This window comes from Gymnoscopelus microlampas, assembly GCF_963454915.1.
Source record: "Gymnoscopelus microlampas genome assembly, chromosome: 10".
NCBI classification, from domain to species: domain Eukaryota; kingdom Metazoa; phylum Chordata; class Actinopteri; order Myctophiformes; family Myctophidae; genus Gymnoscopelus; species Gymnoscopelus microlampas.
In genome coordinates this window covers 33937448-33991341 of record NC_139947.1, presented here as the reverse complement: position 1 = coordinate 33991341, position 53894 = coordinate 33937448, and the positions used below count along the sequence as shown (strand labels likewise).

Genomic DNA, 53894 nt, shown 5'->3' with positions numbered 1-53894 from the left:
AGAGTTTGTCTGATGAACCCCTGAATGCTAGGATTATTTTTGCCAGAGACTGGCGGATACTGTATGAAACGGTAAGGACATCCTGCCATCTCTGACAATCTGCGTCCCAGGTGGAATCTCTACCCATTCAGCTATGGCCGCCCTAAATAATACACAGTATTGTTTCAATTGAGTATGAAAGCTGAAGCTGCCGGTACTGGGTCTAGTATTTGCTGAAGCCGGCTGTACTGGGACTGTATTAGTACTGGCTGATGATCAAGCATCTCCTTTACTGACAAACTTCGCCATAATGTAAATGATAGAATATTATTATTTGTATCAGCTGCATCAGACTCTCATTTCCTTTTATACATTTTCAAATTGTATGTGCATCCATATTGCTCAGAATACCCAACTAATCAATCAACATTTTAAATTAAATATTTAATCAATAGTCAGAGTCAATACATTGCTTTTCATCTTGTATTAGTCCAGAGTTGTAACTAAACTAAACTTGACTGAGATGCATGTCTTGTTTAAAAATGTGCACCTATATTTGCCATCATGCCCATATATTGTCTGAACTGGACCCCACAGAGGTTGCTGCAGGAAGGTGTGAGTTTCATATTATGTAGGCTACACGCATATGAGCACAATATTTGACAGGCTGATGTTGAAACCTGCAAGGCATCTCTGCCTGACGTGACGCACATCCGCCGATGCCTATAAGCACCAGCTGCAGGGTCTTCAGCGGGGAGCCATCCTGCCTGGTGTTTCGCCCCTTGCTCACCAGGAAGTATCCCCGGGACTATGCATGGCAGGACTATATGGTCTATGAACACATGGTCTGTGACCAAGTTATCTTTTCCAAGCTGCAGTTTATAAACACCATTGCCCCTTGGTGTTTATCAAACCCAATAAATAGTTGTATTTCATTCTCATGTGTCTGAGTTTGTCAAATTCAGAGAACATAGTGCTGGAAGTGGCTGGCAAGCAATCAAGACATAATATAATAACACAATATACGCCCCACTCCTTGGGGTGTTTTTTGTCATTGTATATTTGCACATACGTGAAATTTGTCCTCTGCATTTACCCATCCATAATCACTAGGAGCAGTGAGCAGCCATTGTGCGGCACTCTGAGAGCAATTAGGGGTTAAAAGTCTTGCTCAGGGACAAACATTGACACATTGCTGGCCTGGCCTGGAATCGAACCTGCGACAACAGATACAGACAGACAGACCAAAGACAAATGCACAGCAAGCTAGCACATCAACTTAACATTACTGTTATTTGCTGATATTAAACTTAGAGAGGAGCAGGCCCGGTTGTAATGTGTTATGTCTAGGTAAGCTGGTATATCCTATTTAAGGCGTGGCACCTAAGGGGCAAGCCATCTAGAAGAGTGTCTACTGCTCTATGTGTCCATCCATCTGCGGCTGATCTAGTGCCATTTTAAAAGTATTAATGATTTCACCAGTAGGCACCAGTATTAGTTGTACTCCATGACAATTTACCTTATCCAAGCTTGGAATGTGTTAGTCACTCTGGAGAGCATCTGCTAAATGTACATTGTACATTTCACTTTTACATGACTAACCTAATTCAAATTGTCCCTGAATTGACATGGTTTCTACAAATAATCAAAAACTAGTCTAAAAGTAGGCAAGCTTTGCACTGTTACAAACGAGTCATAGAACAAGACAGTAAAATTCTTATTTTCATTATTTGTATTTGTATTAAGTCTTCTACTTAGCTTTCACTAACATGTGAAAGAGCATTTGTTAAAAATGACTGAGTGGACCTTTTGAGATTGGCCGTAGGGTATACTACATTGAGACTCAGCTGAATGGCCTATATGCCCAACTTTTAGCCTAGTTTTTCTTCAAAGTTGAAACAGAGCGTAGTAGATTATAGTGTACAAAGTTGATGAGGGAGAAGTTTTTTTTGCAGGAGATTGAACAGTAGCTCAGTGAGAGAGTGCTCTGTGTACGAGGAACCCCGGGTTATGAAAGCTCCGTCTATCGTGATGAATGCCTCTCTGCTCTGACTGCCTCCTAATGAAGGACAGGCCGGTGAAACCTCGCTCCTTACTCACAAGCTCCAGGAATCCATAAACATGCACCTTAGCAAAACCATCTGGATATCAGCTAGGCCCCGATGCACTGGACGCACGCCAGCGCTAAAAATAAATAATCCCTAAATGTGTTTAGAGTGGATGGGGGACCATTGGTGAAGCGTCCCCGTGACCCGAGGCCGTGATCGAATTAGAGGTGGTCGAACAATGACCATGAAGCACGGATGCACGACCATGGGATTTTCATTAGCCAGAGCCAGAGGACAGGAACCTCCTCTCTTTCTCCCAGTTCCTCCCATCCTCTAGCCAGTTGGGTGGGTGTCACGCTTAACCCCTTCCCTGGTTCCAAGGTTCCAACAATTAGCAGCCTGGGAGTCCCAGGCTGGGACATTACACATGGGACCACAATAGCACCTGAGCGAGCTTGCTTATAAAGTCTAATTGAAACTCTGTTGGTCTGAGAGGCAAAACACATTTTAAATTAAAGGACCACTTCATCCATTTTCAACCTATCTTCGTAAAATTGGTCCTCACTAAACCTCATTATAATATGGTACCATTTTTGTCTACTTGGTCTGTGTCTCAGAGGAGGGCTGTGGACAGTTCAGAAACCCGCCTACCAGTGACATCATCGATGGGGAATCGAAGCTAATAGAAACTGCAGACTTTCTATGCTTGGAAAGTTAGCAGTGGGTTTCTGAACTGTCCACAGCCTCCTCTGAGACACAGAACGAGTAGACAAAAATGGTACAAACGGCTTGGCACGGATTTGACCATAATGTCAAACGTTTGACGTATCGGGGGTATCCGCAACGTCACATGCTAATTATGTCCCTATCTGGATGTAACTCGGACGCCGCTGAGTCGGCTGAGAGGCAGACTTCCAACGTTCGGCATGGAGACTCGCTCGCCTAACGGCTTGCTTGGCTTTGCCTCTCGTGGCTCAAGTCCGCTTCAGACCCCGCGCCTTCATTGTTTTAACTGTTTAGCAGAGCCGTCCCCCTTTTACGTCTTGGGTTTCCATCACTGCGGAACTGACCAGGACAGCGTCAAATGAGGTGAAGGGGACCCCCGTCACCTCAAACGTTTTCCATTTGGTCATATTTATCCCATGAAGTCACTATAGTGGGTTTTGGGAGTGAGAGTGAGCATTAGTGAGGACCAATTATGAACATAGGTTGAAAATGGGTGAAGTGCTCCTTTAACCGTAGGCCTATACCCGGCTAAAGTGTGATAACTAGCTAAAGGCCCATGTCAACCAGTCCTCTAAAAGTTTTTGAAGATGATAGGCCAACTTCTACTGACAGAATGAGTGGTTGCTGTTTCTTTCTGATTTCTGCCCTGCACGTGCCCAGAGGTTTTTGGTCATATCTGGTTGGTTTAGCTGCTTTTGTTGTGTGGTCCTGGGTCCAGATAACAAATCAATCAGCCATTAAGGCGTAGACAAATTCATTTTATGAAAACATCATCTATTATTATTAGGCAATAGCTATAGCCTACGATTTTATTTTATCTTAAGCCTAATTTATAGGCTATAGGGCTATACACAGCCAAGACAACATTTTGATTCAAACACATTTTAAAATTGCAAGAGGGCCTTATCTAAAAAAAGAAATCTCAATTTCTCCAGGGCTAAAATATCTCTCTCTTTTTTTCCCTCTTTTTTTCTTTCCTTTCTTTTCCCCCCCTTTTTTTTTTTTACATCATGACCAAACAAGACTGGTGTCTCTGTCTGAAAACGAGAGACATTAAAAGTTGTGTCTCTATTAATTGATAACAGACAGCCTTTTGATCGCGTCTCGACTGTCATTTGCATCCTAAACTAAAAATTTCACAAAACAATGGTGCGTTATATTTGCTGGGGATAAATTTAGGCATTTTTCGCAATGGTGATTGAAGGAAACGCAGATCGTCTCTTCTGATTTCCAGCAGAACGGATGAGCGAATCATTCAAAGGCTCTGCGTCTCATCTGCTGCCAGCTTTTAGCAGCCACATGCAATAACTTGTTGGATTGGTGTACCATGAATTAAACGAAAAAGAAATAGCTAGTTCAACTAAGGACAATATTAAAAACATGTCTGGCACATGTCAAATTGACTACATGTACATAATGCCTTGGCCACCATCAGTTACACTTGAAGTAGCCTACAATCTTGTGTCACAGTCTCGGGATTTTACATATGAATATAGACCGACATTCGTTAATACCGACCGATCTTATTTATGTTTTTATGGCGCATTTAGGCCTATTTAGCGGCTCAAACCGCTAAATAGATGTATGGCTAAGAGGTGAGGGGATGGTGTTAAATAGCCTATGCATATTTCAATCTTTTGCAAATTAAAGTTGTAACAGACTCAGTATAGGCTTCTTTGAATAATTAAGAATAGTCTGATCCAAGCTGTCGGCTATATAGGCCTATATTTTTTATATCAGATATTGATATCCAATAAAACCTTCCCTCATCTGCTTAGACTAGGGAGTAGGCTAGGATTATGCACATGCCTGCAAACATATACCTATATGCCTATACGACTGACAGTCTAATATGATCAGACAGTCTGTAATAAACCCAGCCGTCTGTCTGTCAGTATTAAAAGCACGGCGACCGGTCACCTTGACCTGGCTGCCTGCAGCTCTGGCAACGAAAACCCCCGTCTTCATTTAAGAACTCTCCAGACGCAACAGTTCTCTGGTAGCCTTGCAAGTTCTCGGATTCATTTTTTTGTGAGCCAAATTCTGGATAAAACGCTTATGAAAGTCCGTGCATGGAACAAAAAGAAAAGGTTGCCTATATGCTTAGTCATGTTTTGTTGAGAGCCTATGTCCAGTCAGTCCAGATCGCTTCAAAATAATAGACTAATAGACTATAGGCCTATATGTCATAGCTATAGTCTATTAACCATATAGTAGCCTATATGGAACGTTAAGAGATGCATTAGGGGAAGCTGGCAGTGACCGTATAGAGTCAGAAATTAAATTCCTATCTCTGATAACTAAACACAGTAGGCCTATGCCTATATATTGGGGCTTTATTGCTATGGGAAAAATGAGCAAATTAGAGTAGGCTACCACTTAATTTGATCGTGGGATATCTGCATTTGTGACATGAATGGATTGGTCAAAGGAAAGAGAAAACGAATCATTGAATATAATGACTGCTGAAGTCCGTCTATACTCTATAGTATAGACAGTGTGTGTGTGTGTGTGTGTGTGTGTGTGTGTGGGGGGGGGGGGCTTGCCTGGGTTGTTGTAGGAATGTTCATATTTCTGGTGTGTGTGTGTGTGTGTGTGTGTGTGTGTGTGTGTGTGTGTGTGTGTGTGTGTGTGTGTGCGCGCGCGTGCGTGCGTGCGTGCGTGTGTGTGTGTGTGTGTGTGCGTGCGCACGTGTGTGTGTGTGGGGGGGGTCAGTATAATAATAAGAGGGAGAGAGAGAGAAATATATAAAGAGGAATGCTGTGTGTACATAATGGCTACATGTTGGAGGACAGGGGAAGTTATATTTTTTTCATAAAACGCATTTGTTAAAAAGTAAAAGCTAATTTTGTAGTGTTACAGTTCCATTTCATCTGCTTATTTTTCTGATTTTGTTTCATCACTTCCAATTTAACTTGTCTATCATATTTACTGTACAAGTGCTCTTTCCTGATTGGATCAAATTGGTATGTTTTTTTTACAAGTTCCTATAGCCTACTTACCAAAATATCACCCAATAACTGTAGGCCTACCTACACTGTCAAGTTCTTCAATCCACTGTTAACAGACTCAGGAGTCACAGTATCATTCTTGCACTATATGCTGCCTAAGTTGCACTTTTCTGACAAATTTGTTGGTGAACTTGTAAAAGTGAGTTTGCATTGTTCCTCAGGAGAGATGCAACCTGGGTTATCAGAACACAACTCATTATTGCTTCATTCAAAACTAAACATACAAAATCAGCTGCCTCTCATCCAAACTGTCAGTCAAAAATCCTGATCATCAGTTCAAATCAGCTTATGATTTTCTTTGTTTAGAAAGCCTTGTTAAGAATCTGTCTGTCAACTTGACAGAGAGATGAGAATTTTTGAACTCACATTCCCGGTATAGACAAAAATATTGAAAAATGGAAAAACAATTTCAAAAGTCTGAAAAAAATTGATTTAGCATAGAAGAGCGATCCATTTATCTCCGCTACATGCCAAACCCCCTGGTGCACTGCAGGCCTTTGTTCTCATCCAATCAGATACAGCTGTGCAAGCTGAGCTCTGCAGGGATAGCTGGGGTCATCCCAGCGGATGTTTCATCCCATCCTGCTACTGGTGCCCTGAGGGCCTGGGCACAGAGCACGACCCCCCAAACTGCCACCCAGACAGTGGCAATAATGCAGTCCTTCACCATCAACTCTGTCTTTCTAAACATGGCGTGCCCCCTCTCCCCAATACTCACTTTCTGTGGTACATGTTGTGTGGATACCGTATCCAAACATGCACGAAGACTCACAGACGGAGAGAAACCTTTCTTGAAGTTCATGCAGTCTATAAACTGTGTTTCCTGAAACATATTTAGACTGCATTTTGTACTGTGAAAACCCCCTGCAAACTAGTAGTCTGTGATCTGAAGACGAGGCCTCAGGAAACATAAAAGCAGGCCCTGTCATTTGCTTATCAGGATCAGAATCTCAGGCCAAGGATGGAATTGGGGAAACAGCCAAACTCCATTGGTCCCCAAGTTGCTCTAAGGTATCAGGAACTCGAGGTCTGACACATCTAAATGGGACTGTCACAACTCAGCTGGGGGAAAAATTTAGCAGCATAACGAATCAGAGTGAGTGGAGTTCCACAGAGAGAGAATTCTGCCTGCTTAAAGAATGAGAGAGTTTGAGAGGGAGAAAGCAAATGACCTTGGGGTTAGAAGTGGCTGGATAGAAAATAAACTGTTTGGAATTACGCTGCACGTTGAGGAATAGAAAGCAGCTGCAAAAATCTGATTCTGACTTAGTTAATTTCTCTGAACCTTGGAGGAGCTTTCAGCAGGTACATGACCCGAACCTCTGGGCTATAGGATCACAAAAGCACACTTATCTTTAAATGTCTCAGTTATAAAAAGAGATCATATTTAGGCTCTGAGGCTTCAGCTAAACCTTAAAATAAATGGGGAATATCCCCACAGAAAAAAAACTGCAAAACTGAGGCACTTTGAGGGAAAAGGCATTATCTTAGTTTTAAATATGGGTAATGGTAGTAGCACTGGTGTGGTACTGGTGCAGTGAGGCCTGTACACTCCAGCATATGACACACCGGAGACTGCGTCTGCGCTGGGTTCCAGAAAATCTAATTCATGGCCACTTCACAGCAGCTGGATTTGCACTTCCGACCAGGGGATACCATTACCAGCAAGCACCATGGAGGACACACACACACACACACACACACACACACACACACACACACACACACACACACACACACACACACACACACACACACACACACACATGCGTGGAGCCACACGCGCAGCCGCACGCAGGCGCACGCACACACACACACACACACACACACACACACACACACACACACACACACACACTCCCCTTTTCCATCTCTCATGTAGAGTACATACTGTACGTATACATACATACGTACATACATGCATACAACCCTGATTGGGCTAAGAATATTATACTAATCAAAACATTCATTGTGTTCTTATTTTGCATATGGGTCTCTAAAATGTGTATACTATTAGGGGAATACAAGCTAGGGAATAATATCATTTTTTACTTTCACTTTTACACACAATGTAAGTTATTCAGATGTCTTTTCTTTTGTAATGTTTGTGTGTGTTGTTGGTTAATTTAAAGAAAGAAGAAAGACATGGTGTGTTGAGAAACTGTAGGCTGACATGCTGGCATTGCACACTAACTTGCTCCAGTGCCTTCCTTCTTGTACTAACCAGTTTGTCAGCAGCCTTTTTACAGATTGTACTTTTTAGGCACATATGTCACTCATTCCTTTGTCATCATACAGTTCAATCTGTATTTACTGAATGTCTTTTTCCCAAAGCCATAAAGTTCAGAACTGAGACTTTTATCTGTGATCTAGATATACTGCTTCATTGACAACGAATTTGAGACTGACATTGTGGACAATTATGAAACAGAGCATGCATTCACTATGCCAGAATGTTTTCTCGAATGCACTTTTCTAACTCTTCCAAATAATTCCTTTGGGTCTGTGCTTATTAGTATGACATTGCAGATTAGGGATGGGAGTTAATACATTCTTTTATTTTAGTCTGTGACAGACAGTGGTATCTGGTCAATATTTCAGACATATGAAGTCTGAAATTCAGTGGTATTCCCCTTTAAGGATTTTAGACCCTCGCCTGGCTGGGGGGAGGGGTAGAGTCTCAGTCCAATTTCTGGTTGGTGACGTTTTTTTTTCTTTTCTTTTTTTCCTTCTTCAATAGACCAACCTGGAAAGACGCTAGCCACAGACTTTTATTTACACTCAAGCATTCTGTCTCTGATGACATACACACTATCTTCCTCAACCACAAGCTTCAGTTTTCTAGCTGTCTAAAATCCTCATTCAGGGTCTAAGATTAGAAAAATGTTTGGTAATCAGATAGCTCAGACTCAAGACTGAGACAGTTGACATTCCCATCCCAGGATTTGAAATGTTTTTGCAACTTTATTTGAACCCCCTTTCACGGTGATTACACAATTTGGAAATACACCAAACAAACAGAGATGTGGTTGTTTCTTTCTTTCTTTCTATGCTCCAGATAAATTATCATGCCAGTCATCTCTTCAGAAGAGTTCGTTGTCAATTGATGTGTTTGTGCACTGTGGCAGTCGTAGAAATATCATACAGAGGCAGCACTGCATACTGTATTTGCCTCACATTCACTCTCTCGCACAGAAAATAGGCTGGTTATGTGGAAGTGACCACTGTCGTCTTGGCTTAAAGGCCTGACAGTGAACTTTGAAAGACCAGACATCTTTCCTTCAGGGCAGGCACAGCCTCTGATTCACTGCCATAGCCTGAAGACATCACCCTGCCTGGCTGCCCTTTATCTCTCTCTCTCTCTCTCTCTCTCTCTCTCTCTCTCTCTCTCTCTCTCTCTCTCTCTCTTCTCTCTCTCTCCACGCTTTCTTCTCCCAGTGCTTTCAAGAGCTCCCTGTGTCACCAGACTGATTAAAACAAACACTGGCCCTATTTTGGTATCTAATCCAATTGTGCTCTTTTTCTTCTCACCGGGCCTGGAGCATGCAGAGTATTAGGTATCCTGGGAGTTACGCCCCCCGTGACTGATCTTAGATTTCAAACACTTGGGAACATCACATACACACATGGTGGGCAAAGAGTAAATAATGTCTCATTGCAGCTCTTTTTTGCATCTATAAGTAAGCAGCGACTGGGCTATATCTTTATTATGATCCTCGTATTCCTTTGCTTAAATCTGGGATAACAGAATGAAGCGTATGCATTGCATATGCTGCATATGAGAGAGAGAGAGAGAGAGAGAGAGAGAGAGAGAGAGAGAGAGAGAGAGAGAGAGAGAGAGAGAGAAAGAAAGAAAAGAGTGTGTGTGTTTGTATTGGATATAGATTGGAGAAGAATCAGGGGATGAAAGTGAAGGATTTGGAGAGTTAACCCTGTGGTTGGTGGGCCTGCTGACTGGGGGGTTATTGAAAGGAGACTGCTGTTTATTGTTTTATTAACAAGGGCATGTTGGTCTCACTGGGTCAGGGCTTTACCTTTGACCCCATGGAAAAAGACAAGAGTGCAGTAGCATTTGTGCATCAAACGGGCGTCTGTGACTCTGTGTCTGTCCATGTCCACGCCTAGGGTAATTTGGCAAAAATACATATTCTTCAGATCTATACTTAGTACAACAATAGCGGATCTACAAGCTCACAAGGTGTTGCATTGTGACAGAGTTGTCTATAAAGTAAGCGTCACTTTTATATTCTTGTAATGTTTTTTTTAAAAGACAGATACAACACCTAAAATAGATATTTCATTGCTTCTCTTTTTTTCAGTGCAGCTCTTTCCAGAGCTGGAGTGTGTCACCACCATCTGTGTCTGGTTCTGTATCCCTGTTGTGTTTTCTTGTGTTCCTTGTTTTAGTTTTACTTTCCAGTTGTCTTCCTTTGATTTTGAATGTGTATTCCTTGTTTCTTAGTTACAGTTAGAGTTTTACTTTACACTTGTGTACCTTTATATTGTAGTATGTTAGTGTCTCCTGGTTTCCTCTGTTGTCTTGCTCCTGATACCTGTCTTGTCTCACAAGACCTGTGATTAGCCAATGTTTTGCACCTGTACCATTTTAGTTGTAGCCTATGCCTATCCCTGTGTTGATTGTCTGTTGACTTCACCTGTGTGTCCTGTTAGTCATTGTGCCTATTTAAACCCCCCTATTTTTCTTCTTCTTTGCGAGATAAAGAATTACAGAGTTAGGTATTCTTTGTGGGTTTCCTGTTGTTCCTAGAAATACCAGTGTTAATTTCCAGTGCTCCATGTGTTACCGGTTTTCATGTGAATAAATCATCTAAAATCTGCCCGTGCAGACTGGATGACACAGTGTGCCAAAGCAGTATGGTGTCTAATCCATAAATGAATTAATTGAATTAACGGTCAGAAACCAGTTTGTATTATTTTGGTCGATTGTTTTTCCACTGTTACCTACAGTCTTATAAATGATGCATGTAGGCTCAGTTCATTTCCTCAAATAACTTATTTTACTAGTTACAGTAAATTTGTTAATGCATTAGATATATGAAGGATCGAAAGTATCAATCATTAGTGAACTCAATAAAATGGACTGAGAGCTGACAAATCTGGAGTCCTTGACCTCATTTACAATAATCCAGACTACTGACCTATCCATCAATAGCCCTGAAACACATCCCTTTTTGGGCCGTACATCTACATAAACGTTCTGATTTCAAATATAAAGTGCTTACCCCATGGCCACGGATGTTACAATTATGTACGGGCCCTCAGAAGTAGGCCTACGTATCTTCCCTATTGTTCAACAAAAAGCATTTGAATCCGATCTGTGATCTGAACATTTATGTACATACGGGCCAAAAAGGGAGAAAGTGCAAACATCAAGTTGAAGTTCATCCATGAGGGTCGTGACAGATGACTGTCCTGTGATCCATGGCTAATCCATCAGGACAACTTGCACCCAATATTACTGTTTTGTGTTCTAGCTATCAATTTACACACTATCAGACGATTGGATATTGGCATTTCTGTTTTGAGCTGTGCTGATAACAGAAGACTGACATCAAAATCATTCATCACCATCTTTTACACATACATTAAAATACCAAACCTAAACCACAGTGGCAATTATGACTCCATCTAGTGGTAATCTGTGGACATGCCAACTAAAACCTATACAACTAACTTCTTTGTTGCTATTCTTATTTACTAAGAGCTAACGGTGGTTCAATTAAACTGTATATTAATGTGGTCTATGACTGCATTGTTTTTCACTGGCAGAATCTCACCAGTTTGGCTTACAGCTGCCATCTCTGCATCTTAAAAAATCAGTCTGGAAAAAAAGAAGAAAAAAAAGAAATTATAGCTGGAATCTTATGAATGCATTGGAAATCCTCTAGCACAGCTGATGCACACACACTGGGACCTGGTAATGAAACAACTTCATACTCTGAGAAAAACTGCCCGTCAAACATGTACCTTCAATATATGGAAACCAGCTTTGATTCCCCCCAGCCGCTCTTTGGTGGGGCCTTGTGAAATACAGCCCATTTACCTTTAGCCTCTCAAAGTAATCATTTGTCTTCCCTACTGTCAGGACCAAGACCTGTGATTCACCATTACCTATAACTTCAATAGGTGAGGCAAGAGCACTGGTTGAAATATACGGCGAGAATCATTCTCACTAATGGCCACAGAGCTCAGACTAAAGGCAGTTTTTTACAGACCCCAGAACTGTATGTCAAACCCTCAGACTAGTCAGCTTTTTATGGCCAGGTCATTTCACTCTGTACCTTGTTGTTTATGGTCATAATGGTGAACCGCTGCCTGTTTTTGTGGCTGTTTGTGGCTGATTTTTAACTCAGGCAAGATGACGTTGACCCCAAAGTCTAGCACCTTTACCAGAAGATTGACAGTCTTGTTGTTTCATCATTATTTGAACTGTCAAGTCAAAGGGAGAGCATGTGATATTAGGTTTTTACTATTTCTAAAACAGAGGATATGTATCCTGCAGTAAATTGTTTTGCTTCCAGTGAGGATGGATGCTGCTGTGTTCCTGGGAGGGAGAGAGCATCATTGTAAAAGAGACATCATGCCATTGTCAGCCTGCAATCTGACGATCAATAGTGAAAGCGATGTGAAGGAACCAAGATATTACATTAGGTAGAGAGAAGGTAGAGAGACAGAGAGAGAGAGAGAGAAAGAGAGAGAGAGCATGAGATGGGAGTGATAATCAATGGCGGCCACAGGAGCCTGGCAAAAGCTGTGTCATTTGTCACCCAGAGAGAGCGAGGGAAAGAGAGAGAGAGAAGGGGGTGGGGTGGGGGCGGGGGGCAGACAGACAGAGCTGTCCTGATGTAGCTTGGCGCCCAGCCAAGCTCCGTATGAGGGCGTCTCAGTGGTTGTAAGATTTATCACTTAGGCGGCTGGCCTTGTTACTGATGAAGACATGAATCTGAGCACCGGAATGCACAATAGGTTACACACGTGGGCACTGTGCAGGTACTGTATCCATGTCCTTAGATCACACCCCTGTTCCTGACACTCTTTACTGCAACAATTGAAAAGGGGAAAATATTACTGAATTCATAAATGCACATTCATAGGCCTCTCAGATGTGTGCTTGGTGCCAGCATTTTTCTTTGCATGCACATGGGAATGCACAAATTCCCTGCACGTGCGTACGTGTGTGTGTATGTGTGCGTATGTATGAGAGCTTTTGGTGTGCATGCCCTTCTGCTTGCCACTCCCTGCTGCAGCCCAGATGGCTGTAAAGTCCTCTTCTCCCAGCAGAGGTCCCAGCAGCCTGCTTCTACAGCAGGAAAGGGACAGAGGGAGGAAGGAAGATTACCATGCTAATCATTCTGAGGCGTGTCACTGAATGTGACAGCGTCAATGTGGAAAATTCTAAACAACATTTCTCGCTCTCTGATCTGTCTGAAGGTCTCGTAAATGCAGAAACGATGAAGGGTTAACATGTTTTGACAGTACATTGTAACAGCGAAAGGCAGGTTCTGTGACAGTAGCCTACATTATATTACTGAACACACAGTGCAATCCATGTGCTGGTTTATAGAGGATTAATGATGGATTCAAATCTTATGTCAGCATTGTATGCTCTTTTCAATGAGATTGTGTTGCCTTGCTATAGTTCCAACCAGTAGAGGGCATAACAATATCACAAGATAGATAGATGTGGGTTATTGGGCTACCAAACTCTGGATTGACCTAACAGTTATCACTAGAGAAGAGTAAGAAAGGGGTTGTTTACTCCTTTCCTACCGAAAGCCAGCACCTGTGGAAGGATACCCCTCCCAGCTGTCACCATTCACATTTGATTGTTAATTATATTCATCATGTATATTGTTTACTACATGTACTGTATGCAGCATGTAGTTTTATTTCTTTATTTCGTTTGAAAATTTGTTATGACACGCACGCACGCACGCACGCACGCACGCACACACACACACACACACACACACACACACACACACACACACACACACACACACACACACACACACACACACACACACACACACACACACACACACACACACACACACACACACACACACGCATTGATGTTGCCTTTCTCTTGTCTGATTGGTTGGCTTCTACACAGACCCAAACAAGCCTTTAGAAATTAAGCTCTGAGGTGTCTGGGAAGGAGGCGCATGACCAACCGTAAGTGCTATCTGTAAAGGGTGCACTTCAAAGTGCAAAGGACCATTAGGTGTTCATCCATCCTTTTGTAATGACTCAGAACAGATCAGGGACACAGGCGCAGAGAAAGGCTTGGGACATGAGGTAAAACGATAAAAGCACGTCTACTGATAAACAGGTGGTTCAGACAGGTGTAAGCAGTCTGAATTTCAGGCTGCTTGCACCTGTCTGACCAGCCTTTTATCAGTAGGCCTACACCTGCTTTTTAAACGTGTGCCTTGGAAAAGGCACACATTCCAAATCAGAGTACAAAGTGAAGTCCACAAAAACATCAGTCTGACCACAGCAAACAAATCCAGACAGGGAGAAGACAAAATCCAATAAACAGAGACACATAAAATGAGAACACAGACACTAATAAGGCTAGAGAACAATGAACACACAAGGAAACTCAAAGACAATCTGGCAGAGAACAGAATACTAAACTAGTTGCAGGTGGGTAATAGGATGACTGGAGGACACACAAGGACAGGAACTGTCATCTTTTAAATAATGTTCTCATAAATAAGCCCCACTACTCAGTATAAGAATGTCATGGGTAAATTAATATTGCTTTAGTCTCTATTTGCAAACAGAGCTATATACTTTGTGGGAATAGTCTATTGTACTTACAGCATGTACTTGATTAAAATGGAATAATTTGGGTGCAAAATGGATTTCAGAGAAATCTGACTGATAATGATCTTGTCATGGAACTGATGAGAGTATTTCCATTTATTGCTCTAGAGATTACACTGCAGACATCTTCTGAGGTCATTGCCAGTTAACTTGAACAAATATACAGCAATACTGGAGACTGGTTCAACTCAGCTCTACACTCAGCTCAGCTCAGACACCTATGTGCATACACAGCACAGCGCGGGGACCCACACCTCCAGGGCGTATACACATTTCTGACGAATATGCCGTTGACAGCCTGGGTGCAAACATTTTGTGTTATTACATAAGATATCGTGCAAATGCTGCTTCCCGGAACTGTTCTACCCCCAGTCACTGTGTAAAAGGCATCCTTACATGACTGTTTCTTCACAGGCCACTGACAGACCCCCCCCCCCCCCCCCCCCCCTGTCTCACAGACTAGATAACAAACGTGCAATAAGCTGCTGAAGCATTAGTCACATTCTGTGACTAACTGGTGATGCTGTTATTCAACTTTGCAGTATTCAGTGCTTGCTTGAATGCACCTACTGTATTAACAGCAATGAACATGATAATGATGATAACAGCCGTGATAAAACATTTCATACTGTATTTGCATGCAAGTTTACTGGACAAACATCACTTTTGGAACTGTATAATTTTAGGAGTGACAACTCAAGAGACTCTTTTTGCCTTTTCTATTGAGGCACACTTCCTCCATTAGTAAAGTAACATCGGCCAGTAACGCCAAATGTATGCTCCAGAGAAAAGGTGTTCAATTTATTTTTTGCTGAAACATAAAATAGGCTTCAGTTTCATTGTGCATGATAAGGACCACTGCACATTGATCTGTGAACTAGCATGCAGTCCTTACTGTACATGAGTATTGCTTTTACTGTAAAGCTTTGAACAGCAGGGCGTTCTATAGCCATCTGGTCTGTTGGTGAGAGAAGGCACATGGCAAGCCACACTGCCACGAAAAACTAGAACCAGCCAATATGACCTTGAGATCTTGTTGTATAAGAAATGGAACCATTAATGCAATTCGATGAAGCAGCAGACAAAATGACTGCCACTCAAAAACATGAAAAGTACTATTTCCTTAATTTCACAAGCCATTGCCTCCCTACCTGAGGGCAGGAGCAGTCTGATTAGTCTATGTTGGGGTTGGTATACCCACTGGATTGCTTATGTAATGCAATACTGATAAATATTACAATCATCATAAATTTGTATTCACTATTCCTCTGGGAACATACTGTAGCGATCAGCCATTTGGTAATTTCAGTGACATGATACGCTTACTGAAAATATCTGCTCCATTTCCATCAGCCTCCTTTCCGTACTCCACACACACACACACACACACACACACACACACACACACACACACACACACACACACACACACACACACACACACACACACACACACACACACACACACACACACACACACACACACACACACACATTGTGTATGTTACTGCAGGGCATTCGCAGTTCTAAGGCTGTATTAGTCATACAGTAAAAGCAGTATAGTATTTTTTCTCCACCTGCAAGCAAGTGAGCAAACCTGAAAAAAATCTAAAAACGACAGTCTGAGAACATGAACAGGATGCCACTGCTTGCTTTTCTCTCTCCCTAGGGGTTGACATTACATTTTTATATTATCCTGGGAGAATAGTTTGTACTGTCACTGTAAAACAAAAACGAAAAAGACAGCTGAAGAGGGGCTTCAAAAGTCAGTGATAGTGGTTGGTTATTCACACATATCTATAGTCTTGTTTTATTTAAAGCTTAATATGTTTAAGGCAAGAAAAGGCAAGATTTATTTGAGATGTATTGACAAATTTCTCATCAGTTTTTCCACAATTCCGCCTTGGTGCATTAATCCACAGCCTGCATTTAAATTCACAAACTCTCCCTGTCATATTGTGGCCGCAAACACCTCTGCAAATGACAGGGATGGTGTCATCAAACCCTGTGATGTGTCACCTTGATTTTGTGTTTATCAGATGGCAGAGCGGACATTGATTTTACCATCACACATTCATCACAGCCTGTGTCTCCAGAAGCTCTTGTCCTCCTGTGGTCATGACTCTCTTGTTTGTTGCCCTATCAGGGGAAGAGCGAGGAGCCTTTATCAGAGTGTTAATGAGGCATTAGAGCAACAGAAACCGGTGGTTAAAAGCAAATAGGCAAAGGGGCATTGACTGAATACTAAACATGCATACATATCAAAATCCTGAGTTTTCATTTAACTGGGAGTGTAAAAATGAACATGGAGGGCTGTGTGCAGCCTCAACAACATCAATTTCTGCAAAAGGGTGAAAATAGAGACAGTTAGTGCTATATATGTCAGTCATTAGTGGGAGCTGTGTTCATGTTTGCCCTTGGCTCTGTCTCTCCAGCTATTCTTAGGCATAAAAAGGTATCCCTCCTTCCCCATTTCTCCTCCTTTCCCCAGCGCCTTGCATCAGACCCTGAGGGGTACAAGTGTCAGTTCATTGATGGAGAAAAGGACTGCACCACCATTCAAGTGGGAAGGGGGAAACAAAAGGAGGGAGGTGAATCCAGAACAGCAATTTGGCCCAGGTGCACAACAAAAATACCCCCTGACACATGGGATGATCCCTCCCCCCTCACCTATATGTTCGTGTTTAATTTGTGACCTGGCGACCTGACTCTACCTAGACTACAGATAAGCCCCACTGTGCCTCTGGTGGTCATTTTCTCAAGATAATTGAATGCAAACATCATCATCATTCAGTATGCTATCATACTGAAGAATAGCACGGCAGCCCATTGAGCAATGTGTAACAAACCATCATGCCAGCATTTGATTGGACAGGGTAGTGTGTCATTGCATGCAAATACGTGAGCCTTTAGGTCTATATATAGCTTTATGTTTTAGTCTTAATTTTCTCTGTCCTGGGTCATTAGCAGTTTAGCACCACAGTAGCAAATATTTCTGGAGGGGCTTTTAAGGCTCTTTTGGTCCGGACCGAATCCAACGGCTCATTAACATCTATTCTCACTTCCTACTGAACAACACATGAAATATTAATGCTGCCTCCACTGGCGTTAGTCCAGCTCCTTTCAACAAGGACAAATATCTTTGTATGTATATCTATCTATGTATCTATCAATCTATCACCACTTGTGATTTTTCCTGAATAACAGTGGATCGACAGTCATTAATCCCACTCAAGGTCAATATGAAACAGGTTAGAGATGTGTTACTAATGGAGTGCTGTATCCAGGGATGGATAGACATGACACATATTGCATCTGCCCTCAACATTATAGCAAGACCAAAACAAATGCTAAATTAGATCTATTAATATATGAATTCACTGTCAAACCTGCTTGTACAGAGAGTTCCATTACAATATGCAAAGCTATACTTCTTTCATCTGTGCATATTCTGTACATATTCTGTGTCACTAGCACCCGCCCCCTGTTGACTAAATTGTCTTAACAATAACTTCTCTGTAATTTATTGTATATTTTGGCCTTTTGTGCCAATCTCAGTGATTCATCATGAAACACGAAACGTTTCGTTTTACTACAATAATATCCTGCACAGTGGGTGTTGTGTTTTTTGTTTCCCTTTGAGATGATGTGTTCGTCAGCACATGAATGATGAGCTGTAGTTATTCATGAAGCATACACTCTAAAATGTGTGTTAATTCAACTCTGAGAATGTACAAATGTAACCTTTGTACACTCTCTGAGTTACAAATGGATACATTAACACAGAGAATTGTATTGTACTTAAGCGTGTCAGTATTGGGTGAGTAATACTGCAGCAGATTTCTGGCTATAACATAAAGCAGAGAGCAATATGCCTCCTCTTACATAATTCAAAGGTGCAATAAACAAGGCAGTTTACACATCAGGAATAGTAATCCCTGGAGCATTGTGGGTGTTCTAGGCTGTTCTAGGCTGTCATAAGTATGTGCAAAAAGTAGGATGTAGCGCTACTGTAGCCTACCTCAGCAGTCCATTCACAACTACTATGCAACAGAACGCCAGTAGGTGTTAAAAAAAAGGAAAAGGAAAAAGGTAGCATGCACAGTGAGTAACCATCATATGATCAGTGGTTGCCGTGGCAACTGATCCCAGCAGTCAGCCCTTGGAAAGTTTAGTCACATGAATAGGCGGAGACAGGAAGCTTACTATGCGTGCGTTGTATGCTCTAGCTTGACAGGGTGTGTGTGTGCAACCCGGCATGCATGTGAGTGTGCCATTCCATGTGCTCACACATGCATTGGATGTGCAGTATATTGTTGCTTGACTGGGTGCGTGTGCGTGTGCGTGTGCGTGTGCGTGTGTGTGTGTGTGTGTGTGTGTGTGTGTGTGTGTGTGTGTGTGTGTGTGTGTGTGCGTGCGTGCGCGTGCATGTGCGTGCGTGTGTGTGTGTGAGTGTGTGCGTGTGCGTGCGTGCGTGTGCGTGTGTGCGTGAATTCACACATGTGAATGTGTGATGGCAAAAGACAAAGAAGAGGGAATAGGGCAACAATACCTGGTCGGGTATAGGATGACCTGTACCATGACTGAGGATAATTAGTGAGTGAATAGAGGAGGAAACAGACTGGACCTGTGAGGTATCATTTGTCCTACACTGAACAAGACATGTACTGTATAGTTCTCACCAGATACATCCTATTAACAAAATCCATCTCATCTATCTCCTCGTGTCAGGTTACACTTATATTATTGATTTACAGTATGTATTGATTTACCGCCCACAGTGTCTTTTCACCTGACAGTAAGGAGTTTCTCTGAGAGGGTGCAATGCATGTGGAGGAATACGCTATTCCTCTCAGTTAAGTTCTATGCTGAACAAGCACCCTGACCAAGCTGTACAGTAGGAGTCGTGAGTGCAGTGACAGAGATCTGCCCCAAACACGCCCCAATTTTGTTTGTTTGGTCGCCCGGCCAAGCCAGATGCATTGCGATGGTGGGCAGGAATTTTTAGCCCTGTGCCCCCCGGATGCCTGGGGCATACTTTTAAATCAAGGCTATGTCAAACACGTGGTGTTTCTATTGGACCATAATGGGGGATTTTAAGGTGTGTATTGTTGATTCTGAAGTGTGGTACCAATACTGAATGACAGAGACAGCCGGATACATAGGCTGTAGGGTACAAAATGGTCTTTGACAATATGATACTCCTGGTGAAACCACAAATAAACCCTGACCTACGTTTGCCTATATTATTCTCTATTTTATTCATTTTATAAAATGTTTAGTATGAAATGTGCTACAAAAGAAAATTTGCCTTTTGCCTTGGTAGATGAACAAATGCCTTCGACCACAGCTATCCCAACATGTCTGCGGTTGTATTTCCTTGTCCCCTCTCTTTCCACCTTCAGTTTCCTGTCTCCACCCTCTCTAAATAAAACAAAACAAAATATATGAACTATGATCTCCTCATGTCAACACAGTAAATGCTCAGTGAACACTGATGATTCCTGCAATGCTCACTCAGTGCTGTGGACAGTACTGTAAAGGCGAGATATGCTTCTCCAATCATGAAATGCCTCTTACCTATTAACATTCTAAACTAAATAAAACAAACAAACAAACATGTTATTTGAAAACAAGAAGCTTAAACACTATCGACTAACACTAAGTTCCATACACATCATTAGTTGAAGAAAATTGGGGTTATTGCATCAAGTCTTCACGTTGATTGTAACCTATTGATACTGCAGGTTATAGTTAGTTTTACCTTCTAGTAGCACATTCCAAGACTGAATGCTACTAATCCTCCAAACAGTGTCCTTGTTTGACTTACATATTGTGACAGTAATATTTCTAAGCCAGTGGACATAAAGGAATTAACTAAGACATGGGCCACGGGCTGTTTTATGACTCAGGAATAAGATATGATAACAAAGAATAACATATTCCTCTCCCTCCATCCATCCCTCTCTCTCTCTCTCTCTCTCTCTCTCTCTCTCTCTCTCTCTCTCTCTCTCTCTCTCTCTCTCTCTCACACACACACACACACACGCTATCCTCTATTAACAATATACTTTGAACCATTGCATCTATATGAGGGTACATTTTTATACTGCCAGAGTTAACCTTTACACCAAAAGAGTGTGCAGATATAAAGCTATCTGAAGGTTTTCTGTCCTCTCTCAACAAACCAAATATCTACTGTACTGCTCATCCAGAGAGGGAATCCCATGTTGGCTATGGGATATACTTGTCAAGCAGGTGTCAAGACTCCAGGGTCAAGTTGGCTATTTTGTGAAAAGCCACTCTGTGTGCTGTGAAAAACGTGCAATCGAGAGAGTCAAGGACAGAATAAATTGTTGTGTCACAAAGACAAATGACTGTACCACAAATTATCTACAGCAGAGAAATTGTCCACGAGAAGCCCAGGTTTATTCTTCACAGACGAGACCTCTATTTGTAATGATCATCAGGGGTAGGCTAACAGAAAATCCTGAAAGACCTATTAGACAGTGAAGCCCACCAGGTTAAAGTAGCGGCAGTTAAAACTCTCTACTTTAAATGGGTCCATTTGGTTACATGAACACAGGATACACAGGACACAGGATAAGTCAGTCCATAAGCAGTGGTTCTGTTTCTAGCATTGCTTGTTGTTGTTGTAATTATAGGCTATATTATTTTTGTTATTGTTTATTGCTGTTATCCGTAGCAGTAATAGCAAAATTATTATTTCTAGTACTTACAAAAAATATATATATTATTAGTTTTGCATGATGAAATATAGACTTTTCTTTGGTTAATCTAGTAAATCCAGGAATGCAGTCTACATGAAACTACAAAGGAGCAATTGATGTGTTTTTGAGCAAACTGAAAGAGATATATCATGATGCTACCTGAATTGGGCCATTAGTATTGCTCTGGGAATACTGCAGATGTTTAGTAGCAACTGCTGACGTCTGCTGCCAACAGTCAGTCAGTGACTCAAACCTGCGTCAGAGAGTTGTCGTGACTTTGCCATAGTAATTCTCCATTCTACAGGGAGCTGAATTACCCCCACAAACAACACAACCACAACCACGTGGAAAGCAGAGAGATGGGAGCATACTTTCTTGAGGGCAAATGGTGTAACATTTAAGTCCGGGGTTTACCGTCGTTTTTATAGGCTACTGGATCAGTACGGTTACGTTTAATGCACTATATTATATAATATCCGGATAAAAACTGAGGATATTAGCTGACTTATGCCCGCCGGTCTGTTCCTGCGTCAGAGTTTACGCACCATTCATTCACATTCATGCCCCTTGCGCTCCAACACGCTCAGTGATTTCGCATCTGTCTGCGCGCAGGGATGCTGCTGCCTGCATACGAACACAGTGCTTGAGCTTGATGCTCATTTGGGAGTCAATACAATACAGACCAGATAAATCAGACGCTTGAGCCGTACGACGAGCATAAGGTAAGGATATGTTACAGCCTGATTTATAGCCTAGTTTAGCCTATATATGTCCGACCGTAACTGTTTATTATTGGAGCCGTTTTCCTGTAAAGGTTTGTCTCGTAAAACCATGTCTGAAGAATACGGTAGTGAAACATGAACATATTTTTCTCGACACGTCGTTCCTCGTTCGACTCGTTCACACCTGTCAAATGGAGATTTCACCTCCACTTGCAAGATGAGCGTCACACATGCACATCGTCTGAGCCCTGATACATGATTGTCATATCATGACAGTCATGGATGAACTTCAACCTGGTGTTTGCACTTTCTGCCTTTTTGGCCCGTACATCTACATTAACGTTCAGATTTCAAATTTGAAGTGCTTACCCCATGGCCACGGATGTAGCAATTATGTACGAGTCCTCAGAACTACCCGTATCTTCCGTGTTGTTCAATAAAAAGCGTTTTAATCCGATTTGTGTTCATTTTCTCCGCGTTTTCGCCATATGCTTTCAACCACGTGACCCTATCGGTTGGGAGGTGTATTGCACTAACTCTATGAGAAAATGGCCGCCGATCGGATTAAAATGCTGTTTATTTAACAATACGGTAGATACGGGTACTTCTGAGGGGCCGTACATAATTATTACATCCCTGGCCATGGGTTAAGCACTTTATATTTGAAATCCGAACGTTTATGTAGATGTACGAGCTAAAAAGGGAGAAAAAGCAAACACCAGGTTGAAGTTCATCCATGACGGTCGTGACAGACGACCGTCGCGTGATCCATGGCTAACATCGTCTATGATGAGCGTTGGTTGAGATCGCCCTCATTGACGATGGTGTGCAGCGCGTGTCCCGATCTGAACACAACACGAATTATGGTTTATGGTCATCCAGTGTCTGTTGTTACTAGTGTTTTACTCAGCCAGTTTGAGTACATAGAGTCAACGTGCATCCTTTGACCTTGACAAGACATGCGAGCTTTCACTGGTGGTCTTCAAACTGTGTTGGGCCTAAATAAATAGGCTACATTACTGTACGTGTCTCAAATAAAAGATTGGGCCACGAAGGTATCATTTTGGACCTGTCCAAGTGACTATTATTATTCAGTGGGAGGTAAAGTTGTTCATGGTAGCTGATTGGCTGCCATCCGAACCTGCTGTCAATATGGCATTTCCCTATTGAGTATAGTTTACATGACTTATTACTAATCTGATCCATTTTGAGAAGCTGTCAATGCGAAAAATCATTCAACTGCAAGCCAGACAGCCATTAGTGAGCTAATCACATATGTATGCCACTTCTGCCATGGTCTTGAAAACCTGTTTTGTCATGTTAAATGTCAGTCCTTTGGGGGATATCATCCTACTATCCTACTATCCTACTATCCTACTATCCTACTATCCTACTATAATTCTAGTAACCTCTGTGCGTTTGTAGTGGTGGTGGTGGTGAAGCTACCCGGTTCTCCCCACTGGCTGGACCAATTGCTCTGATTTTGCACACAGCCATTGACCATTACCATCTGAACTTAACTGTGAAGCCCGTTTTTCAATTTCATCAAATCTCAGCTTCTTATTAGCGTTTTTGTGTCAAACACTGTCGCCATGGTTACGGGGCTGCCCAGCTATGGGACGAACTGCCTCCCGGGTTGCCAGATCATGTGCGCATATCCCCCCACGGATGCGCTGCGCCGACCGGGTATGGTCTAGTATCTGGTAATTCAAGGAGAGACAGCAGGGTACCACTGATGCTGCAGGGATGGGATTTCAATTTCACAGCTAGAGACATTGCTTAGCAACCATGGCTAGATAAAAGTAGAGCATATCTTTGTTGTACCTGATACTGAGAACCTGTGCTGCTATTTCATCAACACCTGTCTGGAGGGTTGGGAGGATGTATTCATCTCGTAACATGTGGGAGGACACAGGTGTACAGCTCCCCTCTCCAGAGGGGAGAGAAACGCATCCTCCTGTGGGATCCATACAGCTCTTACCTGCAGCACTAAATCAAGTTAAAATTACATTTAGAAATGAAGGTGGAAAGCTCAATTTATAACACTTTTTCACAAAAGGAATATAATTCTCTAAAGCAGGGGTCTTCAATAGGGGGTCCGGGACCCCCAGGGGGTCCTCAGAGTTACTATAGCTGATAGAAAAGAGCATGTGTAAACAAACAGACACTAAAACTAAACTAAAAAATGTAATTAATTGGCACAATGCTGATGATAGTGCTGCAAACAAGTCTATGAAGCTATCTATGAAATCTATGAACATTTTTAATCTGCAACACAATTTTATACAATATGTATGGGGGTCCCTGCTTCATCTCTCTCTCTCTCTCTCTCAGCAAAGGGGTCCTTGGCCTGAAAAACCTTGAAGACCCCTGCTCTAAAGCTCATTTACTTAAAATTATATTTGCCTAACTGCATGGTCACACACAGGTTTATTTTTCACAGGAGCTGTATGCTTCTCAAACACGTTCAGAGCACGTGTCCGGGGTTATTGCGCTAACAATGTGTTGCTTAGTCGATCCGTGTGTTCAGGTTTAACCTGGCCAACCCAGCACTGGGCAGGTTATTGTGTTGGTGAAATAGGCTCCCCCCGCCCCCACACTGCCTCTACCCCCCCATCCCTCTCCCTCCCCCTTTCACCCTCACTCTACCCCCCTCCCTCCCTCCCCCTCTCTCTTTATCCCTCTCCCTATTCCCCCTCTGCCCCTCCCTCACCTCCTTATCTCCCATTTCTCCTTGTGTGTGTGTGCCAGGTATTGTTAGTATGAACTATGTCTATGCGTTAATGTCGGCATTGCAAATTTGCACACATTAATTCTAGTCAGCGCTTAATGTAGAAATGTTTCTCATACTACAAAAGTAGGTTAAATTCCCAAAAAATCCTAAAACTAATATTGCAGAAGAGCAGAAGGCTAAAGTTCATAATTATATCTACTAGAAGAGGTTGGTAAAAGAAAACTGCCCTGCTATGATGATGATGATGATGATGATGATGATGATGGTGATGATGAAGATGATGGTGGAAAAAGTAATTTTAACTTTCACAGTTAATTTAAACGAACACTCAGGATTTTACTCTAGTCCTTTAGCCCCCACAAGAAAAGGAAAAATCACACCCTGTGTGAGTGAAGAGAGTGGTGCCTTTGATGAGCCCCGTATTGATGTTGTCATCAATGTTTGTTTATTGCACATACACCCTGACACACGGACACACAGACAAAGTCAGATATAGGAGTGGTTGGCACCACTCAAAAACTCTTGGCAAGCACTAAGTGCAAATCTTCATTTAACACATCATTAAATAGAATGATTGATGTTGGCTCATATCTTTGTGTCGTGATATAGATTGACTGTGAGAGCTCAGCTCACTGCCGTATCATTGTGGGGATCAACACTAGGCTTTGGCACGTAACTGCTGCATGTCGTGACTGCAGGGGTCTCGCCGCCACTGAGGAATGCAATGTGCGTGCTGTCATAGTAGTGGCCCCCGGGTGGGCCGGCTGCCCAGCCGGCTGGTGGCTGCTCTTCAGCACATGAGAGCCCTGCATGTTCTGCACTATTAGCCCCTTTGTCCAGATCCAACACCTCTGGCTGTCTTCCCATGGCCTTTATTTGAAAGAGTGACGAGTCACTCACTAACCCAGTGACCCAGCTACCAGTTCACAAAGTTGTTTTTAAAGTCTTATTCGGAAGTTCCCCGCAGAAGTATCAGTTAACTTCAGTTCACTGTTATCTGCTCTGCCTGCTGGTGTTTGGCATTTAAACAAAGGGTTCTTTTATCATTTACTGGAGATTTCTTTACTACTACTACTACTACTTTATTTAAATGTAGAATGTTTCCTAGTATTTAGTGGTTTGTATGTTTTTGAAGCATACCTATACAAATCTTGGTGGTTTTGTGCACTCTGCATATCTCTAAAGCTTTAATATGGATTTTAACCTTCAAAATCTGGTTTTCAGACCAGCACTCCCTGACAACTGGTATGACATAGTTCACTTGACTCAGGTGCTACGCAACGTCACGCGTTCCACAAACTTCCACGCCAATCAAATCCTCTTCAAAGACATGCATATGCTGCATGTCTGGTACCTGGTATGCATGTCTGTAGTCAGACTCAGATTGGACAACAGACCCACGTGACTAGGAGTCAGACTAGGAAGTAAACAGACACTAACACGTGAAAGAGCCGGTAGCTGCTCGCACGCGTATGTGTTTGCGCGCACGTGCGCGCACGATGCAGAAAACAGTGGATTGTTCCTTGATTTATTAGTCGGCTGCATGTGTATTGCTGTACTGTGGTGATGCCTGATTTATGCTTCCGTTGAACGACGTTGTCCCGTGGCAGCCGATCTACACGCCCACAACGTGTCGCATCCGTGACGCGTTGCAGGTTTGTAGATTGGCTCGCATCTTAGTTTGAACGTATAACCGAGCCGAGTTTTCCGTCTATAGCCGCAGTGGCCGATGTAACAACATATATGACGGCGTTCTACCGACGCATGCTGTTATCATTCTATAAATGTTTGCACAGAACACAATCTTTATTCTATCATTGCCTACATTGTAACATTATGGCAAAACTAGGTTACTATATTTACATTGCAATTCATATATAACTAACCCTGGCTAGTAGGCCCAGAGACTCTACACTGTCTAGTCCACTATCTTTTCATAGTGTATGGTCTAAACCAGCTTTTCCCCTAGAGTAGGGACTTACCCACAGTGCTGTAGGATTATTGCAGGACTTTGCAGGGCTCTGCCAACAAATTTAAACTCGCACACAATTATGCATGTAAGTGAACTAGGGGCTTGTTGTCCGTACACAACTTGAGGTTCCCGTGAGGCACTGTACGTAATGAAGCCAATTATTGCCACAGCGTTAGCCTGCACTATTCTTTCATCGTGCTTTTAGAACGACATGCAAAGAAGGTGGCGAGTACAAAACACAGACAGTAAAATACACGGAGCTTTGACCTAAGTGTTCTATTGCATTATGTTCCCTTGAGACCAATAACCACACAAGCAGAGCACTGATCTCTTCACTGGCTGCTGTTCATGTGCTCTGCAATGCTATCCACATGACTCAACTATAATGTGTTTAGCTCTTAAATGGGTTTGAAAAACAATCTCTTCTCTCATTGACTCTCAACTGCATTACTGAAATACCTCACCCAAGGTTCTAATCTACCATGCTTCAATAACATACATTCCTAAAAAACATGATCTTAAATTATTTCACTGATCATTTGAACCACATTAACCCAAGCGTCCCTATTCGATCAATGAGGTATATGAGAGTTTAAGCGGTTACATTTTAGCTGCATACAGTAGGCTACTGCTTTCAAGAAATGTCCATCCAGCTCCATCACTAATTTTTGTCCGTGCCTGATGCATTGTCCCAGTTCATACTGTATAGGTTAGTTTCTAATAATCGTATACATACAAAATACAGTGATTTTGATTAGTTTTCTGCTGTATAAATATACTGGAGACTAGTCTGTCTGTCTGTCTGTCTGTCTGTCTGTCTGTCTGTCTGTCTGTCAAGGCCAAGGACCTCAATTTCTGAATATTTTATAAATCCGTCAACGACAAATAAGACATTTTTGTGAATTAATAATGGCAGAGAATCATCCCTCCAGGCTATGGAATATGCATTCCACGAGTCTATGGACTACAGCTATAGCAAATTGGGCGCAATCTGTATGCCTGGTTTATGGGATCTACACTACTAGCCAATTATAACTCTCCTGTCCCTCCGGCTCATGGGATGTAGCGGTACTAGCCAATTGCAGGCATGCAATACGCTACTACAGTGAATGTGCAGCCCAGCACATTCCAGTCTGTGTATGCTACAATTCATACTCTGGACTATGAATTGGCCTTTAGCCTATAACATGTGATGTCAAGTGATGGCAACATGCCACACTACTGGTTGACGTGTTCACCGTCCAAAGATTTTGCACTGTAATGATTTAATGAAAGCCATTTCATACATGCACACAACCCCAAAATATTGTCATCACATGCATGCCTACTGGCGGAGATTTGCGCTCTACTGAGTGCACCTTTCTCGTCTGTTCTTTCATTCTTTCGTGTTTAAAGTTCTTGGTGCCGTAAGGAATACTGGAAACTGCTTTTAAATGTCAGAAGAATTCCTCAAACTGCTGTCAACACTGTGCAGAGAGGAAAAATACAACAAAGAAACAAAGAGTATTTTAATCTTTAATCTTGTCTTTAATACTAGTAACTAGCTAATTCACCAACTGTGTCCATTTATGATGCTTTTTCATGAAAACATCAAACAAAAAAGCTGAAGCTTGTTTCCATTGTGGTCCACATGTATCACATGTGGACCACAATGGAATTAAGCTTAGAGCTTTTTGTGTTGCCACGTTGGTGTTTTTGAATGGTGACACTGTTGTGATTTTAAAATTGCCAGTAAAGTATTCTATTCTATTCTAACGATGCAAGTGCCAGCTGCTCATTCAGACACCTTCCAATCCTTTCTTTCTCACAGATTTAGGACAAAGCACACGGGTACCTGTCTGGAACATTGCCACATCCCTCCTCTCCCCCGTTCTGCACTTGGACTCCCCTCTCTTTCCCTCCGTCACCTCTGCCCTTTTGAGGAGTTGCTCAGTCGCCGCCATGCCGAAGAACAGCAAAGTGACCCAGAAGGAGCACAGCAATGAACCCATCACTGAGTCAGTGGCTGACCTACTGGCCTTGGAACAGCCCATGGACTATAAGAGTAGTCAGATGAGCATGGGCCTCAGCCCGGGGGCCATCGCCCCAGGAAAGGGCCTGCTGCCTTCCCCTGACCCCGATGGTGACGAGGGTCGACCGGCCTGGAATAACAAGTTGGAGTACATCCTTGCCCAGGTGGGCTTCTCTGTAGGCCTGGGCAATGTCTGGAGGTTCCCCTACCTGTGCCAGAAGAACGGTGGAGGTAGGTTATCCGGTGGTCCACAGCTTAGGGTCTATGCTTAGCAAATGCATATGTTTGTAGATGATTTTGCTCTATTTAGGGCGATTTGTTGTATGTCAAACCCAGAGAAAGCTAGTCCTACATACAGTATATGATTGTGTAGAACATGGAACTACTGTAATAGTATAATGGGCAGGTTTTCTGAATCAATAAATGAGTATGAAATAGGCTGCAATACATAGTCTTATGTAAGGGTACATGTACTGTAAGATGCCAATTTCAACTTTTTATTAGGCTAGTAAAATTGGCAGAAAAAATACCAGGGCCTAGCGTAAGTTTTCATTAAGAAGTTTGCAAGCTGTTTTCCCTCTGTATGAGGTTGACCCTGTTCTATACAGAACCATTTAATTTGATAAAAAACTGATGGCATAATGCGAGAATATTGTTGTACACGTGCCATGTTGCTGGAACGGGATGTGATTGAAAATGCCCACTGGTGTTGGTTATTGCCTTGACATTCAATGCTGATTTGTGTCAGATTACAGAGAAACCCTCAAGTAATTTCAGTCAATTTAGCTCTCATTTCCTTAATGTGAAGTGCAGTCAGTTTGTATTCATTGACTACTGTACTCCCACACTAATGCAGTTGGCATACAGGCAAGTGTTTTTTTGTGTGTGTGTGTGTGTGTGTGTGTGTGTGTGTGTGCGTGCGTGCGTGCGTGCGTGCGTGCGTGCGTGCGCGCGTGTGTGTTTGTGAGACTTTTCAGAAAATAATATAAGCAGTGTCTCGCTATACGATGTGAGTATAAGATTTTACTGTTGACAGAACCAAACAGGTACATAGGGTGTATTTAGTTACACTCTGTTGATCTTCCTCAAATTCGAGTCTTACTACACTTGGTACCCTTTCAGGGTCATTTGGTTACATTTGTAAACTCTCAGGGTTAAATTAACACTGGGGAATTTACTATAGGTGGCAGGCGTTGACACTACGGACTGCCCGAATGCCCCTGGCAGGTGAATAAAACCTTCGGGCAGGTGGAGTTTGCTTTCGGATTGCCCGACTGGGCAAGTGTTCTTTAGTTCACTGTAAACACAACATATATGTCTAAACACTAGCCCTAGAATGGCTGTGATATTACATACATTTCATGTATTCCAAATACACAGCCATTTCTGTCCTGTCCCCACCCGGTTAGCAGACTGATCTCGGCGGCATATAACTATTGCGCGCTGCGTGTGTACTCACAATAATTCATTCCTAAGACTTGGAGTCAGATATTGTCCTCTAGTTTCATTTCCATTTGAAAGTTCTGGCAGAAAACGTATGTTTAGTAAAATATCTCCACTTTTCCACGAGCTGCACATGGACAACATTTTCTCTTCTCTAAATTATAGCTGCACTGAACAACACACACACACACACACACACACACACACACACACACACACACACACACACACACACACACACACACACACACACACACACACACACACACACACACACACACACACTCAACGTGGAACTCCATAGAAACTACAAGCTCACAAAGGGTTGTTTCAATTTCAGCTCATCCAAGTAAGTGAGATGAGCACGGCTGTGTCCCACCAGCTGTGTCCCACCAGCGATATAAAAAAGAATTCCACTCGCACGGCAGACTTTTGTCGCATGTGCAGAGGTTCCCTAGTCCCTTACCAACGTCTGAAAATACAAGAATGCAGCAAGCAGCTTATAAAGCCTTCCTTATGTCAGATTCAAAACAGCAGTGCCAGTACTGCCTTTTGATTTTTGAACTGTCAAAGCTTAGCACGTGTCAAGTCAGACGAACGTAAACCCTTGACCTCCGGTCGGTGTACTTCAAAATAAGAGCCCTTTGTCAAGATATGGGAAAGTAAGCGTCTTCTGGTCTGTGGAATGTAAAATAAGAGCACTGTTGACGTGTGAACCTATAGCTATTTAGATATTTGGCATAAATATTGAGGTATGACATTTTTTATCACGCAGCCCCAGAATTCGCAAGTTGAAAGTAAAAAATAAGTGTTAAATTGAACTATAACGTTCGGGCAAGTGGGCATGACCTGTGGGAAAGTAGAACATGACCTGTACTTGCCATGACCTGTACTTGTGGCTCAGGGGTAGAGTGGCCGGGTAGAGTGAACTGGACAACCGCAAGGTTCCCAGTTCGATCCTGGGCTGGGGCGCTCCCCTAGAGTTAGTGTCGAAGTGTCCTTGAGCAAGACGCTGAACCCCTAATTGCTCCTGATGAGCAGGTTGGTGCCTTGCATGGTTTTCTCCGCCATCGGTGTATGAATGTGTGTGTGAATGGGTTAATGGCACAATCAATGTAAAGCGCTTCGGATAGAAGCGCTATATAAATGCACCATTTACCAAGTGCCTATGAGACCTTAGTGTCAACCCCTGGGTGGTATAATTTATTGGACCACCTACCTGATGGGCGTGATCCCAAAACCTATACCACTTGTGCAAGGACACGCTGTGATTGGCCAATACACTTGTGCAAAACATGATTTACTATTCTGTCCCTATCGGTACATAACTTGGACTTCGCTCAAGTTCGCTTGAGACGGCGCGCCTCTGTCGCGGTCCAAAACTATGAAATAGCCAGCAGTTGTTGTAGGCAGAGGCACTTCCACGTTGGCCACAGAAGGGGGGCGTGGTTATAGCACAAGTTGTATAGGCTTTAGTATGTCGCACCTGATGGCAGTAATAGTCTACAAGCTCCTTGATTAATTGGCTACTGTTAGCCAGTTAGCCAACTCCTCATGTCAGCGGAAAGTGCAATCAGTTGTAATCATCTCAGGGCTGACTGGGCTTGTTTCCTCAGCATTTCCCCCCCTTTTTTCTGATAGAAGAGGGAAGCCTGGGTGTTGAGTATAATTGTGTTGGTTATGCATGCACTGAGGACACACAGAGGCTCCATTTTAATTTATATTTGCTTAGCTTGCACGGTTTCTCAGGCTTATCTCCTTAGCATTGTCAGTGGTGAGGCATATTGTATTGGCATACAGTAGATATAGTAGTGGTGATGGCGATGGAGGAAATTCAGCTGTCAGCGTGGATTTCTTGGCTTTGTTGATCTGATTTGTGTGTGTTTGTGTGTGTCACTACGATATAAGTGTAAGAGGTGAGATACTGTGCGTATGTTGTATGTACTGTGGTCCGACTGGCCCCATTATAACTAACCCTATCCCTATCCCTAACCCTAACTCTTATCCTAACCTCACACTAACCTAACATTTGTCAGACTATTGGGGGGTGCATTTCTCCTTTCCGACATGTCGCCTTTCCGACGTTGACGAACCCTATACCTAACCCTAACCCTAACCTTAACCGCACGCGGAAGCCACTAGTCGGAGTGGTGAGATGTCGGAATGGAAGGAGCACCCCACTATTGGGACTTCAGAATAATGAGAGGTCGGAATTATGAGTGGACGAACCCCACATACAGATGTGCCACTTCAAAACTTCACACGTTACTGTTCTTTCCCTGAAAGTGCCCTGAAAAGGCATGTTTTCTTCCCTGTTCTGCCCTTAAAATTGCACTGTTTTGCCCCTGAGAAGAAGTTGTCACTACACACACCCGTTTTTCCCTTCAACAGACACCCATATACATGAGAACAAAAGAATGTGTGTCAGACTCATTATGAGGTGAAAGGTGATTTGAAGAGGGCCTTGACCTGTTGCTCAAATTAATTAGCATCATAAAAGCAGTGATCATCAACATAATTCAGCATTTTAAATGCCCTTCTTTGTCCCTCTTATTGCCCTGGGAATCCCCTGAAAATGTACTGTCTTGGCGATGGCAGGACATGTGAAGTTTTGAAATGGCACATCTGTAGGTAACAAAGTTAGTTGAATAAATGCACCATTTAGCACTGCAAAGTGTGCACATGCATGTGTATTTGTATGCACTTGTGTGCATAACCATATGCCAAATTTTGAGTTTTTTGCATATCTGCATCAACACGTGGATGTGTACTGTATATTCACAGTAAAATAAATGGGTCACTTTGTTAAATTAACACTCAGGATTTTACTCTATTAGTGTCGGATGCATCCCTTGTGAAACTTAAAGGACGACTTCACCAATCTTCATATAAATAGTCCTCACCAATACTCATTATAATATGGTACCACTTTTTGTCTACTCGATCTGTGTCTCAGAGGAGGGCTGTGGACAGTTAGCATGCTATAATGGAAGCCATTGTTCTTGCAATAATAAAAAAGAAAAACAATTGAAATCTTGTTTGAAAAAATAAATCGTGCCTACGATGATGTCACTGGTAGGCCGGTTTCTGAACCATCCACAGCCCTCCTCTGAGACACAAACCCAGTAGAAAAAAATGGCACCATTTTATCATGAGCATTAGTGAGGACCAAATTATATGAAGATAAGTTGAAAATGGGTGAAGTCGTCCTTTAACACCAAGAGCCCTTGTGCATACTGCATACGAGTCTGGGCTTGTCCTATAGTGTCTATGATTACCCATCACTCTCTCTCTCTCTCTCTCTCTCTCTCTCTCTCTCTCTCTCTTTCTCTCATATATACCCCCACCCTCCGTTTCCTATGTCTAATTTTAGCCACCAGGTTTTCTACTGTATGTTTGATTCAGGTACATCCCTGGTGTGCTATTAGAGTCATGTGTTGTCAGCCTGAGACAATAACAGCGTGTGAGGAAGAGCTGTCCAGTACTCTCGCCTGCCTTGGATTCATTTTGTCACCATGGCGCCTCTCCATGTCTTGACGTAAGCAGGCTATGGACATGACGTGTTGTCTGTTAGAGCCTGCTGCTTTCTGTCCCCCTGCAGTAAACCAAAAAAGGAAGAGGAGAGAGGCCAGTTTTGGCAAAATAGAAGACAAGAGATAAAGTGAGGGGAGAGAGCGAGAGAAGGGACGCAGAGAAAGTGTTTGGTTGCGTGCGTATGTGTGTGTGTATGTGTGAGAGAGCGAGAGAGTGAGAGGGAGGGAGGGAGAAAGATTACGAGAGGGGAGGGTGGAGATGATGAAAATAGACTAGTGGTGGATAGATAGAATTGATCCCAAAAATAGACATTGAGTCAGAGGATTAGGTTTTGATCGCATTTCATGTGCTCAGTGCTCGTCAATAAATATGGATACTTGTTTTGGTTTTCCTTATAGATATTAATATAATATATGTGTGTTACCTATATTTGGATGTGCATATTAACTGTACCTTCTGTCTCATAATAACACATTGTAGTGCCAAATAATTGTATTAATTGTATAATTGTAATTGTCAGTTTATGCAGGACAATAGAAATGTGTTTCATCAGTATTCAATTGTGCCTTTCCTTTATATTGGCTGCTCACTATACGAAGGACTGATTCCTTTCCCTCCATTCTCCTGTGTCACAGGTGCTTACCTGGTGCCTTACTTCATTCTCCTCATCCTGATCGGCATCCCTCTGTTCTTCCTGGAGCTGGCAGTGGGTCAGAGAATCCGGCGTGGCAGCATCGGGGTGTGGAACTACGTCTACCCACAATTAGGAGGCATCGGGGTCTCCAGCCTGATGGTAAGGACTGTCGTGAGCTCTCATTTTGCTTTATGACAACAACACCCTTGGAAGACATACAGTACAAGACATGCGAAGTGGATAAAGTCCCTTTCCCATTTAGTCTAAGAGATAGACATGTCCTCTTTGCAGAGACAGTGAGAAACATACAAAAGTCAGCAACGGTCACTCATCATCTAGTGGCAAACGCCTCCTGACTCTAACGATCTGCTGTTCAGTGGCACCATTCAGTCAGAGATCATGGTAGACAGTCAAATTTTCAGTTAGTCATTTTGTTATCTGGTTGGTCATTCACCCAGGCAGTAGACTCAGTGATGATGTCGGTCAGTTATTGGTGCAGACAGCTACTGAATTATCCAATTTGTTGGTCAGTGGTCTAGGTTCTTAAGGGTTTTGATTGATTGAATTCTTTCATTAACAGTTTGCAAATAGTACAGTGGTACGATTATACAATGATGCTAAAAGGATAACACATTCCGGTCCTGTGTATTCCAACACATTCTCACACATAGGCGTCAGTTATTGCCGCTCTGTCATCTTCACTCCCTAATGCATCACTATAGGACTACAAAAACTAAAACGCACATATTGGATCTTCAAATACTACTTGAATCGAGATATTGGCCAGCTGCCTCTGTATCAAATCTGGTAGCAGCACTTAGTTAGTAACCGCAACCTTCCGTGATCGAAACACACCGACTTTTCTTTTCTCTCTTGACTTTGTTCTTCTCTCTCCCCACAGTTATTGTAAGGTTAGGGTTAGTGTTAGGTATATTTTTGTGTGGTTAGGGTTAGGATTAGGGTTAGGTTTTAGCATAGTTTTGTCAACATGCGACGTCGACATGGCGTCCTTCAGGGCTACTGACAGAGTGGCAAAATGTGACGCCTTGGGAGTGAGCGGGTTGTGTGTTCATCAGAGTGTGCTCAGTCAGACACTAAAGACTTTTGCCAAATGTCACCATCACACAATAAAATATAAGTAAGGCTTTTGTCAGTCTGTCAGACGGTGGAACAGACCGCCACTTGGTGAGCTAGTCAGTCAGCGATCCAGTAATTGACCGACTAAGTTGCCGAATCTGATCTTCTCCATCAGTCAGTAAGAGAGGCAAGGAGTCGGAGGCCGAGTGTGGAGCAGTGAAGCGTGTGATGTCTAGGATGTGGAAACAGGGAGGTTCAGCAGCTATAAATACCTCCTCATAGAAGGCCAGAACCCAGGCTGCTGAAGGAACACACCTCAATAATTCATACACACTTAAGCTGGGAGCACAGCATGTGAGCTGTGACGGTTTAACGGTGGTGGACATTCACTGCAAAGATACACATATTGTTTGTTTTTGAGTCCATATTGATTTTCTTTTTGCATTCCATGTATGCCAAATACGTTTCTTGTCATTCCTCACCCCTCCAGGTCTGTGGTTTTGTGGGCCTATATTACAATGTGATCATCGGCTGGAGTATCTTCTATTTCTTCCAGTCCTTCCAGTACCCACTGCCTTGGGCTGAATGCCCCATCCGGAGGAATGGAAGCCAAGCCAGTGAGTCCATAACACAGCTGTGTTAGGGTCCGTGTCCACACAAAGCGTTTTATGACACAACGTTCAAACCTACCATCAAAAAATCTTCCGATCCCGATTGCTTCTCCAATCGATCTGGGCATCTCTAAATACATACATACATACATACATACATACATACATACATACATACATACATACATACATACATACATACATACATACATACATACATACATACATACATACATACATACATACATACATACATACATACATACATACATACGGTACATACATACATACATACATACATACATACATACATACATACATACATACATACATACATATTGTACGGATATACATGGTTAACTACATTAACCTGTATAAACCCCACCGCACAGGGTACTGTTTACTCCGGATTGTCAGTGAAAACCACTCAACCACACTACAAATAAACCCAATAAATAACAACCTTGTCTTTTTCTCATTTATTTACTAAACACACTCATACAAATACAAACACACTTCTACCTAAACTGTGTACAGTATTCTATGACCAGCCCGTGTACTCCACACACGAGGCTTTAGCATGTAGCCTGGGTTAGCCAGCAAGCTAGCAGCAAGCAATGGCGATGTAATAATTGCAGTAGTATTGGCAGGTTATTTTACTGTAAGCACAGAAACACACACAAACACAATCATCAATAACAGAAAACATTACAGACTGTATAACCCACACAAATGAACATAATAAAAGTACTCTACATCACAATTATACACTTTTATATACACTAGCGTCTCTGCTCACCAATGGATCGTCCGGCTTCTTAAACAGCAACAAACGCACTGAGGAACGGAAAGACGCGCCTGCGCATAAAGGACTGTTGACGTACTTCCAGAGTCCATTAAAATATGCCCTCCCAAAAGCGGCTTTAAATTGTTCTACGTCTAAAACCCAGCCGAAACATGCACACATTATTAAACAACAAATCACCTCTAACTCTCTTTATAATAACAAAATATTCTCCCGTCCCATAACCGCAAGAAAAGATTGTATACTTATAAAATAGATAAATAATAACGTAAAAGATGTAATAACCTCGACCAACCACTAGGGAGATCCATCCACTTACAAATAAACAATAAATCACCCCGACCTGTAAACAGGTGAAATATAATTCCAAAACTATATAAAAACAGCATAGAAATAGCATAAAACCTAACACCTCCCACTTGGGCTATAGGTTTACTAAACCGAAGAGGCCACACGTAACTTCGTCAGTATTCAAACAATAAACACACACAATTATCCAGTCCTTTTGGGTATTCTCACTGAGGACTTCCCAACTTATTGTTGGTCTTCAAGAGGGATGAGAACCACCAGGCTCCGCACGTCTCTGTGGAGGATGGTGGATGGCCACGACACCCCGTCTTTCCTCATCTGAAACCAGCTGATGGGCAGACTCGGACGAGTCTGCACTTTCACGTCTCGGATGACTCCCTGGCCATCGAAGATGGACTGCCCGAAGTCGACAGAAAGGGTAGGTGGAAATCAAAACCCTGGGTATCTCCCATGGGTCCCGCCTGCCCCAACAGCAACGAGTAGGGTGCCATAAAGTCCACTGAGTCCTCCAGGACCTGAGTTCTGGCTCCGATTGGCCCCTCATTCGAGAAATTTGCAGGAACGCCGCCTGACGCTCCTTGACTGACGGCACAGCCTCCCACCGCACCCGAGAGCTGGTCCTGCCATTCCCCCAGACGTGCAGAATTCTGCGGACATAGCCCACGGCCCCACACAGCACCGATAAGGCGTGGCTGCTCGCTAGGTCCACCTGGCTCCCGAGAACCGTTTCTCCCAACTTCTTCGTTCCATCGCCAGACGCCGCCTCTGGCCTCCCACTCTGACCAGACCGGACTCGAGTCATCTCTGTCGCTCCAAGCCTCCCACCGTGACTAGACAGGGCCCAGGGCAGCTTGAGGCAGAGGCCACCTCTCTTCGGTACGGCCTCGACTCCTCTCCTGACTACCTCTAGTCCGGGTGGGCATCCGAGGACGGGACCATGCACATCTGGACTCCCGAGCACGATGCTGTTTGGGCTCACCTCCCTGCACTCCTGGCTGCTATTCACGGCGCTCCACGCCGGCATGGTGACAGAGCGTGGGCCGGCATAGGTCTCCTCCCCAACCTCTTTTGCAGAAGCAGCCACCCCGATCGTCTCCTCTGCAGCCTCCGTCGTGCCCTCCAACGGCACTTCCTCCGCAGCCTCGTCTGCAGGATCAGCTATGCCCTCTGACACGACCTCCGCGTTGCAGGCAGCTGTAGTCGTAACCCTCACACTGCCTTGCTCTGGATAGTCCTGGGGAATCTTGACTCTTACAGTCTCCGATCTCATGGACCAGGCAAAATGAGTGTGCGCTGCTCTTTCCACATCCTCGCACAGATCAGGATGCGCCCCACTGACGGTCTTCCCCAGTGGGCCGTCCCATAGCACCAGATCGCCACACCTCCCCATCCATTTAGGGGCGAGACGACCCTCTCGGGCACTAATAAGCATCTCCACTTTGTGTGGACGCCTCAGATCCCCCGGCTGGACTTCACCTGGAAAGAACCCCTCCAAACGCTCAGAGTCCACTGTATAGTTCACCTTGGCAATCTCGTCAAGTCCATAACAGATCATGTCGTAACTGTGCAAAGTGCCTTTCTCCATTTCCACCTTGAGGCCCACAGAGTACCTCTTTGTTTTGACCTTGGTCTCCATCCCGCCCACACCATGCACGACCAGCGTGACAGGCTCACCATCCAGCCCCAGTCTTTCTGCCGCCTGGTGGGTAACATAATTTGTGTCAGACGCAAGGTCAATCAAAGTACCCACCCAATCCCCCCGTTTAGTTGTGACATCAAGTAACATCAGGAGAACTGGGCCATCTTCTGGCCTCCCACTGTCCGCACACACCGTTGAGGACGCTTTGTTCGTTATGGCTTTGCGAACTACAGCCAACTGCTCTGGTGACAGGTTTGCCTTAGCAAACATGGCCTCTTGTTCCACCGTTGGGCCCCGGGAGTTCCTCTTACTCTCCCCGTTAGCACCCCCACTAGCAACACTCCCCTTTGCAATGTCCGTGGGCACAGTGTCACTACAGGGTTGCGTTTTGAAGCACAGCATGTAGTGATGATCCGGTGGAGACTCGCCCCTTTTGCACTCCTCCTTTCTGCACAAAAAGTTTCTTATGCAAGACCCCTCATGTGGATCCAGGCACTTAAAGCACACTCTGGCTTCCTTTGCTTGCGCCCTCTTCTCAGTCACACTGCCCTTCCTAAAGGTCCTGCACCGATACAACTGCCCAGTATGACCGTTCTCTCCGCAAGCCACACAAGGGCCCTGCGATGAGCTGCCCTCTTCCCCGCTCACTGTTGCCCTGGTAACCGCACGCCGCTCCTGCGGTTTGTCTCCCGGCTTGCTATGAGGCTTCGGCTCACTTGCCCTGGCATTGTCCGGTCGCCCAGCCTGCAGCTGCTCCTGCCGCGTCAGGACCATCTTCTGGCCACGAAGAAAATATAAAAGGCCACTAAAGCGATTCAATGCGGTGACCCTGTTCAGCGGGTCGCATTGAAATACAAGCCACCGTGTTTGCAACTCGTGCGGTAACTTGCTTTCCAGCGCACGGACCACCAATGGACTGTTAATAGCCCCCGCACACTGCAAGTCAGTCAGGTCATCCAAAGCCCGTTCCACTTTTTGGATTAACTGTAATGTCTCTCTTGGCTGATTTCCCCGCACCACCGACATTTCCTGCAACTCCATGACGATGTCATCAGCGATGAGCGACACGTCCCCGTAACGATCATCCAAACTACGGAAAACGTCATTCGCATCACGGCAATAATCCAGCCCCAGTTCGTCTTTCACCGCTTTATCAAGACTGTCCAGCAAGTGAAATAACTGTAGTTCTGGTAAACCCGATGGCTCCGCCAGGTTCTGCAGCTTAATCCAGTTGTCCCTCCAGCGGAAATAGTTCCTCCTCTCTCCATGGAACTTGGGTAGGCTAAGAGGAACCAGCTTCAACTTTGGCGCCGCCGCTCTCATCGTGGGGCCCTGTGCGCCTGGCATGACTACGGGCACAGCGCTCGCCTGCCCCACTCCGCCGCTGCTCAACAACCCTTGCACCCGGGCAGCCTGCATCATGTTCGCGTCCCGCAGCGATGGCATTGGTGGCAGGCCTGGGGGATGAAACAGCGATGCACCTCCACCTAGCACATCGCCAGGCTGGTGGCCCTGACCCCCTGACGCCACACCAGTGTCTAGTGGCAAGCTTGGGTTGGTCTTCTCTCCTTTAGCTTTCATGCCATCAACAAGAGAAAACGTCTTCTCTCCTTTAGCTTTCATGTCATCAACAAGGGAAAACGTAGTGAGGTCAAGGACCCCAGACTCAGGGTGTAACTCGGAAGCGTCCCCATGCGGTGTGTTACTTCCACCACTAAAGCCACGCACTTGCCGTTTTAATGTCTTACTGACCTCTTTCCATTCCCGGTCATTGTCCTTGAGGCTCTCCCTCAACACACCCCCCTCATCCTTGGGGACAAAAGGGGCCCACTTGTCCGTTAGCTCCTCAAGTTCCGTCACAGAGGTCTCCAAACGCCTACACACGTCCTCGTACTGTTCTGGAGTTAACTCGCTCTGTGCCAGACCTTTGGCTCTGTCAAACTCACTGTTGAGCCGGGTTTTTAATTTATTAAATTGGTCTGACACAGTGTCCCTCCATAATGTGGTTTTGAGTTGCTCCATTGTCTCTCTGAATCGTTTGCGACATTTACCTCCTTTCTCTTTCACCTCGGCTACTTCCTTGCTGTAGTCCGTGTCTGTATCCTCCTCCAAGGCACCCAGGTAGTCATCTGTACTTCCCCACAATACATCATAACATGCACTTAGTCCCCTCTGTTCGCTTTTTATCACCTCTGCAGCAAATATATCCAGAGAATCCTCAATCTTATTAGCTTTCTTTGAAAACTCTCTCTGTGCTGTAGCTCGCCTCTTTTTTAGGTCATCAAGTGTCGCCATTGTGACGCTCAGTGGACGAAATAGTCAGTGCAAACAACCTACACTACTTTTTTTCTGTGCTCACCTTGAGAAGAGACCCCCAGATCCAAAATGGCGTCCGTCTGCCTCAAAATGGCGTCTTGCAGTACACACTCAAGGTATTTAGCTTTAGCTAGTAGCAGCACGTTAGCTTAGCACAATAGTTGCTGTCAATGGGGATTAGCGTTAGCTTAGCACGTTAGCTCTCCTGGCATCAGAGTCAATGTAAACAAGCAACAGAGTCAATGGGGATTAGCGTTAGCTTAGCACGTTAGCACTCCTGGTCCCGTTAGCTTAGCATTAGCGTCAATGTAAACAAGCTAGCATGGATGCATTCTTTCTTCAGGTTTCATGCACATTGTTCTTCAGACAGACACAGTTCAATACTGGAGAACGGCTCTTTTAAGACCGTCTCCAGCTTATTGTTACATGCGACGTTAAGGTCACAAGCAACGTTATCACACAATGCACAGATTTCAGGGGAAAGGACGTTGATAAACACGCCGTCGTCCTCGCGCGCGCGTCCTCCACTTGTCTCCTGCCGTCTGCAGCGGTGCCGTGATGTCGGCGACGTGTAGGTGCTGCGACGGATGGGCCTGTGCTTGCTTCTCCATGCGATGCAGGGACGGGCTTCCTTCCTCGACCCAGTCAAACCACCGACTTCCACGGGGATGGCGGGGTGTCGATCGTGGCGCAGCTCGTACCCTCCTCTTCCTCACATGGCCAGCGCCATCTTTTTGGCGATAACGGACGTAGCCGTGCGTACCTCGCTGCACGGGCTGGTCAATTGCTAAACTTTGGCTTACACCGGGCCACTATGTAAAATAACTGTACGGATATACATGGTTAACTACATTAACCTGTATAAACCCCTCCGCACAGGGTACTGTTTACTCCGGATTGTCAGTGAAAACCACTCAACCACACTACAAATAAACCCAATAAATAACAACCTTGTCTTTTTCTCATTTATTTACTAAACACACTCATACAAATACAAACACACTTCTACCTAAACTGTGTACAGTATTCTATGACCAGCCCGTGTACTCCACACACGAGGCTTTAGCATGTAGCCTGGGTTAGCCAGCAAGCTAGCAGCAAGCAATGGCGATGTAATAATTGCAGTAGTATTGGCAGGTTATTTTACTGTAAGCACAGAAACACACACAAACACAATCATCAATAACAGAAAACATTACAGACTGTATAACCCACACAAATGAACATAATAAAAGTACTCTACATCACAATTATACACTTTTATATACACTAGCGTCTCTGCTCACCAATGGATCGTCCGGCTTCTTAAACAGCAACAAACGCACTGAGGAACGGAAAGACGCGCCTGCGCATAAAGGACTGTTGACGTACTTCCAGAGTCCATTAAAATATGCCCTCCCAAAAGCGGCTTTAAATTGTTCTACGTCTAAAACCCAGCCGAAACATGCACACATTATTAAACAACAAATCACCTCTAACTCTCTTTATAATAACAAAATATTCTCCCGTCCCATAACCGCAAGAAAAGATTGTATACTTATAAAATAGATAAATAATAACGTAAAAGATGTAATAACCTCGACCAACCACTAGGGAGATCCATCCACTTACAAATAAACAATAAATCACCCCGACCTGTAAACAGGTGAAATATAATTCCAAAACTATATAAAAACAGCATAGAAATAGCATAAAACCTAACACATATATACATACATACACACACACACACACACACACACACACACACACACACACACACACATACACACATTCATACGTAGCCTACATACCTACAGTATTCACAGACATACATACAGTCGGTGGTGTAAAGTAACTAAGTACATTTACTCAAGTAATGTACTTAAGTACAAAGTACTTTATTGGAGTATTTCCAATTGTCTATACTTTTACTTCTACTCCACTACATCTCAGAGGCAAATATTGTACCTTTACTCCACTACAATTATTTGAGTACTTTTTCCACCACTGCATACAGTATTCACAGACAGATAGACAAAACAGCCTCAGTAAAAGTTAAACTAAAAACAGTATGGAGTTCTACAAAAAATGTCCATGCCATAGAAGCAGCCATCCCCCAATTCCTCAGCACGGCTGTTGAAGCTGCAGAAATCACCCATGTATTAGAGCAGCTTGGTTCACAGTCGGGCAGCATTTTGCTCAGACGTGGCATGAAAGAACAGTTGGTTGTAGTGCTGACTCCAGAGCTAGGATGCCTCCGTACTTTATTTGAAATGGCAGCTCTGCTACCAGGGGCCTGTTAGAAGGTACGACACAGCCCACAGTGCAAGTAACCAGCCTTTTCCGGCAGCTGGTAGCCTGCCAAGAGAGGCGGAGATACACACAGAATGTGACATGGTTACATATTAGCATGCACGCTGTTCTTATTGTTATGAAAGCAGTTGGGAAGCTCCAATGAGATTCAACTTGACTGTGGGGTGCAATTGATTTGTCTGATGACCGTTAAAAAAAATAATTTATGCATCAATTGGTTGGATGTTCTTCGGTGGGTCTTTACAGGAAATAAGTGTCTGGTGTTTATGTTGTCTTATTTTATCTGTTTGGTATATGTGATTATTTGTTACATTTCTATAGTTTTTATTGTACTGTATCGTACAACTTGTTCTAGTCGTGGAGCCAGAGTGCGAGAAAAGCTCAGCGACCACCTACTTCTGGTACCGCCAGACCCTCAACATCACCAGCTCCATTGACGACACTGGTGGCCTGAACTGGAGGATGACCCTGTCACTGCTTGCGGCCTGGATCATTGTCTGCCTGGCCGTCATCAAGGGCATCCAGTCCTCGGGGAAGGTACAGTACAGGGTTTCCCTAGCCCCAAAACAGGGGCTTCTGACTGAGCCTGTGGGAAGCTCTATGGGGGTGGGTGTTTAGGATACTACAGTACATCCATTCATCTATAGAGAGTTATCATATAAAAAAAATATTGTGTGCGTGTATGTCTGTTTGTTTTTTGGTTGTTTGTGTGTGTACTTGATTGCATGCATGCGTGTAACTTGTGTGTGTGTGTGTGTGTGTGTGTGTGTGTGTGTGTGTGTGTGTGTGTGTGTGTGTGTGTGTGTGTGTGTGTGTGTGTGTGTGTGTGTGTGTGTGTGTGTGTGTGTGTGTAATCCATATTTAATTTTCATCAGTGGATTAGTTTGACTTTCCTAATGCTCTGCTGGTCAAAGGTCACGTGCTGAAGCATATCTTCATCACTGCTCTATTTTTGGATCTCATGTATGTTATGGGAGAGAGAGGCATGCAACATTAATGAGCTTTCCATTGAACCAAGCAAAGACTGGCTCGCGATGCGCATGTGAACATTCTTTGGTTGGCAAATAAACTGCACCAACGTCCTATGATCTCAATCCAGAGAATGAGTCACATAGCACAGCAGGACTCCATCCAGACCACATTTTTTTTACAGAAAAATACACAATAAAGTATTTGTCTGCTCTCCAAACCTAAAGGATTTCTCTCCACATTGGGAAAGAATCCACAGATATCAGGACACAAAGCAAGTACCTGGCTGTCCTGTGATCAATTCACTGTGTGTGTGTGTGTGTGTGTGTGTGTGTGTGTGTGTGTGTGTGTGTGTGTGTGTGTGTGTGTGTGTGTGTGTGTGTGTGTGTGTGTGTGTGTGTGTGTGTGTGTGTGTGTGTGTGTGTGTGAGAGAGTGAGACGGAGAGCAACAGTGTGCGTGAGTGGGGTGTTCGTTCATCTGCGTCTGCCATGTGTGAGGCTGCAGACGGTTGGTGACCATGGCAACAGTGTCTGATGTGCTTGACTTTCTCCCTCTCCCTCTGACCTTCTGTCTGTGTGTGTGTCTCTCTCTCTCTCTCTCTCTCTCTCTCTCTCTCTCTCTCTCTCTCTCTCTCTCTTTCAGGTGATGTACTTCAGTTCTCTCTTCCCTTACGTTGTGCTCTTCTGTTTCCTGGTTCGAGGCTTAATGCTCAAGGGAGCAGTGGATGGCGTTGTTCACATGTTCACTCCTAAGGTGAGAAGAACACAGCCAACAGACAAACTGTCCATCTTCAGTGGAATTTAAGAAAGAGGGTTGTGTTTACTGTACCTTCCGTCAGTGCCAGAGCTAAACAAGGCTGCCTCTGTATAACTTGGGAAGATGTTCCCTTATAGTGCCATGTCTGTACATACAAAACATTGTATAGTAGTAAAATCCTTACAGTTCGCTGATTCTCTCCTTATGAAATCACTCCGTGCTGCATTGTTAAGGCAAAAATTACAATCCTGAAAATCGCTATGATCACAGTAATTAATCACAATAAGTGATATGGAAGAATTACGCTTTGAATTGTATATTAAAACTGCAATCCATAATCATTTTAATGAATAAAATGTTATAACCAATTTGTATAGTAGAGTATGATAATACAATATAACTACATCTGCAGTGCAGTGTTACAGTTTCAATTACATCTCTCTGTTGGGTGTAGAGAGGGTGAGGGTGTTTTGTATATAGACTATTTTCAGCTTGAAATATAATGTTTAAATGTGGATTAGTTTTCCAGATATTGGATATCGAAATGGGAATCATTATACATTATTATATGGTTATTGATCATGAATTGTCCAGTCATAGTATGCTTTGAAAAGATGTAGTCCATCAATCCATTAATTACTTTGCGCTAACAAACTCAATCGAGATCTGACATATTTAACTGACACTCTGCAAGGAATTAAGGCGTGAGTGATTGATAGCTTCAGCATCTGTGCTTAATCGTTCATTTAGAGCTGCTTGTAGGAAAATGTGTCATTACTATCAGTTTTGTATGGTATGATGAAAGCTTGGCTGTTGTCTCCCTCCTGTGGTGGATTTGTGTAGTTGCATATAAAGTGGACACTGAGCATTACCGTATATCTGTGAGAGAAGCATTGACCTTTCAATGGATTTGTGTTATGCAATACATAATTATACATTGTAAATAATTGAACGCGAGTGATATTGCTGTCCCAAATCCAAAAGTAATTAAAAGCAACCATAACTCTTGACCTTCCTGTAATATTGTTCCCATTAAATGACCCTTTCTCTCTGTTCAATCTTCCCTCTGTTCAGCTGGAGAAGATGTTGGAACCCCAGGTGTGGAGAGAAGCAGCCACTCAGGTCTTCTTTGCCCTGGGCTTGGGCTTTGGAGGTGTCATCGCGTTCTCCAGCTACAACAAGCGAGACAACAACTGCCACTTCGATGCAGCGCTGGTCTCAGTCATCAACTTCGTCACCTCCATTTTAGCTACGCTCGTGGTGTTTGCTGTGCTGGGCTTCAAGGCCAATATCATGAATGAGAAATGTGTCGTCGAGTGAGTACCTTGTAGTACAAAATGTGCATGGTCACCTGGCTTGCATTTTAAACCCAGACAGAATGAGAAGCGGATGGAACAGAATGTTAATATGTTATGATTTATACATTATTGGAACTCAGCAATAGCAATAGCAATAGCCACACTACACTCAGCCCTGGGCTAAGACCTATTAGCCCAGAGTTTACGGGTATGTTATCCCTGGGCTTACAGTCATTTCCTTGCTTACAACTTTGAATATGGGAAATCTACACACTTAGCCCAAGGCCTCCTAAACTGCATTATGTTGGGCGGGAGGAGTAGGACGAAGGCCTCCTCCCGGTTAGGGCCCCTCACTGGCAGGTGAGCCCATAGATATAGAAACCTAGATACCTCCTCATTGGCCTCTGCGGTTCATTGGAGCGACCTGTATCGCAATACAAGGCTCTTCCGCAGGGGTACTTGCACACACGGAAGTTTCCAGCTTGACCTGATGAAGCGGAAGCACGGCCGAGATACGCACGCCTCAGAGCCGAAGGAGGCGTCTACCTTTATATGTCTATGGGTGAGCTAGTAGGATACAATAGCAGTGAGAATACACAAAAATGTGTGTGGGGACCGGGGAGGGAGGAATGAATTGGCATAATGACTACATTGGGGAGAATAGTATGTAATATAATTAAATATTCAAATATTTTTTTACACAAAATCTAATGTTTTATGGTCATGATTCACCAGGGGCTTGGATGGCTTGGTTCCAGGCTTAAAATAATTCAATATTTTCGGAAATCTCTATGGGAAAATGAATGGGTTTTCTACAAGTCCCCAGTGAAGCTGCCGCATTTAAAACGCTACTGCGCATGCTTCTACCGTTTGACCAAATTCTGGTGCTCAAATCAAGGAAAATGCTGAAGTAGAGTGTTCTTCCGGGTGCTTCATGCACTGGTGAGCAACTTTCATTCAAATGAATAGCTGGTGGCGGGGCCGTCCGCTCTCTAGATATATCATAACTATGGTTTTCTATCGGTGGCACCACAAAATGACCGCCACTGCTGTGCCTTATAGAGCAAGTGTTTGTACCATAACCATGACGCATTATCCCCCCCCCCCTCGCCTTCTCCGACTTTCTCTGAGCAGGAACGCAGAGAGGATACTGGGCTACCTGAACACTGGTGTGTTAAGCCGAGACCTCATCCCACCTCACATCAACTTCTCCCACCTGTCCACCCAGGATTACGCCGAGATGTACGGAGTCATCAAGACGGTCAAAGAGGGCAGCTTTGGTGAGCTGGGTCTGGACGCCTGTCTTCTGGAGGATGAGCTCAACAAGGTCAGCAGGAGTGTAATTTTGTGCAGTGTTAATTTTGTCGACAAAAAATATGACAAAAACTAAATAAAAACTCATAGTAGAAAACAAAAAAGAGCACTCTCAGTCTGTTTATACTGCAGTTTTCACATGTTTTGAACGTTGGTGGAATTTTATTTTGTCGTAGAGCCCGCCTACTGTATCCGGTAATTTGCACACACACACATGGACACACGGACAAAAGTCATTTCCGTATCCGCTCTATACCGGATCTCCACCCTGCAAAGTGTACGGATCCCATTCCCAGTCCCGTCTGTCACATTGACGCAACTCGTGCGAGTGATGAAACTTCTCTCTGTGGAATAAATATACGCCGAAAACGGCATGGATTACGGACACAAACACACTGGAACAGTTCAGAAGCACTTCATTAGAAAACTTAACTAATAACACTTTTGGTATGTTAATCTGACGTTAGTAGATTATGTTTTCTTCTTGCGTTTGTGGCAGGTTATTTAATATGGGATTTTGACAACCGCCTTCCCCTTTTTCTTACCGGTACGCCGTTCCGGCCCCTGTATCATTTAACGGAACGGTGTTCCGGAACGGCCCACTTTCACCACTGGCTAATAGACCCTGCCCGCTTTCTCAGGGGATAAATTGAATTGTTTTGTTACGATTACTCGGAAACGATCGTCGTAAATGATGCAAGTTGGAAATGTATGCCTCACCCAGTTATGCAATTGCAGTTGTTTCCGTTGTCAGAATACCCGTTGTACCTATCTGTCCTTCTGTGTCCCTTTTATGCCCAATTGTGGAGATTTAAATATAATATTATGTCTCCCTCAGGCGGTGCAGGGCACTGGCCTGGCCTTCATCGCCTTTACAGAGGCGATGACTCATTTCCCTGCCAGCCCCTTCTGGTCGGTCATGTTTTTCTTCATGCTAATCAATCTGGGCCTGGGCAGCATGATTGGCACCATGACCGGCATCACCACACCCATCCTGGACGCCTTCAAGATACGCAAGGAGATTCTCTGTGGTGAGGACGATATCATGTCACAGCATGAATGTAGTGGATAACACTTTGTTTGTAATACATTTGAAATCAAGCACAGCGTTAGTTCAGGTAGGCACGGCAGGCAGGAGGGTAGGCTACAGTGTACACACTCACCCTCACTCTCTCCAGTCCCCCCCCATTTTCATTCGCTAACAAGGTAATGCATGCATACACCCACATAAGTCAAATGGTCTCTCCACGTTCAACCTCACTCATCTCCCTTCATTCCCATTCGCTAACAAGCTAACAGTGGTGTGTTCTACCATGTTACGCTATATATGTAGTGTGACCTGCAGAACATTTTCATAGCCAAGCGTAGCCCTCTACTAACCATTTCATCCATTGAAAACGCGCTAGCGTATCTCCAAAGTTCAAAGTTCATAGAAATGTACAGTATACGTGTTGATTTGAGTAGGTGATTGTGAAGTAAGATTTCTCCAATTTGGCACCGTAAAGAATGTGTAGTGTAGATGATGGTGCTTTCAGCATCATAACATGTTCTGTCCCTCTCTCCCTCAGTGGGATGCTGCATCATAGCCTTCTTTCTAGGCCTGCTGTTCGTGCAACGCTCAGGGAACTACTTTGTCGCCATGTTTGATGACTATTCAGCTGGTCTGCCTCTCACTATAGTGGTGATCCTGGAGAACATCTCTGTGGCATGGATCTACGGCACTAAGAGGTAATGGCACTGGACCGGACCAGACTGGATTAGATTTATACATATTTAAAGGGATAGTTCACCCCTTAGGGAAAGATCTTTTTTCTTTTTTCGGAGGAAGAGTCTCCATTGAGTCTATTGACTTTCTTTCTTTCTTCCTTTCTTTTTTCCTTCTTCCTTTCTTATTTTCATGTTTCTTTCTTTCTTCTTGTTTTTCCTTCCCTCCAATCTTCCTTCTTTCCTCTCTCTCTCTCTCTCTCTCTCTCTCTCTCTCTCTCTCTCTCTCTCTCTCTCTCTCTCTCTCTCTCTCTCTCTCTCTCTCTCTCTCTCTCTCTCTCTCTCTCTCTCTCTCTCTCTCTCTCCAGATTCATGCAGGACCTGGAGGACATGCTGGGTTTCACGCCCTACAGGTTCTACTTCTACATGTGGAAATACGTGTCCCCAGCCATCCTGGTGGTGCTCATTGTTGCCACTGTCATTGAGATGGCTGTCAGCCCTGCAGGCTACAATGCCTGGGTGGAGGCAGAGGTCAGTTGCTTAATACCTGCTTGTATTAACTGTGTGTGTGTGTGTGTGTGTGTGTGTGTGTGTGTGTGTGTGTGTGCTCAATTTGGAGGAGGCGTTGTTTCCTTTACTCATGATTGTTGTCTGCTGTGTTTGACAAGTATGCCAACATTATTTTATGTAACAATATTCTGCCTTATGTGCACTTTGTAACCGTCTGTTTTCCCATTATCTGACTGCACTGGCAGTGTTTATGTGCTTTGTACAAGGCATTCTTGTACTTCTGTTTATGTGGACAATATATTATAAATAAATATTTCAAATGTGTGTGTGTGTGTGTGTGTGTGTGAGAGAGAGAGAGAGAAAGCGCGATCCCAGAGCTTAAAGACTATTCCATAATCAATGCTCGCCAGTTCCATGTTCAAACCTGGCTCCAATTCAATGACTTATAGTGGCACTTGTATCTTTTTAATGTGCGCTCCTTACTTTTTATGTTCTTTATTATATTTTATTATATTATATTCCTCTTTCTTTTCCCCCTATCCCTCCACCCTGTCTCAATTCAGTTCAATTCAAAAAAGCTTTATTGACTTGCCCTTTTTTTCCTTCTTTTTTATTGGTATTATGGGAAGGGCACTTATAAGTAAGTTGTAAGTCCGGGAGGCTTATTGTCGTGAGCAGAACCCGGGAGTCTATCCCCATTTCGCAAAAAGTGTGATAAGTGTTACCAAACTAGCTTACAAAACCATGAAAATGTTTTGCTGTTAGGAATAGTTCCTACAGTATGTCCACTGAGGCAAGGGTAGCTTGGTATAAAACATTTTAAGACAAATAGCAGCAATTAATCAATTGTCTCCTCTCTCTCTGTCTGTCTCTGGCAGGGGGCGGAGCGTTTCATGAGCTACCCTCCCTGGGCTCTCGGTATGGCTTATGCCCTCATCGTGTCGGCCCTGCTGCCGCTGCCCATTGTCTTCATCGCCCGCCACTTCAACCTGTGGTCGGACGGCTCCAACAAGCTGTCCGTCTCCTACCGCAAAGGCATGATGAAGGACATCTCCAACCTGGAGGAGGTGGACGAGCAGCGCTTCATCCTCGGCAAGGGCCCCAGCGAAGCCCCCTCCCCCATGCCCCCCCACCGTCAATACCTGGGCCCCGGGGGCACCCAGGAGATGACCAACACCAACTATGGCACCAGCACCAAGACGGGCTACCAGAACATCGGCTCACCTGAGTCTGAGCTATGATCCACTGTCTGCTAAATCCCTGCCCCGCTTTGAGAGATGGAGACAGAGAGTGGGAGGGAGATAGATGGATAAAGAGAAAGAGCAAGAGATGAAAAGAGAGAGAGAGAGCAAAAATGAGAGATAGATAAAAGAGGGAGAGAGAGAAAAGATCTCATAACTAAGGATTGCTGCAGCGTTTGTTACCCCTTAAACCACTTAAACCCTATATACTTCGTTGACCGGTGTCCTCCAGGGATCTGTACTGGGCCCATTCCTTTTTTCCCTCTGCACCAAATCTCTTTGCCCAAAATAGCCAATGTACAAGCTCACAACGCGTTGCAGTGTGTCGTGAGCTTGTCGGCTATTTTCACCGAATGTTTCCCTTTTATGACATGCCTCACTTCTTCAGCCCCTAAAACAGCTGCCTGGTGGCCCCGGCTCTGATGAATGGATTATGGGAAAGTGAGTGCTTTCTGATGATGTCTTTCTGTCAACGTCTTAGAAGTTGACATACTGTAGATGGACAGCAGAGAGAGAGAGATAGAGAGAAAGCCAAGGCATCCATCCTTCAGAGGTCACATGGCTCTTTGAGTTTACAAGCGCTTGCCCAAGGTTAAAGGTGTCTCCAACGCTGCAACACTTAATGTTGTCCTAAATGAGAATCTCCTCATGGGATTGGTTTGGAGAGGGTCTGCAGAATATTCTGTTTCCATTTACAGAGAGTTGTTACACGGTAAAATCCTCAATGTTAATTTATCCAGTTACATTAACTTTACTGTGTAGTTATGGGGATCAGGTGGAAGGAGACTCCAATCACATCTCATCTTATTCCATCTAATGGAAGATCTGCTTTGGCTCTCTTAATCTTCTGACCGATCATCAGTCAAGTACCTGAGCAAGATCCAAGCACATTGTAACTCATCTAGTATATGAAAACTTACAAACTCTTCCCCAACAGTATACTGTACTTTTAAGCATTAATTTCATTATGCAGTGTCACAAAACAGTGTTACAAAGTGACTTTAACTTACATCCAGATTGATACTTAGTTGGCAAGCAGTGTCCCACAAGCAGTGTCTCACAAGCAGTTTCTCACACCAGAAATAGCAGATTTAGAAGCTCACAACTTACCGTGCTGGGACTCGATGTGGGCCTGTAGATCTGCAATTTTCGGTGTGAGACACAAAGTGCAACCAAGTATAAATCAGGCTTAAAGATTTAAGTAGAGGTGTCATACATAGCAATAACAGCTCATCAATGTACGGTCCTTGCAAAGCTGTGGATCTCCTTCTAGCCCCACTCTCCCCATCCATGTAGAATACTGTATATATGTGTTGTGCAATAGTCAACGTCCCTTAAGATGTCAATGTAAATCATGTGCAAAACATGACAAATCATACAGTAGCACACAACGAGGTGGCAAAGGGTTTAATAGTCACGCTCAATTTCTCTACCTACTGCCACGAAATCACAAGCACAGCCACCGCTCCACAACTCTGAGCCTTACCCCGGAGGAGCACATTGCATTCAAAACAAACAATCAACAAATAATCCTGTGTAGAAGAGCGACTGATTCTAAGCCCAGTCCATGCCAATGATTTGCGATGCAACGAGTTGCAACCTGCAACCACATGCATCCACTAGCAACATAATCCCCAAATTGCACCGACCTGCAACGGGGCAATTCAAACCTCTACAATTACTCTCCGCAACGTATTGCAACGGTTTTGTTGCATCGCGAATCATTGATGTGGACTGGACTTGAAAGTCCGTCGCCCTGTTCCAGCCGCTACTGGCCGAGACGATGCTTTCCCCATTATAATCAATGCTTTACCAGGCTCTGCCTGGGTAGAGATAAGCAGAGCTGTTAACCTTTCATCAGCAGGCAGATTCAGGCTTGTGTGCGTGTGCGTGTGCGTGTGCGTGCGTGTGCGTGTGCGTGTGCGTGTGCGTGTGCGTGTGCGTGTGCGTGTGTGTGTGTGTGTGTGTGTGTGTGTGTGTGTGTGTGTGCACGCGCACTGTGTTGCCTGTGTGTCTGCTGAGAGAATGCTACCAGTGACCCTACAAGTTAAAAATAGATCTGTGTTACCCAGGGGAAGCCGTGGCAACGCACCATGGAGATGAATTCTCCAGTGATGTGCAGGGAAAGAGGGAGGAGGAGGTGGAGAGACGCATCTCCTTGCCTTTGTCTTTCCCCACCTGCACGGCACATGCTGTTCTTTCAGTAACACGTTGAGGCATGATGTAATGATAGCGCTCTATTACTTAATTCATACTCTGTCACGCAACGGCGCCGCTCGCTGAAAATAGCCCAGCTATGTTCGGCACGCGACAGCATTGTACGACAAAGTATACATTTGGCTTATAATGTAGTATCTGTGTTGTCACTGTAAACTGACGTAGTGGTTGGTGGCTGTAAACAAAAGGGAACTGCCAAGCCACTCTGTGGACTATTACTCATATTTCATCCCACAGCGGATGAATCAAGATGTTTATTGTTGTACATTCCGCAAATTAGGGCAATTACAGAAATCTCATCTGATTATAGGCACTAAAATCTACACTTGAATATGTCCTGGGGTATGAAAACCACTTATCGCCTGATTATTTTCAATGTGGAAACTTGTATGATATCGTGTTTTTAGAGCTATAATGTGTAAAGTGTAATG

The 53894-nt window shown here is 43.8% G+C and overlaps 1 protein-coding gene across 1 annotated transcript; it reads left to right on the top strand.

Moving 5' to 3' along the window:
* Nucleotides 1–28720: 28720 nt before the first annotated feature.
* slc6a17 (solute carrier family 6 member 17) lies at nt 28721–51246 on the top strand (the record flags this gene model as incomplete). The annotated part of the gene is made up of 11 exons (XM_084068065.1): nt 28721–29021; nt 34403–34560; nt 35969–36095; nt 43809–43990; nt 45066–45176; nt 46254–46495; nt 47612–47804; nt 48630–48822; nt 49360–49519; nt 49864–50026; nt 50884–51246. 11 exons carry the CDS (start codon nt 28721–28723, stop codon nt 51244–51246), a joined length of 2193 nt encoding a protein of 730 aa, XP_083924191.1.
* Between the last annotated feature and the right edge of the window lie 2648 nt (nt 51247–53894).